This window comes from Carassius auratus, chromosome 43, assembly GCF_003368295.1.
Source record: "Carassius auratus strain Wakin chromosome 43, ASM336829v1, whole genome shotgun sequence".
NCBI lineage: Eukaryota > Metazoa > Chordata > Actinopteri > Cypriniformes > Cyprinidae > Carassius > Carassius auratus.
The window spans coordinates 11,078,657-11,150,745 of NC_039285.1; the positions used below are offsets into that span (position 1 = coordinate 11,078,657).

The 72,089-nt window shown below is 38.3% G+C and overlaps 1 protein-coding gene and 1 long non-coding RNA gene across 5 annotated transcripts; both read right to left on the minus strand.

Moving 5' to 3' along the window:
• Positions 1–7,064: 7,064 nt before the first annotated feature.
• On the minus strand, positions 7,065–18,420 carry LOC113061273 (uncharacterized). Its single transcript, XR_003278336.1, has 4 exons — positions 18,260–18,420; positions 17,020–17,075; positions 8,448–8,625; positions 7,065–8,370 (listed from the first exon to the last, which is right to left on the minus strand). It is a non-coding gene; the product is annotated as an uncharacterized LOC113061273 (long non-coding RNA).
• A 7,386-nt stretch (positions 18,421–25,806) lies between these two features.
• On the minus strand, positions 25,807–56,895 carry LOC113061693 (galaxin-like). 4 transcript variants are annotated; one of them, XM_026231035.1, is made up of 12 exons: positions 55,276–56,895; positions 55,130–55,177; positions 34,794–34,821; positions 34,552–34,646; positions 34,297–34,431; positions 33,972–34,142; positions 33,751–33,820; positions 31,213–31,232; positions 30,901–30,989; positions 30,500–30,720; positions 27,162–27,517; positions 25,807–27,043 (listed from the first exon to the last, which is right to left on the minus strand). In XM_026231035.1, exons 1-12 carry the CDS (start codon positions 55,298–55,300, stop codon positions 26,766–26,768), a joined length of 1,536 nt encoding a protein of 511 aa, XP_026086820.1. In that variant the 5' UTR covers positions 55,301–56,895; the 3' UTR covers positions 25,807–26,765. The 4 variants fall into 4 exon arrangements, with proteins under 4 accessions (XP_026086820.1, XP_026086822.1, XP_026086821.1 ...); XM_026231037.1 differs by having other exon boundaries at positions 33,751–33,790; positions 34,552–34,649; XM_026231036.1 differs by having other exon boundaries at positions 33,751–33,817; positions 34,552–34,649.
• Between the last annotated feature and the right edge of the window lie 15,194 nt (positions 56,896–72,089).

Sequence of the window (72,089 nt, forward strand, 5' to 3'; positions counted from 1 at the left end):
GTAACACTGCTGACTGTGTTTGGCTCTTTCATTCAGAAGGTGGGGCTTCCTGTGATTAAGCGACCTATTGAGCATTGCATGTTCTTTACTGTTGCTCACACAGACCAGCCGGTCTTCTTCAACCTCCAATTCCATTTCCAAACCTCTTTCCATTTCAACCCCTCCCTGCATCTTGCAACACACCCCACTCACAAACATCCTTTCATCCCAACATCCCTTCTTCCAACCTTCCTCACTCCCTACCTTCCCCTACCTCCTCCCCCCTCCTATCCTCTCATCCCAACATCCCTTCTTCCACCCTTCCTCTCTCCCTACCTTCCCTACCTCCTCCCCCTCCTATCCTCTCATCCCAACATCCCTTCTTCCCCCTTCCTCTTTCCCTACCTTCCCTACCCCCTCCCCCTCCCATACCCTCTCATCCTCAACCCCTCCCCCACTCAAGACATCCTTTCATCCCATCATCCTTTCTTCAACCACTGTCAGGGCCGCCTCTCTTCTAGAGGCGCCTCCACATCTGTGCATTCCGTGATGGAGCCACGTGAGAAACTCCTGCTCTCATAACCCTACGATACCAGCAGGCTGACTTGCAAAGCACCTCCGCACTCCTTTCAAGAACCTGACATAGTCGACAGGCCACTAGCTATAAGAGCTGTATACGGATGCAATACCCTATGTAGACTTCAGCAGTTAATATGGTGGTTGCCCGGTTGATTCTGAAGAGCCTCCGGAATTCAGTTCCTACAATTCACAGTCAAGAGCAGTCTCCACAGCATTATGAAATGTGTCCCATAGTCATAATATAACATCCTTGGGGGTTTGAATAGTCCGATTCTACTGATCTGCTCAGACGATGCAGTAGAAATTGGAAGCATAAACAAGGGACGATTATGTTTGGCAGTTATGCAATTCATGCATAGACCAACTTAATCTACTCAACAACAACTCCTCCTCCGAGCAACTCATATACCACGACTCCTTAATCTCGTAAACCGACTCTCGTCTCGTTTCCCATTCCAGAAGTTATACTTGGCTCTGGAATAAATCATGCATCTCTCGCCGGTCATACCACTGACCAAACACCAAATAGGCTTCCCAAGAAGCGATTCTTAATCACCTTGCTCCAAGCATGATCTTCACGATACCTCTCCGGCCGGAACTGTCTCAAAGCTACCTTCCCATCAACTAACCCACTGTATATCTTCAACTTAACATCTCACTCTCATTCCTTCCTCAGATCCCCACATGCATTTAAACCTACTTGAGCCCTAATGGGACCATCATCCCATTACCTCGACCCCTTCATCCTCTTTCTACTCTTCCCCAGATGCATAGCTGGTTTGTGGCGTGGTCCTAGCTAGTGAAACACATTTTTATTCAAAGATCAACCGTCTGTCATTACTCTTTAGTCTGGAACAAGAAACAGCAACATTAAAATCATGAACTGAAATGTCATTGTAAAAAAAAAAACAATAAAAAAAAAAAAAATGACTGTTGTAACAGTGCGTAAATCAGACCTTTCTGTAACACTTAACATTAATAAGCTTAAACGAAAATAACGAAATAATTGTGTAGCGGAGTATTTTTTGTACACAGTGCCGCGAACTGTCAATCACTCCTGTACGCGTGCATCACTGTCCTCCTCGCAGCTGCAGAAACTTGCGCTCTCTTCATCAAGCTTTAAAACAAAAAGGGGACAAAAATATCATATTGTCTTTGTGCATAGGCTATAGATTAATTAGATAAATGAATATCTAAATTTGTGCCTAGCCGCCTACGGTATTTTTTTAGAATTTAGAAAAAAGATGCTCAACCTCCGCGGACAGTTTTTAATGTTTATCAGACAATAAATACTCAGTATTTTGCTTTAGTATAATTTTCGGGATAATTAGGGCCAGATTCGGGAGTCGGGAAAACAGTTTAGATTTCGGGGCTGTCCCGAATTTTTCGGGACGTCTGGTCACCCTACCTGAAAGAGCTGCATTACTTCATTAGTTTGAGTCTGACCTGCAGTTATAGCATACAGACTTGGTGAGGTGTCAGTCAGCGGGATTCACACACTTTCTCCGGCCATGTTGAGTTGTCGACACTTAACAGTGGGAAAAGCGACACATGCGCTATTCTCTTGTATAACTTGAGGGTGAATGGGTAATTGGGTAATGTACTTTCTGCTCTCGGTGGGATGAATTAGGAAGCTTGCATTAAATCGGCAGTGCAGGTGTAAGATTAAATCCTCTATTAAAACAGATGTCCAAATGAGCGTACCGGTACGCTAAAAGCACGTTCTGGACGCACGGAGAGGTGGCGGTACGCTCAAGAGCTATATTTGGAAGTGGCGGTACTGAGTACCGGTGCGTACCGGCCCACTTAAAGCACTGCTTTACACATGATGTTAGTTGTTTGCAGTTTAAGGATGTTACTATGTGTATATCATGCACTAGCACTCTCATTAAAGTTGCTTTTTTTAAATTAAGTATTTTAAATTAACTCTCTTTTAACCAGGTCCTCAACCCAACCACAAGCTCCACACTTTACCACAATGGTAACTCGCACAAAATACACATCTTTTAAAATGCCCACATAATAGAGCATTAGACATGAAAAAGTCTCCTTATAATCACATTTTACTAAAAACTGCATAAAATAACTTTATTTCAACAATTTCTCTCACCATATCCAGTCCTGTGCAAAGCATGATGAGAAGTGTAAAACTTATTTTGAGGTACTTGATTGAAACATGTTCTTTCAAAATGAAAACTTTATGTTAAACCAACGAGTGACAGTTTTAAGTCAGTTTAACATGACACAATCATGTTGAAATGAAAATAGCCAAAATGGCATTTATTCAACACGAATTGTTCAGGTAAAGTGAACAAAACTGAAAAATCTTTTTTTTTTAGTGCAAAGCAGTCACAAAGGTAAGACAAAATGAAGAAATAAAAAAGCAGCAGACGATTTTAAGACAAACAAGCGGTGCCTCAAAGGAGGTAAATATGGACATTCTAAAATGGAAAGTAAAATCAAAATATGCACAAAAGTGGCCACAAAGGCGACCAGACGGGGCAAAATATAATGAAGCCAGCAAGGGATGCAGCAGATGTGGTAAGCCACAAGCACACTCACTGATCAGCTGTCCAGAAAGGGATGCAGAGTGCAGGAAGTGAAAGAAAAATGGTGCACTTCACAGCAGTCTGCAAAACAAAGATAAGGCTGAATGAAATATATCATTGTGAAGACACAGATAGCATAGAGACCGAGTTCCTGGGAGTTGTAATGTCTGAGAATTCAACTGTTTGGCAAAAGTCCATTGCAGTGAATGGCGAACAGATTTTTTTTTAAACTGGACACAGGAGCAGCAGTGACAGCCATACCAGATAGCATGTACTCAGAGAGGAAACATGGTGCTGTCAGCCAGGCGAGGAAAAAGCTGTGTGGTCCAAGCAACATGTCAATACAAAACAATACAATACAATACAAAACGTACTGTACCATGGTATAACAGTAATACTCACTCTCTCAAGAAAGTAACTCGTAGTCTTGAACGCAAATGGAGAAAAACTAACTTAGAAGTTTTTAGAATTGCATGGAAAAACAGTATGTCCAGCTATAGACAGGCTCTAAAAACTGCTAGGGCAGAGCATATACACAAACTCATTGAAAAGAACCAAAACAATCCAAGGTTTTTATTTAGCACAGTGGCTAAGTTAACAAATTACCAGACGCCACCTGATTCAAATATTCCACCAACGTTAAATAGTAATGACTTTATGAATTTCTTCACTGATAAAATAGATAACATTAGAAATACAATAGCGAATGTAGATTCTACAGCGTCTAACACTTAAGTTTCATCCATTGCACCCAAAGATAAACTGTAGTGCTTTACAAATATAGGACAGGAAGAGCTAAATAAACTTATCACTGTATCTAAACCAACAACATGTTTATTAGATCCTGTACCCACTAAATTACTGAAAGAGCTGTTACCTGTAGCCGAAGAACCGCTTCTCAATATCATTAACTCGTCGTTATCTTTAGGTCACATCCCAAAACCATTCAAGCTGGCGGTTATCAAGCCTCTTATTAAGAAACCAAAACTAGATCCTAGTGTACTGGCAAATTAAAGGCCTATTTCAAATCTTCCATTTATGTCAAAAATTTTAGAAAAAGTTGTGTCTGCTAAATTGAGCACCTTCCTGCATAAAAATGATCTGTATGAAGAATTTCAGTCAGGTTTTAGGCCCCACCATAGCACAGAAACTGCACTTGTTAAAATTACAAATGACCTGCTCCTTGCGTCAGATCAAGGCTGCATCTCATTTCTAGTCTTACTTGATTTTAGTGCTGCGTTCGACACCATAGATCATGACATACGCATAGATCGATTACAAAACTATACAGGTATTCAAGGGCAAGCTCTAAGATGGTTTAGATCCTACCTGTCCGATCGCTACCATTTTGTTTACTTAAATGGGGTGTCATCTCATTTATCATCAGTAAAATATGGAGTGCCACAAGGATCCGTCCTATGCCCTCTTCTATTTTCAATATACATATTGCCCCTTGGTAATATTATTAGAAAATACGGAATTAGCTTCCACTTTTATGCTGATGATACTCAGCTATATATCTCAACAAGACCAGATGAAACTTCCCAATTATCTAAGCTAACAGAGTGTGTTAAAAATGTAAAAGATTGGATGACAAATAATTTTCTCCAATTAAATTCGGATAAGACAGAGATATTGGGGAATGCATGTACAGTTCTCTCTCCACCTGCAATACCACGTCTTAGGTGCCCTTGAGCAAGGCATCGAACCCCCAACTGCTCCCCGGGCGCCGCAGCATAAATGGCTGCCCACTGCTCCGGGTGTGTGTTCACAGTGTGTGTGTGTGTGTTCACTGCTCTGTGTGTGTGCACTTCGGATGGGTTAAATGCAGAGCACAAATTCTGAGTATGGGTCACCATACTTGGCTGAATGTCACGTCACTTTCACTTTCACTTTCACTTTAATTATTGGACCAAAAAAACACTACACAGAATCTTGTAGATTACAATCTGCAACTAGACGGATGTACTTTTACTTCCTCTACAGTCAGAAATCTGGGTGTTATATTAGACAGCAATTTGTCTTTTGAAAATCATATTTCCAATGTTACAAAAACTGCATTCTTCCATCTTAGAAACATTGCCAAGCTACGAAACATGTTATCTGTTTCTGATGCAGAAAAGCTAGTTCATGCATTTATGACCTCTAGACTGGACTATTGTAATGGACTTATAGGTGGTTGTCCTGCTTCGTCTATAAACAAGCTACAGGTAGTCCAAAATGCAGCAGCTAGAGTCCTTACGAGGTCAAGAAAATTTGATCATATTAACCCAATTTTACAGTCTCTGCACTGGCTACCTATTAAGTTCCGTATCAGTTACAAATTATCATTACTTACCTATAAGGCCCTAAATGGTTTAGCTCCTGCGTACCTAACTAGCCTTCTACCACGCTACAACCCATCACGCACCCTAAGGTCACAAAACGCTAGACTTTTGGTAGTTCCTAGGATAGCAAAGTCCACTAAAGGAGGTAGAGCTTTCTCACATTTGGCTCCCAAACTCTGGGATAGCCTTCCTGATAATGTTCGGGGTTCAGACACACTCTCTCTGTTTAAATCTAGATTAAAAAATCTCTTTCACCAAGCATACGAATATTGTATCTTTTAAATTGTGAGTGTAGTTGCATCTGATCAAATGTGCACTTTTATTCATTAGCTTTGGTTAAACTAATTTAACTTTTTTGGATCAGCAGCTATGCTAATGATGTCTCTATTGTGTTTCTATGTTTTGCCTAACTAGGGTTTACACAAGCTCCAGTCTGGATCCAGAACACCTGAGAAGAGATGATGCTGACCCTCAGAGGACCCCAGATGATGCTAGCCTTGAATAAACAAACAGAACTAACAATTATTGCTAAATGTGTGACTGCATCATATAATAACTATTAATTACTAATATTGATAGTTCATCGTCTAGCTGACTACGTCTTGTATTATTATTATTATTATTTTTTTTATAAAATCCTGTCAAACGTGCACAAACTAATAGCTACTACTAAATATTGTAGAAACATAATTTTCTGTAAAGTTGCTTTGTAACGATTTGTATTGTAAAAAGCGCTATACAAATAAACTTGAATTGAATACAGGTGAGAGGGCAGTTTGAAGCAATACTTAGTCACAAAAAAAAAGTGATAAAACACCCAGTGTTTGTGATACCAAAACTGTCCCCTCTCCTTGGACAACCTGCCATTAAGGAGCTGAACTTAATTCACATCGTAGATGCTATTCAAACATCTGACACTGACTACAAAAAGCTGTTCCCAAAAGTCTTTACAGGACTTGGAAAACTTCAAGGAGCCTACAGAATACTATCCAGCCACACGTTTTAGTCAGTAAATTATTATCAGAATTTAACATTGAGAGTAATCTTGTGTGCTGGATTTTGGACTTTTTAACTAACAGAACAGAGCAAGTTAAGGTGAATGGTTGTCTCTCTCGAAGGCATGTCTCTTCCACTGGCTCCCCGCAGGTTGTGTTCTTTCACCTTTACTATACATCCTCTACACTAACGATTGTAGGAGTCAGTATAGTAATAGACACATTCTGAAATATGCGGATGATACAGTTATTGTCAGTTTACTGCAGAAACATGAATCTCAGCATGGGCCAGTGGTCGATGAGTTTGTTAGTTGGTGTGACAGGTCTTTTCTCCATCTTAACACCTCTAAAAGTAAGGATATGCTCATAGATTTTAGGAGAAAACAATCTGGTTGTCCTCCACCCACCTATATAAAAGGAATCAGCATAGAGGTGGTAGAGCAGTACAAATATCTGGGCACTGTGATAGACAATAAACTAAATTTAACATAAATGCAGAGATGATCTGTAAAAAGGGACAACAACGATTGTACTTCCTAAGGAAGCTTAACTCTTTTATTGTTGATAAGGTTATCCTGTCTTTATTTTATTAATCTTTTATTGAATCTGTCCTTACTTTTGCTTTTATTGCCTTGTATGGGGGCATCAACCTGAGGGAGAAAAATAACCTCAGCTATATTGTAAAAATGGCTGGTAAGTCAATAGACTGCCCACAGGTTTCCTTGACAAATATATATGAGAGGCAGGTTATGAGGAAAGCAGATGCCATATTGGACTGTGTAAATCACCCCCTTTATTGTTCTTTTGAGGTCCTCACTCACACCAATTCTTGATCTAGACGAGTAGTAGTGTAAAGTGTTTTTAATTAGTAGTTTGTATTGTTATTTGTACGTATATGTGGTGTTTACCTGTTGTGCTACCTGTGTGTTTACCTGGCTGTAAGACAAGTTTCCCTTAGGGGACAATAAACATAAACTGAAAATTAAGCTCAAAGAGTCTTCTACCCCAGTTGCTCTGTCGGTCCCTCGTCGAGTGCCATTGCCTATGATGAACAAAGTCAAAGAACAGCTGAAAAGGATGGAAGAACTTGGTGTAATAGCTCCCATTGAAGAAGCAACAGAGTGGTGTTCAGGTATGGGGATAGTGCTGAAACCAAATGGCAAAATCTGAATCTGTGTTGATTTAACACAGTTGATGAGACTGCTACAGTGTTCTCTAAGTTGGATGCTACTGCTGGATTCTGGCAGATCCCCCTACATAAAGACTCAGTCCCCCTCACTACTTTCATTACACTTTATGGGAGATACTGCTTTCACCGTCTTCCATTTGGCATATCCTCGGCACCAGAACACTTTCAAAAATGGCTAACACAAATGCTTGAGGGCCTGGAGGGCACATTGTGCCATGCAAATGACATCCTGGTGTTCGGTGCTACACATAAAGAAAATGATGCAAGACTTCTCAAGGTCTTGAACAGGCTGGAACGGACTGGTCTGACATTGAACGAAAAATGTGAATTTGCAATGCCTCAAGATAGGTTCCTGGGACATATCATTAACGCAGAGGGCATACGAGCAGACCTTGGCAAAATAAAAGCCATAAAAAAGATGCCAGTGGCCAAAAGTGTTGGCGATGTTAAAAGATTCCTCGGCATGGTGAATTACATTGGAAAGTTCTCTTCCAACATTGCAGAGCTGACGGGACCGATCAGAGACCTGCTTAAAGCTGAAAATGACTGGACAAGGGGGATACAACAACAGCAAGCATTTGAAAAATTTAAACAAGAGCTCAGTTCTCCGGCAGTTTTAGCACAGTATTGTCCAGATCGACAGACAAGAGTCTCAGTGGATGCTTCTTTCTTTGGATTAAGTGGAGTTCTATCACAGCTGCAGCCTGCAGAGGAATGGAGACCTGTTGCTTTCATTTCAAGAAGCATGACACCTACGGAGAAAAGATACGCACAAATTGAGAAGGAGGCACTGGCAATTACTTGAGGCTGTGAAAGATTTAAAACCTACCTTCTTGGGTTGTTTTTTTTTGGTCAAGACTGATCACAAGCCATTGGTCAGTCTATTGGGCTCGAGATTGCTGGATGAACTACCTCCGCGTATACGGAGATTTCGTCTACGTCTTCTGCGGTTCTCCTTCAAGTTCAAGTTCCTTCATGCACTCGAAGAAAATCCATCTGAGGCAGACCTAAAAAGAGAAGAAGAGGTTAACGTGTGTGTTGATCATGTCATTCAACAATTGCCTGCAACACAGATAAACTTGCTCAAATAAAGAAAGCTCAGGAAGAGGACAAAGTGTGTAGACAGCTAAGTTCTCTCGTACGCACAGGATGGGAGGAGAAAAAGTCTGTTCCACCGCATTTAGCATTATTCTGGCAATACGGACATGATCTGCTCATTGCAGAGGGTTTGCTAATGAAAGGAAATAGGCTTGTGATACCTGGCAGTTTGCAGAAGGATGTCCTTGAGAAGGTGCATCAGAGACATCAAGGCATCACTAAGTGCTTTGCACCGTTAAAACTGAAACTTTAGTGTAGTGACTTGTTTCTTTCTATTCTCATTTTGTCTCGCCTGATTCTGTTGAAAATAGTAATAATTTAATAATATTTGTTTTTGTGTTTTTCTCCCCACAGACACTGATTTATTTATTTTGGGAAAAAAGAGAAGGGAGAAGAGTGGACTGAATGAGAATTTAATAGGCAATGCTATGTTGTGTTTATGCATTGGTTTTAAGGAGTTCTTTAGCTAAAAGAGGGAGATGTACTGATAGGATGTTATGAATGTGCGCATGCGTGGAAATGGGGCAGAAGAGAGAGTTTTAGTAAAGTCATATGTTACACGCACGCTGTCTCCTTTTGTTCTTAAATGATAATTTAACAATTTTGACTTATGTCTGTTCTAGAGATGTTACAACTCTTTGACAACTTTAATTGGTTTTCTTTTGGAAATATGTTTCAAATTCATCCTGAATGCATTCATGACTTTAAAGCATATCTGTGTTTGTCAAAATCGTGATTAAAATCGAAATCGCAAAATTTATCACAATTTCACAAGAAATCGCAATAGTTTTTTTTTTTTTTTTCATATCGCACAGCCCTAGTTTGTCCAATAAATACAGTTAACCATCTAGCTTCTGAGTACTAAGTTATTAACCCAACAATAGCGGGGTCAGTAAATGTTTTTGCAGTGGGCCGCGCAAACATATGCATTTGGTTGTGTGGGCCGCGAGTTGAAAGAGGTTGGGAACCACTGGTCTATTGATATCTGTAATTTCTTACGTACTAAGATTATAAATCCCTTTGTTTTACTGTCAGCACAGGAGTGCGCCACCAACTTGAATTGTCTGTTTTTAAAATAAGGGACATAGACACATTTTAAATGCAACTGAATTTATGCTATGGATACAGATTTATCTATAAAAATTCCAAGCATCTTGTGCGCTTGATAGGAGAATTCTGTGTGGAATCGTGAGATACTAGGAGATAGTAGATCCAATCGCAGGTATTTATTAAGTATAAGGGTAATCCAAAGCTTGGTCGAACAAGCAGAGGTCAAAGCCAAACAGACAGTCCAAAAATAAACAAACAAATAAACAAGGAGGGAACAGGAAAGGGAACTCGGAAGACGAGAGATTAGGGTCAATCTCGGGAGACGAGAAGATGAAGGGAAATCATGGATGACGAGAAGGCTGATAACACGAAGGGTAAGGACTCCATACAAACAACAGGAAAAGACTGGATTATATAGGGAGGCTAATGTCAATAGAGTTCCTGCACCTGGTGCAATTAACAGGAGTGCAATTACTGTGAAGACAGGACCAGACTAGAGGAATTCTAGTGCCTACGGTGAAGTGCCTAAGGGAAACTGAGCCCACTAGTGGACACCCAGGGAAACAGAGACTAGACAGCGTGACAAATTCAGCCTGTGTACATTACAACTAATAATATAGAGCCCCGCCATTCAGTCAAAGAGAGTAATGTACATTATACAGAATGCGAATTTGAAAGCATATCTCCATGTGACCAGACATTATAACTTAACTTCCAACCTAGGTAATCATCTTCCCAGGAATTGCATCGATGGCCCATCATCGAAGCTGTTACTGATGGTTTCTTTAATGGAGTTACCAGAATGCTCTGCTTCTTGTGGTGTTTTAAAGATCAGAGATTGACCTCCGCGTTTCAATTTGAGCTCAGCTGGGCAAACAAGGAATTGCCTGAGACCAAGGACGATCATCTTCTTTCGAACTTGGTTGAATTCTTTCCTTGTGATTCACAGGATAAGCTTCCCACACACATTTCAGAATTGCCTGACAATCAGTGTAGTCCAGAAGTTTGAAAGTCAAAGTGCAAGTGCGACGATTCAGTTTGCCTCCTTTTGTAAATGCGATGTGATCTCTTAGTTTTGATCTCATGACAAGCCAGGGAGGGTATCCACAAAGGTAAAAACTTTTTGAGAAACCCAATCGGATCTGATCCTTTTTCAGATTCTGGTATGCCCACTAGCCTCACATTTGAGTGGCAGTTCCTGTCTTCCATCTCCGTTAATCTTGTGGAGAGTGATGCAATCTGTTGATCATGGTTTCGAAATGGAAATTTTGCTACCTAAGTTGTCCTATATGGGAAGGATTTTAGTGACCAATAATTTGGTCACCTCTACTTTGTGGCATAACTGTGTAACAACCACATGCTGGATTTAATGAAGAAATTAAATGAAAACTTGTTATTTTTTAATCTATCTGGATAACTTTGTATTCCTGCTGCTGCTTTATACCTTCCTTTTCAAGAGGAGTATCAAGGATTGATAGACATCAGATCCAAAATTATTGCTTTCTGGTAACCAGCAGCTCAGAGACTGTTGCCATATCACATGGATGTATCATGGCTAAAGACAGATTCTGCTAATCTCAGGCTGGTCAGAAGTATGGGATTTGACAAATATTGTTCTTAATGGAGCTCCAGAATGATGATCGTCTGAATTTTACACCTTTCTATAAGTCAGTTCTGGAGGCATAGAAAGTGTTTACCATTTCATGTTCATCAGATACACATAAGCCCCTTTCACACTGCCATTCCGGCAAATACAGGGGTAAAGTGTTCCTGTAATTGTTCCCTGGTCGCTAGATTTGGCACTTTCACACTGCCAGTGATGACCCGGTATATGTGCGTGCTTTCACACACAACCCTTGAAGATCCCGTAACGACACCTGACATCAGCGCGTGACGTGTAATGTACGAGTCGACAAAGCTTGGCACGTTATACTTTAACTGAAGCAAGCAAACGATCTCTGCGTCAGTGCGGAAAGTGAGGAACTAACTGATCTCTGCTTCATTACAGTTTGCACATATGTTTTCGTCGCGAATGTTGATCTTCCTTCAAAACAGCCGGTAAAAAAGTCGCGCGATATCGCGCGTCATCACTTCGATACCGAATTAGATCTGGCTTTTGTTCACACAGCGCTCGTTCCGGATCGATTACCGCAATGTTACTATGTCCCCGACCCGGGTTCGATTCGGTAATCAATTCCGGGACGTGGTTGCTTTCACACAGAAGGCGACCAGGCAATGTTACGGGAATATTGCGGGTCCGACATGCAGTGTGAAAGGGGCTATAGTGGATTATTGCTTTTTGAAGAGCCACATTTTCTTGATGATTTTCTACCTTCTAGACTTATGTCTGGTCTCAGTCTGCATGAATGTTTAACTGCTGCTGGATGCACAAAGTTGGGAAATATTTTTAATAAAAGTACAGAGGAGTTGAGTAAAATGACTGGGGTCAAATTTGTGTGACTGGTGAAACAAGCAAATACTGAATTATTTAAGTCTTTGCATGGGGATTATAAAACTTTGACAAATGACTCCGTAGCAATTGATCAATGAAGAAAGGCGATTCCTTATGTTTTCCCCTCTCTTAATGTAACTATTTATTTGGGAGAAGGGCAAGATGATGGGAAGAGTCTTTTGTTTATTAAACCCCTCAGCTTGGAATTTTTGAGGAATTATGGAAAAAATCCCTATATATTTCCTGTGTAAAAAGCATCTAATCTTATTTTTTTAGTGGACTTCCTTCAACAAAATGGACTGATATTTTTGGAACTGTTTTTCCCCTAGATGCTTTGTCCTTATTGAAGAACCCAATTAATTAAATTACAGGCGACCTTCAGTGGAGGATTTTACATGGGGCAATGGCCATGAACAGATACATGGTGCACATTGATCCTTCTGTAGGGGTGGGTTATGCCTTCTATACAGAGGTTGAAATAGTTTTTCATTTAGTTGTACAGTGTATTTGGTTCAATTAATTATTTTCACTTTTAATAGAATAACACTTAGAATAGAGCATGCCTTTTATAAAATTATTAAATATGTAGAAACTTTTATGTACATTTGGGGCCCTTTGACACGTACAATCACACCGGTGTGATCAGTCTTTACTGGCCCCTGAAGCGTATGATCACACCCGTGTGATTAGAACTTTCAGTGCATCATGTCATCAACTGCTGAATTTAAATCCACTTTTGCGCTTTGACTGATGCAGAGCCAGATTGAACACGCTGAGCACTGGTCATATTATCACAGGTATTCAGTGTTTTCAACCATTTAATGCTTATTTAAAGATTCAGACATTAAAATACACGAGTACAAGCAAAAACATACATTTACAGTTTGTAAAATATTCTCTGATGTCTGTGGAAATGACAATAATGATCCTTACAAATCTAATATGACGACATGTTTTTATTAATATCATATACAGACTGTGTAGGTAACTAAAGTTTACTTTTAATAAAATGGGAAAAACTAAATAAAAGCGATCCATGTGTCATACAGATCTATTGTGGCTGTGTAGCATGAAGCATCGCCATGGAAACAATAAGGCGACAGATTCTAAAATAACGGCATCTAAAAAAAACTCACGATGAGGTCTCAGCTAGTATATTTTAAACTCATGTGCGAAAGAGTTAAAGGGTTAGTTCGCCCAAAAATGAAAATTATGTCATTAATAACTCACCCTTATGCTGTTCCAAACATGTAAGGCCTACTTTTATCTTCGGAACACAGTTTAAGATATTTTAGATTTAGTCAGAGAGCTCTCAGTCCCTCCATTGAAGCTGTGTGTACGGTATACTGTCCATGTCCAGAAAGGTAAGAAAAACATCATCAACGAGTGAACGAGTCAGTCTATTGTTCGTTATCTGGCTCGGCTCGTTGTTCATCACAGCAGTTCAGTCAATGTACTGTTTGAGTACATGAATTACTCCGGGATATTGGTTTGTTTGAACTCAGAGGGAGTGTCAGCCACATTAAAAAAGTTAACATCTTAAGTCATTTGTGGATTAATGCGTATTAGAGATGCGAACCATTTAAAACGATTCAGTTCGATTTGGTGAACTGAATGATTCGTTCGCGAACCGGAAATCCAGCTGCTTTGATTTGAACTCTCTCTCACACAGACACGGAAGAGACAATGCTGAATAAAGTCGTAGTTTTTGCTATTTTTGGACCAAAATGTATTTTCGATGCTTCAAAAAATTCCAACGGACCCTCTGATGTCACATGGACTACTTTGATGATGTTTTTCTTACCTTTCTGGACATGGACAGTATACCGTACACACAGCTTCAATGGAGGGACTGAGAGCTCTCGGACTAAATCTAAAATATCTTAAACTGTGTTCCTAAGATAAAAGGAGGCCTTGCATGTTTGGAACAGCATAAGGGTGAGTTATTAATGACGTAATTTTCATTTTTGGGCGAATTAACCCTTTAAGCTGTGTTCCGAAGATGCATGGAGGTCTTACATGTTTGGAACGACATGAGGGTGAGTAATTAATGACATAATTTTCTTATGTGGATGAACTAACCCTTTAAAATGTGTTTCTTGCCAAGCAATGCGTCGTATCTGAAGGGACTGCAGAAAAAAAAAGTGCAGTGCATCTGACCTGAAGTGACAGAAAAGTATGTGGAGAGATGAGCGGGCCTCAGCAAACTTCAATGGCTAATTATATTGCGGATAGTTCCGGTAAAAGGAAAGGTGATGATAAACTAAAAAAATAAAGCAAAATCGTATTTTACGACAACAGGCGATTCCGTGGTGCCAAATCCATTGTGTGTTATTTGTGGTGAGAAACTGCAATGAAGCCATCAAAACTTCAGCGGCACTTAACCACCAAACACCAAACTCTCAAAACAAAACGGAGGAGTTTTTTCAAAAGAAAGAAATGCGAGTTGGATGCTCAGCGGCTCAACTTTACAGTCGGAGAAGAGCAAATTTTGCTGGCTGCAAAAGATATTTGTCAGGAACTTTGAGGAAAAAGTAGCTGGCATGTTGGATCATGTTCCACTATCTGACCATACTGTTGCCAAGAGAATTGATGACATGGCTGAAGATAGAGAGGCAGCTGTTGGGCAGATTAAAAGCATCTCTGTGGTACACAATTCAAGTGGACGAATCGACTGACCTGGAATATATCGATCATGTTAGTTTATGTGTGGTACATGCATCAAGATGAGGTGCAGGAAGATTTGCTCAGTTGTCTTTCACTTCCAAGCACAACCACCAGCTCTGAAATATTCCAAGTATTGAACGAATACATTGTAAGCAGACTGGAATGGAAGTTTTGTGTTTGTGTGCACTGACGGGGCTGCCATGATGACTAACAGGGTGTAAGAAGCTGCGCAAGAATGTGAGGCAACTCACTGCTTGATTCACCGAGAGATTCTGGCAAGCAAGAATATGTCTCCAGAGCTCCACACAGTCCTTAATAATGCTATATGCGTCATCAACCACATTAAAGCTCATGCACTGAATACGCGTTTGTTTGAAGTATTGTTTGAGCACATGGATGCTGATCCCAAGCGCCTGCTTCTACATATAAAACTTCGGTGGCTGTCCAAAGGGAAAGCCCTAACACAAATTTTTTAGCTAAGAGAGGAATTACTGTCGGTCAAGCAGTCACCCTTAGCAGCACACTTCAGTGACAAGAGCTGGCTCGCAAAACTGGCCTACCTGAGCAACATTTTCATGACCTTGAATGACTTGAACCTGACAATGCAGGGGATGATGGCTGACACATTCATGTTGGTGGATTAAAAAAAAAAAAAAACCCTGGGTTTTAAAGCCAAGCTGGAAGCCTGGACACGGCACGCAACCAGAGTGTTTTTGATATGTACGGAAACTTATCCAGTTTTTCAGAGGATGCTTAAGGACTTGGCCAGTTGATACATTGCCACCTGACATCACTGTATGATGAGTTTAAGCATTATGCACAACGAGCAGCCTTTTCTCCTCACCCCTGCACAGTAGAGCAGGCTGGGTGTCCATGTCGAGCTCATGTGCTGGGGCTAGCCGGTCACACACTGCTTTCTGGAAGCAAGGTATAAGAGGCATTAGCGTGGAGTCTTCTGGAGATGCGTCTCCCCAATGTGTGTCATGCGGTGGCTTTTGTAGTCATGCTCTAATATGCTTCAGTGGTGGCCGGCCAGCCCGTGCTGAGTGTGTACACATACAGTACAGATCAAAAGTTTGGACACACCTTCTCATTCAAAGAGTTTTCTTTATTTTCATGACTATGAAACCTGAAGATTCACACTGAAGGCATCAAAACTATGAATTAACACATGTGGAATTATATATGGAATTACATACATAACAAAAAAATTTGAAACAACTGAAAATATGTAATCTTCTAGGTTCTTCAAAGTAGCCACCTTTTGCTCTGATTACTGCTTTGCACACTCTTGGCATTCTCTTGATGAACTTCAAGAGGTAGTCACCTGAAATGGTCTTCTAACAGTCTTGAAGGAGTTCCCTGAGAGATGCTTTGCACTTGTTGGTCCTTTTGCCTACTGTCTGTGGTCCAGCTCACCCCTAAACCATCTCGATTGGGTTCAGGTCCGGTGACTGTGGAGGCCAGGTCATCTGGCGCAGCACCCCATCACTCTCCTTCATGGTCAAATAGCCCTTGATGCCTTCATTGTGACTCTACAATTTTCATAGTCATGAATATAAAGAAAACTCTTTGAATGAGAAGGTGTGCCCAAACTTTTGGTCTGTACTGTATATATATATATATATATATATATATATATACACTATATTTAATGTTACAAAATCTCTCAAAAGTGTTTAAATGAACATTTTACTGTAATTTAAATAAATTGTAATTTATATTTAGTGATGTTCTTACCACTTAGTGGATATTGAGTCATTATATGACACATTGAGTAACGATAAAGACTTGTCAGTGAGTATTTTTTAAAATCTTAATAATTCTATGATTTTCTTATTAATTAATATAATTAGTCACAAATAATTATTTATCAATATTTGCAAAAAAAAAAAAAAAAAAAAAAAAAACTCTAAATATCTCTTTAATACCCCTTTCAAAATGTTAATGTTCTACAGTATGTTTTAAATTCTAAAAACATCCATAAATTCATACAAAATATACAACTCCTCATTAATGCAACACATTCTTATTTTCTGTCTGGAGTATGTTTTAGCCTCTGCATCAAATCTTGCTATTCAAAGGAATAGTTCAACCAAAAATGAAAATGAAAATTCTCTCATCATTTACTCACCCTCATGTTGTCCCAGACTTTCTTTCTTCAGTTGAACACAAGAAAAGATCTTTAGTCTGTATAATGCAAGGGGACAGGACCACTTCAGAAACCACATAGTGAACACAAAGGTCAAATTTAAAATATTAGTATTTTTATTTTTATGTATTTATCCTTTCACCTAAGAATACACTGATTCATTTACAGGGGTTGTATGAGTCACTGTCTGTCATATTCATTTTTTGACGTCTCATTCACTTGCATTAAACTAAGAGAGATGTTGTTTTTTTTTTTTTTTGGTTGGATGGCATGAGGGTGGAAAGTATAGATTTTCCTTTTAATCGCTTTCCTTGTTTTTGTGTTTGTGTTTGTGTGTGTGTGTGTGTTTCACTGTGCTGCATTTTAAATGTTGTTGCACTAGCATGTGTATGTGTTTGACCGGTGTATTTTTCCCTTTAACAAAACTTCTTGTAACCCAGAGTGATTTTAAATAGACTGTAACAACAATGAGTTTTACATAGTAATTAACTCAAATGATATATAGGGGATTTGAATAATTAATCAGGAATTTGATTAATTTATATCTCAGATGACAGTTACATTAAATTTGATTGATTATGAAAAATAGCTCAATTGCCTATAACAATAAATAATCACAGGGCACTGTAACTTACTCATTAATATGTCAATATTACATTCTTCATATCAATTATTGTGATATCTCTTACTGTAAATTACTGCAAATCAAACCGTGGTATGTCCAGCAAACCACTGTAGACCTATCAATTTTCAATAAAGTTATCACACCTTATAATTCAAGGAAAAGTATTCTCTGGCCATGAAAATATTATCCTATCCTTATGATAATTTTAGTTTCTAAATTTAGAGCTTGTAGCTATAGATCAGACACATCTCAGTGACTCGTAATGTGAGTGGGGTGGAGTCCAAGCCAATCGTCAGTATATGGGTTTTTAATAATTAAACTAGTAATACATCAAACTACAAATCACACAGAGTAAATATGCGTACGACAATACAAACAGTAAGCTTTATACAATACATAACGAATCCAAATAAAAGAGAGAGAAAGAGAGAGAGAGAGAGAGAGAGAGAGAGAGAGAGAGAGAGAGAGAAAATAGAATGAGATCACATAAGGAGCTCAGGTATGAAAATCATAGTCAGTAACTTTGGAAGCCAACAACAAATCAGATCATAACAACACTTTAAACCAGCATTTAAATCTCCATAGAGAAAGTGATACTTGCAAAAGTGTCCCATGTGCGTGGCGTGTGCCAGAGGCCACGTGACGCGCGTGCACGCTTCGCTGGATCTTTGCGTGAGCGTGGAGCACGTGGTCCTTTGTTCTGTCCTCGCGCGGTATTTGAAAGGTTCAACAAACAATGTCCCAGAATTCGTCTTCCTTGCGTGGAGAGGCGAATAGTTGAATAAACTTAGTAAAGAAAAGAAACGAACAAAACGAAAGCTCTCTAAAGGAGCCATTAAAATGGCTTTTTCTCTCAGCCCCTGTGCTGAGGGGGTTTGCGCTGTGGCCGCGCGGAAGCAACGTTGGAGAGCAGCGTGTCCGAGAACGGAGAATAGGAAGAAAAGGAAGAAGAGAGAGGCGGACCTTGTCCGGTCGTTCTTATGGCTTGAAATGGTTCACGCCCCTTTTTCGCGTAAACAGCCAATGAAAGTCCGCGATCTGAAACGGGAGGGAAAAGTTCCTTTGTCTCTGAAAAGACAACCCCCCCGGTGATCTAGTGCCTGTCCGATTCCATCAGGGATATTTCTAGCAAGTTTGTACTTCAGATTACATACATTTCCTTACTTTGTTCTAGATAAATGGGTCTGTCAGAGCATGACGATTAGAACAAGACTAAACATAATAGGTATATGTGATCAAAACATGAAGTTACATTAAATATGTGTAATTCTACATCTGAAAGATTTGCTTAACACATGATAACACTGCAGATGTTGGGAAACATCTAAATGTACCAAAAGGGAATACGTAATACATTTATACAGCATAAAAACTAACAGGTAACAAATTCATTCCATAGAATGCATTGGGGAGAAGATTTGGCTTCTCTCCTCTCCAGTGTGGTCGTAAAGTTTTACGACCTGCAAAGATGGGGGTTGCAGAAACGTGGCTCTCTTTGAGAAGGTTAAAGTGAGGAGAGACAATTCCTAAAGTATGAGCTTGCAACTTATACTCTTCACATAACAAGGATTAACCATTTTATGCAATCCATAAACATAATTAAAATACATATTAATAATAAAATGAAAGTAAGGAACTTATACGAAAAGTTCCTTTGTCTCCAGTGTTGGAAGAATTTGGGTTGGGGGTTTTCGTTTCTTCTTTGAAGCTCGCATGGGCATCGTAAATAATTTAAGTCCAGCCAGGCTGGCGCCAGTCCAGGCACTTGGTGCAAAAAAAAAAGTTTCATTTGGAAAATCTGAATTAAACACATGAATTGATGATCTGCATATCCGTTACAAGACATAAGAATAAGAATAAATAAACCAGAGGAAAAAAATAAAATAAAAATAAATAACTAAATTCATAAATTAAAACTTAAAACATTAAAACTTTTCATAAATTATCAAAAAGTTTTTTTTTTATTTTTCTTTTTCTTATGTTGAGAATGTAAGAATTGTACATAGTTGAATGTTATGTTACCTTTAAAGGTTAGTTCACCGAAAAATGTCATTAAATTATGTCATTAATAACTCACCCTCATGTCGTTCCAAACCCGTGAGACTTCCGTTTATCTTCGGAACACAGTTTAAGATATTTTAGATTTAATCCGAGAGCTCTCAGTCCCTCCATTGAAACTTTGTACAGTATACTGTCCATGTCCAGAAAGGTAAGAAAAACATCATCAAAGTAGTCCATGTGACATCAGAGGGTCAGTTAGAATTTTTTGAAGCATCGAAAATACATTTTGGTACAAAAATAGCAAAAACTAGGACTTTATTCAGCATTGTCTTCTCTTCCGTGTCTGTTATGAGGGAGTTCAAAACAGCAGTTTGTGATATCCGGTTCGCAAACGAATCACTCGATGTAACCGGATCTTCTTGAACCAGTTCACCAAATCGAACTGAATCATTTGAATCAGTTCTCGTCTCATTAATCCACAAATGACTTAAGCTGTTAACTTTTTTAATGTGGCTGATACTCCCTCTGAGTTAAAACAAACCAATATCCCGGAGTAATTCATGCACTCAAAGAGTACACTGACTGAACTGCTGTGAAGAGAGAACTGAAGATGAACAAGTTTATTATGTTATTAAGTTATTTATGGCCTGTAACAGATCATAACTGATCAGTCTTTACAGTGAACTACCCCCACCCCAATGGAATACTAATAACCATGACATCAAAATTAAAGAGATAGTTCACTTTCAAATTAAATTTTGATATGTTTTAGCTTACCTCAAGAACATCCAAGATGTAGGTGTCTTTGTTTCCGCAGTAGTTTCCATTTTGATATTTTTAGGTCAAACCATTCTTGCATGTGACTCAAATAATCAAGGTCTATGGTCACCACCTCAAAGAGCATGCACAGAGAAGTCCAAGTTAAACAATTCCCCAATGTAAGAACACACTAATAACCTAAGACAAGCAACGAGTGGTTTGAGTAAGAAAACGAACAGTATTTATAGCGTTTTTAACTCTTGTACACAACCATGTCCAACTGATCTGAGGGCGCGTGCTTCCTGGTTTGTGACGTGTGTGACGTTCTGGCTTAGTCTGCGCTAACGCGGAAAGAGCCGGAAGTGATCTCTTGTGCGTGTATGTCACTCATTGTCTACAGAGATTTCGGAAGTTTTACCTTTCACTGTGAAGATTTAAACATATTAAGATGTACAGGAAATCACAATGGAAGATATATCAACAGACAGTGTTGAATTTTTTTCACAACCATATTCATTTGAACCAGAATACACAGATCAAGAACTCAGAGTGATGGAGGAAGCATCCGCTGCACAAGCACGTCTTCAAGCCTCAGAGAGACAGATCTCTTCAAAATTGGTGGTGTTTTAGTAGCAAGTGTTGTGAGATGCCAACAGAAGTTGAGAGCATATGTTGTCACGAATGGAACATATCAATCCCACAACTACAAGACGACGACAAGGACATTGACAGTATTGCATCACACACCTGCCTGACTGAAGATCCTGAGTTTTCTCTGTTTCGCTGTTGAGCTGCAGCGTTTTGCACGTTGTGTTTAGTTTGCCATGTATAAACTGGAGGCGACGTCCAATGCCAGAGGGACCCAATGGCACGCTGTCAATAGAGTGAGTAATGTGTTGTATTTTAATTATAATCGCAATGGTTATAGGGTGCATTATAAACCAATTAATTACAATTACTGCATTATATTTCAGACAGTGCAAATAATTAATTACCTTACATAAGTAGAAATTTGGGGTATCTATACTTTACTTTACTTGAGTAATTCTTTTTCAGCAGACTTTTAACTTCTACTCCTTCCATTTTCACGCAAGTGTCTGTACTTTCTACTCCTTACATTTTAAAAAATATCTTTGTTACTGCTATTTCATTTCAGCTTGTTTTCATATTAGTTTGTCATCATAAAAAAAAAAAAAAAAAAATTACCAGATAAATCGCTCCATACAGATGGAATTTGATTGTGGTTGGATGAGAAGTATAAACATATACCATTCTGACACCCTATTGGTTTGTACGTGATCCATCGCACCTGCACATGACACAAATCACATCACACTCCAGCAAGGACATAGCCAGTTTTGGGTTCGTTTATCAAAAAATATTTTTCTTAAAAGTAGGGTTGGGTATGGAACCGGTATCTGATCGCCTCAGAGTCAGTCCCCTTAAATTTCATATGAAACCGGCGTCAGACCGGTCTCATCTCCGTCTTTCAGCACCCTCTTCAACACGCAAACCACGGCGGAGCAGCGCAAGGGCACTTAAACACAAACAGTCGGGGAGCAGTCGGTTTCTCATTTACTGTTAAGTTTTCGCTTGTCACCACTCATTACACCACAGCAGTTTCCTCCAGCGACAATCTAGCCCTTAAAACATACAGTATGAATGAACACATACTTTAATTACACTTATTTAAATATACTTAATTTAATCATACATACTTTATACATACACTACTCTGCAAAAGTCTTAAGCACGTTAGTATTTTCACTTAAAAGCATGGTATTCTGCCAGTTATTTATATAGTTTGCTGCAGTGTGTCAGTATAAAATATCAGTTTACATTTCCAAACATTTATTTTGCCGTTGTCAGACTGCTTGTGCATTCAAAATCGCACTAGACTATTATTAAAATTAATGGCAAACTGATATTTCGAACTGATAAAAGATATAAATAAAGTCATAAATAACTGGCTTAAAACCCCTTTTGGGGGTGAACATACTAAAGACTTTTGCTCAGTACTGTATTTTGAAAACAACATTGTTGTTACTTTATAAAGAATGAGCATACAGTAATTCACAGGACTGATTAAAGACAGTGACAGACAGTAATCATCTTAACTAAATATCAGAGTGAGTGACAGAGATACAGTAGAAACATCATGTGTGGTTTTGTATTAAATAATGACCCAGAATGTGAAATACATTTATTAGCCTTAGATTAAGGGAAGCACAATTTATGAAATGAGAGCATCCCAGGTGAAAGCTATGGATTTACTTTTAATATTTGTAATGTTCTTTAATGTTATCCATAGTTTTTTTTTTCTTTTTTTTTTCTTTTTTTTTTAAAGTATCGGTTCAGGTACCGTTTAGGCACTGGTACTGTTTTAAAAGTATCGAAAAGGCACTGGACCCTACTTAAAAGTTATTACTTCTCGCTGGCTCATTTACCAAGTGGGTGCTTTCTCTTCGTCCTCCACAAATTAAGCTACTGTAGGTAGTTCGGTAGTGAGACGTTTTAATAAATTATCGTTTGCGATTGACGACGCGATTGACAATGTTGTGATAAGTAGACTATACCAACTTTGTAACTTGTTATCCCCCCACAGTGGACATAGCAGACGTATGTACCGAATACAGGAAGCTATCAATCAAGAAGGTATCAGGATTATGAGTTATTTTTTCTTTTTTCATATTTGATTAATCACTTGGATTAATCAATCATTTTGACAGCACTAGAATGTTTATTGTAAATAGACAACCAAGAGTAATTGTTACCATTGCCCTCGCAGATTCCTTCAGCTAAGCTTGGATGTACATTTACATTCCATTAAAGGTTATTGATGACATTCCCCTGAAGTTTGACTTTTTGCACCATTACAATACTTATAGGCAACTAGTCATCATATCTCTAGTTCTTTAATGTATTTGCATTGTACTAAAGTGCATTCATTTTCAATGGGCATATATGCGTCTGAAACAGGTAGCCTAGTGAATCCCACATTTTTCAACATGAACATTTTAATATAACATTATAGTCATTGTGGCCTATGGCATTTTAGAAAAAATGTTTTTTTTTTACGAGGTGGGGTAGTGCACAATAGGCCCCCATGGCGCGGCCTAAGCTTTTATTCTCAATTGCATTTTTTTCCCCTTACATTACTTTTACTTTAATACTTTAAGTAGTTTTTTAAACCAGTACTTTTACACTTTTACTTGAGTAAAATGCTTGAGTTTATACTTCAACTTCTACAAAAGTATTTTCAAACCCTAGTATCTATACTTCTACTTGAGTAATGAATGCTCATTTGACCTAAAAATATCAAAATGAATACTACTGCGGAGACAAAGACAGCTTCATCTTGGATGCCCTTGAGGTAAGCTAAAACATACCAAAATTTTATTTGAAAGTGAACTATCCCTTTAAGCAAAATTTGTCAATGACACGCTACAATATGTCTAGTTTAAAACCTATTTGGGTTAAAAGAGACATAGCCTAAATTTGGTTCTGACATTGTTGCTAATTTCAACAACAAATAAGAAAACACTTTTGTGCCATTTAGAAAAATATATATAGCATCATATCTCTTCCAGGAGGTGGCTGGTCTCACCAGTGGAAAAACACAGTCTCAGCCTCAGACGTCATATTTAAGGTTGCCACATAAAATTTTGAAAATACGTCCGAGAATTTTACTCACCGGTCTGTTATTGTGGTGACATTACTGCACCCCGAAATGTGATACTGACAAAAACAAACTATGATTGGTTGTTTGACATGCCTTGGCCAATGAAAGCAGCTGTCAGTCTGAAAGTCTGGCGATGTGAGACTAGTGCAAACATAACCTTACAAACCTCTATTACAACACTTTTCCCCCACCTTACAGTAGTAGTGGAGTAGTAGTTCCAACACACATTTCTGCTAATAAGATTCAAAACAAACTGACTGACTGGAAGCATGCTAGCTATCTCGAGGTGTCAATAAATCTAAGGTACCTGAAAAGACTGTCAGCTGGCAAAAACAAAATGTCTATGAAGATATAGCACTTGTAACTTGCCTGTGTGACAATTAGCAAAACAAATAAAACTCAATTATGCGTGTCGTGCCTTTAGAGTACTGGGTGAAGGTGGGTGTGATAAACATGAATACAAAATCATAGTAGGTCCTGGAGTGTTGAGGAACCTCACTGATATTCAAGAAAGTCACATTAACATAAACATGAACCTTTCCTTTTACTGAAGTCCTGCAAGTAAAGCCAAAAATGGCTTTTACTGATCATTAACAGTAAATCTTTCACAGACATTTTGTTTATACAGGTATAACCAACAACATGAGGTCCAAGCAAAGCAGAAAAATTATTTTAGAAGTACCTTTGCCCTATTACAGGACTATCATAACCTTCAGTAAACTCAAATACAGATTAATTAAATATTATTAAATATTAAATGAAATATTACATGACAGAATATTCACATTAAGCATGCTCTGCATTTTGAAGAATAATTATCATGCTATTCTTTAGGGCAGAATACTATTATTATTTATATATATTTTTATATTTAATTATATTTAATTATATGTATTTATCACATTTTATGTATAATTAATATAATGTTGTTGTTGTTGTTTTTTTTTGTGGGGGGCTTACGTAAGCTCAAACCTAAGTGGCAGCCTTTTACTAAACCCTCCGCAACAGAGTATCTTTTTGCCTTCACAGAATCAATATTTGCATAAGAAATTTTACTTCTGCAATCAAGCCGCAATGAGCATATTCCAAAGTTAACAGAAAGAGAGAAGAGCTCTTTTTTCAGTGAAAAAGAGTTTTCTGTATTCACTATCCAAAGAGAAAGTCTCTGTAAGTACATCTATAAATGTGTATTTAACTATTATGTAGAATATATACATAAATTATTAGTTATTATTTGTATATAATTTAACTTCTCTGTCTACAAATATATGGTATAATGTCACACATTTATCTGTTTGTTGATTTACTCTACAAGAACATAACTGACATAAATGTTTAGTATATATCTAATTAACTGTAAATGTTGGTAATAATGACCACACTAAATAACAGTATAATTCATATTTTTTCATGAACAAGCTAAGAACAGACCACCCTGGTATTTAGGTCTTTAAGCTCTGAGTACTATAACCTTAAGACTACAAATGTAGGTTTTTAAGATATCTCTTTTTGAAAACAATCTGCAACTGAACTTCATCTAAAGGTACCTTTCCCACCTTTACTCCATAACAGTGGTTCATTGCAGATGTTTTTTTTTTTTTTTTTTTAAAGAGATGTCTTAAACATCTAAATTTGTAGTTCTTGCTTTATTTTAAAGTAATGATAATTGAAAAAAAAAGAAATATGCATAGTTTTGTGCTGCTTAACATTTTTATTTAGAAATAACAGATGTGATGTAAAATCACAAATGACTATAATTATATAGCCAATTCAATGAAAAGAAATAATGTAAAAAAACAACAACAAAAAAACATATAGCATATACATATAGTTTTTTTTCTGCAATACTATAATAAAACTTGAACAAGTAACAACATTTAACATGAAAAGTGTGTACAAAGTTGTATAGAGACATGGAAACTGGACACTATGCAAGAGTCTGGAGAACTTTATAACTCCAAAAACACTACATGTATTAGACAGATGAGATGAGATAGACAGATAAGGGAAATGTTATCTTAACACAGTGATGTATGATTGAATCTAAATTGTCATAAATTTAGAATACATTTTAGTGCAAATTTACTGATGAATTGAGATTTCTGTATAATGTGTGTACACAGATTTTACAGAAACTTGGTGCATGTGAACCAATGAGGATAATCTTTCAGTTGTTACCTGTAAATGGGTCAAAAAAAAATTTAAAAAAAAAAGAAAAAAAAAAAAAAAGAAAATGAAACACAAAAACTTCAATTTGGAACAGACCTGAGACTGATGATATACAGCATGATTAAAAAAAAAAAAAAATCTTATTAGGTAATGTATTGCCACTTAAAATATATTACTTTTTTTGAGCTTTTAAGAGAACTCAGTAACTCTATTTAATTCCATTTCTCTTTTTAAATTTTTTATATTAACAAACCTTAAAATTTACCTGACTGAATAAATATATAAATCCATTACTCCAAACATTGAGATTAAATAAAAATATCAGATGAGGCAAAAGAATCACAGATGTGAGGCATCTGCCATAATGCTGCGTACAGTAACAGAGGCTTCTCTTAAGGGTAAACTTGTCTTAAGGCTCACTTAGCATTGATGTTGGATAAAAAAAACTCTTCAGGACAAAAAGCCATAATCCATAAACCTCAATCCATATTTTTATCCCTTTTTTTGGTAACATACAGCATATAACAAGTGCATGTCAGAGGTTAGGTCAACAGGGTGAGAGAGAAGCTTGTACTTCCTATCGTGCTTTTCCTCCCAAAGGTAGGTCATGCCATTCTCCGTGTCAGGAGAGCTGCAGTGATCCATGGACACATGAAGCCAAGGGTCTTTGATGAACCTTTCTGATTTCACGTTGACCTGCCACACAACTTTCAACACCACGTGACGTTGATCATTTTCAAGTGCCAAACTCTCCACTTTGCCAAAGAACACTAGAAAACACACAAAAAGACAAGATAATTTGATCAATGTGTAATAATAATAATTATAATAATAATTAAAAAATATAAATTTTAGGTTACACCACAATAAAATGTTTAAGGAAATCACCTGTTTTATTGCACATATCTGGGATCAGGTCTGCTAGAGGTTTAAGCCTGTATTCTGCAAGAGAGCTGTTAGGCTTTGGTGTTGGTTTGAGATGTTCAGCACAGCAGCTCCACAGGGATGTGTTGAAGTAGTAATGCCCACAGCAATGGTGGTTTGGTTTGGTGTCATAAATTATAGAATTGGTTGAGGAGGAACAACAAGTTTGATTGTTATTATATTCCAGCAGATGGCTTCCACAGCACTCCCCACTTAAACGTGTAAGTTTGTAGAGATGACCTGAGCAGCATCTCAACAACTGGTTGTGGTGGTCATAGACTTCTGAACCACAACAGAAATTGCCTTTCATTTTGTTGTGGCTAAATAGAGAGAGGGAGAGAGAGAGAGAGAGAAGATAAAGCCTTGTTTACCAAGACAGCATGGGCAGAGACATACATAAAATCAGACTACAGGCCAAATATTGACTATTAGCTCTTTTTTAATGGTTTTGCCTGAAGCATTTTCAGAATATATATATATATATATATATATATCATAGACACACTCTCATAGAACACATTATAATATTTTTCATGTTTCTGCTGGAATATGATGATGTGTGCTCTGATTGGCCAACTATACAGTGCATTGTGATTGGCTGAATGTCTTAAGCATTTGATGGAAATGTTATGCCCCTCAGCATACTGTGATGACATGGGTCCCGCACAACATGCCGTCAAAACAATAAAATCCATTACAAACAAGGCATTTGTTGCATCCAGTGGGGACATAACTACTGATTATAATGACTTGCACTGTGTTATTACATGTTGTGTTGCATATCGTGATACATAAACATAATACCAGCATTTGTGATTGGACAAACAACAAGCTCTGCTCTACACTACTCAAAACTTGCGTTTGATTCATTATGGTCGGGGAGGGGGCTCTTTGCTTGGTATCCGTACAAACACTGCACACTTCCCCCAGAATGGGTCGATGGTGAGGAGTCGGGGTGGTGGAGGGATGCTGAAAAACTAGAGAGAACGAATGTAAGGCGGGTATGATTATTTATAGTGGTTATGTCTAGTGTTGGTTGGATGGATAGTGTGGTTATTGCTAGTGAATTGGCCAAAATGATTATCTGCCCATGTTCCTCCCAAAATGTATTAATAAAACATAATGTTGTAGGCTACTCTCAAATGAAACAGTCCTCATCCTCTGAAAAATGTGTTGCAAACATATTTCTTTTTTTCCAGAACAGTGATGCAAATACAACTTATTCACCCAACAAAGTAAGCCCAAACAAAGTAGTTGTGCATTCACAACGAAAAACAGCTTCTCCACAACATGGCGCTGGTGGCAACAGAGAGAATACAAGTTACAAGTTATGGGGGCATATATTAGGAATACATGGAATACATAATTTATGAATAAATAAAGGATGGAAACAAATAATAGATATATTTGTAATATACTGCAAGTGTGTGGCGAGTGGGGCGGGGCCGAGAGGCGTGGGAACGAGGAGTGAGGCCAGGTGTAGTGATTGGAGATGAGCTACACCTGAGTCCCACCGCTAGTATCGAGTCCCACGTAGGAGATGGAAGGATATAAAACTGGAGTGACGACCGTGAAGGACGAGAGAGGACCAGGCCTGGGACATTAGTTTATGTTTTGGTTTTCATTTATGCGCACCAGTCGTCCGTGAGGGGCTGGTGCGCCGTTTTGTATTTATTTTGAATATTAAAATTCTGATTTGATTGTGCGCCGGTTCCCGCCTCCTTCTTCCCGATGAGTACAAAGGTTGTATCGTTACAGTGGTGCCGAAGCCCGGGAGAAGGAGGGACGCGCTGCTGAAGATCCCTCGCCGCTGTGGTGAATCCGCGGTGCCCTCGAGCAGGCGAGGTATGTGCCGCCAGGGACGCTCGAGGCGGTGGGCTGGAGCGAGTTGCCGGGGACGGGCGAGCTCGCTGCCGACCGCCCACGACAAGGAGGGGCGGCTGCCGTCCGTGAGGGAGCGGAGGAGTCGGCGCCGTTCGCCAGGGGGCCGGAGCCTGCCGCCTCCGTGACGGAATCCGGAGGGGCAGGGAACGGGGGACTCCTGCCGCTGCCCAAAATCGGAGGAGCCGTCGCCGTCCACCGGGCGGCGGAGGAGTGTCGTGCCGTCCGCCGAGGGCCGTCCAGTGCCACCGCCGGGCACCGCGGAGGAGATCACCCAGCCGGTGGAGGGCCGAGCAGCAGTGCGTCTGGGAACCCGAATTTTTTTTTTTCTCTCTCCCCTCTCTCGTCCTTGTCGCTCCTCCTTCCATCTCCTTTTCTCTCGCCTCGTCTGTCCTACCCCCAGGTTCCTGCAGGTTCCCGTGAGCGGTCCCCCCCGGAGGGAAGGGGGGGGGGGAGTAGAGCGCAGTCTCGAGGGTACCCCCCGGCCTGCGAGGGGCGATGGGGGTATGTGGCGAGTGGGGCGGGGCCGAGAGGCGTGGGAACGAGGAGTGAGGCCAGGTGTAGTGATTGGAGATGAGCTACACCTGCGCCCCACCGCCCGTATCGAGTCCCACGTAGGAGATGGAAGGATATAAAACTGGAGTGACGACCGTGAAGGACGAGAGAGGACCAGGCCTGGGACATTATTTTATGTGTTTGCTTTTTATTTGTGCGCGTCAGTCGCTGGTTTGTTTATTTTTGAATTATTAAAATGTTTTTGATTGTGCGCCGGTTCCCGCCTCCTTCTTCCCGATGAATATGGAGATTTGCACTCCAAGCTTGGGAATGGTCCGATCCAAGAGAACCCCCCTCCCCATTGAACTGTAAAATTAACTCAAAGTAAGGAGATGTGGTGGAGGACGAAACCTGATAAACCGTCAATAGATAGAGGTAAGTCAGCTGTATTTATACTATGGTGTTGAATAACTTGGTGTGCTCCACCAGTGTTGATTAGGAACTGAAGTATCTGATGCTCTCCTCCCGAACCTTGCTAATAAAACATCATGTACTGTATTAGAACTATTAAATTCTCATTTGTATATGCCCTAATGGGCACCTACAAACCTATGGTCTTTACAGTGTTAGTAACTGCATGATAAATAGTTGTGATGTGTATACTGAAATACTTGTATTCACCTGTTTTACCTAGACATTTCAATTTACATGATCAAAGCTATTTAACCTTGTTTATTCATTTTTATCTGGCTAGCTTAAGAGCCTTTATTGGTCAAATATAATGTTATAAGTGTCGTGAGTTCATTAGCCCTTATGTTAATCTGGGCCTGTGTATGGTGTCCAATACTCTGATTTGTGCTTTGCATTTATTCCATTCAAGTGCGCACACACACACGTATATCAAAGTTTGGTATGTGTGGGCCTACCTGTGTCCGTTACAGCAAATATGTGTGTGAGGATCAAAAGTTTTTCCTCCACAGCAGTGCTCACCAAGACGGGGACGAGCAAACATTTGGCAAATAGTGTTTGGTGGAGCATATATAACACCTCCAACACACTCTGACTGCTCAGGCACATTGAGATGAAGAATTCCATTACAGCACAGCACATTGTCATCTAACAGAGTGTAGAAATTTTTGCCACAGCACTGAAGGACACAGATAAACAGTAGGTTATTGTATGCAGAGTTATGAATACTGTATTCTGCAATCTCAACTTTAAAACTTTATAAGCACATTTTACTGAAAGTCATACTGTTCAGAGAAATCTCCAATTTATTGGAATTTCTATTCCTGCAAAGAAAAACCTTAGGTCAAAAAAGCAATACCTTAGTAAGTGTTGATGCCTTTTTATACAGTTTCCCTGAGCAACAGATAGTTTCCTGGGGGTTGTAAGGTTCCGATCCACACATAAATTCTAGAACAGAATGAATAAAAGTGTGTTATTTTTACTATAATATGCATACTATTACCATCATTTCCAATAATGATGAGAACGATTTAAGTTGGATACCTGAAAAATGTCAGGTTATGCAGTTATGAAGTGAAAAGACTATCAAAGGATACTGAAACTAACCTAATCACTGTCCAATCAAAAGAGATACATTTTATTATACAATGAAGGATGACAAGTGCTTTACCTGAGACTTTGGGGAGTGTGCTTGAAATTTCCAGTCATATATAAAATCAAACAAACAGAAAATTATATTATTATTATCTCTATTATTATTCTTATTAAATAGACCTCCACTGTAAGGGTATGTGTATATATATATATATATATATATATATATATATATATATATATATATATATATATATATATATATAGAGAGAGAGAGAGAGAGAGAATTTATTGAAGTGGTACAGTCGACACAGATGTAATGAGACACAGGTGTAAACAATGAGTGCTGATGACTAAAAGATTATGAGGAATTAAGTCCATGCCCGAGTGGCAATGGTATGGGGATGGATTGCCCTCTGTTGGCTATGAAGGGCATTTCAGCTGGTGATCGTGACATTCATGTTAGAGCTGTAATCAGGTCTTAAAAGTTAGGCCCGACAGGACCCGAGCCCAACAAGTACATTTTGATTGACAGCTTTTTAAAATCCAGAACCCGTTTACAGCCTGACATTATTCAAATGTGCACACGCACACAGCTATTTTGCCTTTGTCAAAAATGAGTAATTTATTCATGTTTTAACCTAATTTATTAATAACTAACGTAGACTACACCACTTGGAAGTTGGAATAAAGAAACAAAGTAATTCCTCTGTGACATCATAACATATCGGCACTCTAAATAGGCATAGGCTCATTTAGCTTATGAATAGTCATTTTTAACAAATTAAGATACATTTTAAATTAAGATGGGTATTTGGCAATAACGAAATTAAGATAAAGGCTCCGGATTTGCTTCACCACTAGCAGCTGACATTTAATAAAAGAATAATGCCAATATTAGCGTATATACTCTGTCCACATTATGCATTTAACTTAAATGATTTAAGACTCAATGAATATTTATTTTTCATTTAAAAAAAACTTTATTAGCTACCTACTCACAGCGATTAGGCTAAGCCTACATGTTTTTGGAAAATGATTGAATCCACTGTAGATGGCTTCAGTGCATTCCTGCGCTCACTGATGGTGCATCATTATTCACTCATTATTCTCATTATAAACATGGTCAAAACTTTTCCACACCTCAGAGTTTGCTTTAGTTGCTGGTGCAACCAAAACTTAATCGCCAGAGGCAAGCCTCCGTTACACCTACTCAGCATTCATTTCACATCTTTCTCACGCTAATGGAAACATATCACATGACCGCTCGTTTACCTCGCAAACCCGAGCGCGAGCCCGAGCCTGGCCTGAGCCCGCGTAAGATGATATAAATTATGCCCAAACCCGACCGTTCGGGCAAAGATAATTAATCTAATTCATGTTCCCTTTCGATACTACACTTGTTGTATCGACGCTATGCTAAGAAGACCCCTTTTTTCCGATACTGAAGCCTTTTTAAATAATTCAGTGTAACTGCACAGCCATTGGTTTGTTTAGTGAAAATAAAAACTCACAATCGCGGAGCTGAGCTGCACAATCCTATGGCCACGAGGCCCGCCAGATCCCACCAATATGGGCAGGGCCATCTGGCTATATAGATGGGCATTCCGGCATAGGGTCCTTAGATTTCTTCTCCTTCAGCAACGACCACGATCTTTGCTCTACAAGACTCAAAGCCTTCACCGCTGACAAGCCTTGCAATGGATCAAGAACTCTCTGAGCAGTGCTCCAGCTCGGCTAGAGGCTACTCATTTTCCAAATGTAAGGGACCCCTCATCATTCTGGTGCCTCTTGTAATGAGCTCAGCTCAGTTTGCTCAGTTTTGCAACACATGTGCCTGGCAGTTTGAACCAAGGAGCAGGCATTCTGTCCTGGAGCAACATCTCCTAAGAAGAGTGGATGTTCCGTCTGCAAACAGTTTAAAGAATTTGGTAGATCTTTGAGAAAGCAGAGGTCGACCTCTTCACCTGAGAAGACAAATCTCATTGCCCAATTTATTTTCTTAAAAAATGACTGGCCCAACCTCCTCCATTATGCTTTTCTCCCGATTGCCCTGATACCCCTTAGGTTATTAGGTGAATCAGGGAGCAAGGACATAAGGTTCTCCTAACTCCGGTTAACCCACTATGGATGCACCAACATTGGCTCTCAGAGCTGTCTTGTTGCAGCCTCGTGGCCCATTCCCCTGAGGCAGAGGTCATCCGGTCATGAAGCAGAGACTTTCCCCTTATAGAGCCAGATGGCTGCAACCATATTGGCAGGTTCTGGTGGGCTTCATGGATTTGGGCTTGTGGAGCTCTGCTCACTTGCCATCGGTTTGTTTTTAATTCTCACACATGAACCAATGGCTATGGATTTATACTGTATTATTAAGGGCTTCAGTATCTGAGAAAAAATACTTTTTTTCCCATACCGTGTAGTGACACAGTATTCGATTTCCACTGTTAATCAGTGTAAACTTTGGGTTGCTTATTCATTCAATCACAAAAGAGGGGACACATTTTCAATATTCTGATACTTTTGCATTAAAGAAAAGCGGAGAATAGATAAAGTGTTTACTTATGTTGTCTGTACCTTGGAGGTATAGCAAGCATTAGGTGTGTGTGTGACTCACCAGGTGGGACAAGAGCCTTGCGGGTATTCTGAATCTGAATCTGTGAGAATAAGATCCACATTATAACCTACTAAAACAAATGGCAAATAAATTACTGTTTAACTAAAAACACATGAATATATTACAGAGTAAAATATGTCTTTGTTCCACTTTTTAGTCACTTGCACCACATTTATTTAATTATTTATCTAGTAATCAATGTAAGAGCTGTATACACACACCTGTTACTTTTGGACAGCAAGTTTCATTATAAGGCTTTATTTCTAGTGTAAGGTCAGTGTAGCAGTAGTGAGTTGTCATGTCAAACGTTTTATTGCCACAACAAGAATGATTTTCCTTCAATTCAAGTATTATGTCATCACAACACAAATGAGTCGTTGTCAGGTACATGACTGTAAATAAGTGAAAGAGAAAACTCATCATAAAAGAAGTCATCCTTGATCTAATAGTATAAAGATCAATAAATCTCAAATCAAAATTTTGCATGCAAAAATGTGTCAAATCTGAACAATGTGGCTGTAAAGCTGCATGAAGTACATCAGCTACCTTTGCCACAGCATTTTGCATGAGTGCTGTTTCGAGTCAGAATCCTGCCACCACAGCAAATCTCATTAAGGGGATTGTAAGCTACAGAATCACAGCAGTCAGCCACCAGCTGGCTTAATCCCAGAGTAACATTTCCTGCAACACAATGAAATATGTGTTCAATCATTGCGTAAGTCCTAAACTTGCGGTGAATCATATCCTCTACTTTCAGTGACTCAGCAACCACAAACTAACAGCTTCAAGTGTATATCCTACCATTGCAGCAGGAACTTTCCGAGATCTTGTAAGACACATTTCCACAACAGTGCAGATGTTGGCTGCCTTCCATCTCTCCACTGAAACCTGCATTGCTGCTGACATTATAAAGACATATCACTCAAATGATCCTTTTACCAAATCATTTTGTTAATTTAATGTTAATGTAGATTTATGATAAAAATGCATATGTAAAAATAATACAAATCCAAAAACTCTTATAATGGTGTTGAGAGACTCACTGGCTCCCTTTGTCGTGATGGCAAAAATCTGAGGAACAAAGAGATGATTCATTATGACAAGTAGTTACTAGTCTCCTGTGGACAAAAATGATAGCAAGCTATGAGTTCTGACATTTAAGTCTAACTCAATCTGACATTGGTTCTCTCTTGTATTGGCAGCCAATGAGCTCGCTGCTCAACATTAAAATATATGACTAGAGCTTGCTGTAGTAGTGCAGCTTGCTTCAGAAACTCTCCACATATTCTATGGGGTTAATAATGTATGTTATATGTGCAGCAGCAATATTTCTAACATGTTCACAGAAGCATGTTGTGGATGTATTGGTAATAGCAAGTCTCAGTACTAGTTCTGCCACAGTAGCAGCAGCGTAGCATATCTTTTCTGCAACACTGGTTTTACATACCTTACTTACCATTTCAACTTCCTTACATGCAGATTTGAACTGCTAAAACATGCCTAAAACATCCATGCATGTGAGAAGGTGAAATCTCAAGGGAATGATCAAATCGATGCAAATATGCGCACGTGTTTGTTTGTTCGATTGACTTGAAGCGTCGCTGCGCACAAATAAAAAAAAACAAAAACAAAGTGCGCCACAATGCTCCAAGTCAAACGAACGAACAAACACGTGAAAGCGATTCGAAAGCATAAGGAGCCGTCTGCTCTGCTCTAGCTCTCATGAATGTTAAACAACAATCAACCTGCACAGTGCAAATAGCCAAAACCTGGATATTTTAGGCAACATTAAAATCCTGGCTGGGACGTGTCCCGTATGAACGGCGCATATGGTCACCCTAATACTAAGTATATATCAAACAGTCTGTAACAGAAAATGCAACAGTGGTAACATGTTTACTCACACTTATGTGTTGCGACATTACTATTGGATCCACTCTAGTCTCTAGTTCTGAAAAACTTGTATTATATGGTCTTGTTTAAAAATGAATCTGTAGCAAAGTAAGCAAACATTCTGTGTTTTTAACTGACATGATTGCTCATTTTAACCCATGTTTACACCGGACGTGAGTGGTGTAAAGCGACTAGACAACAGAACCAATTACAATTGGCAATTCTGTCCGTTATGGATAGAGCACGGATTGGCACAACAAATCTCAGACACTAAACTGGTCATCCCACTCTATTTCCAACATTCAAGCATTCGCACCACCTCTGACCTGAAAGAGAAATTGATTTGTGACATGATGCAGCAATGTTTCAATAACTTGATCTGCCCTTCATCTAAGGAAATCACTTTATTTTTACTGATGTCATCATAATGACTTGAAATAAAAAGATTAGGAGCACACAATTTATTCTTTTTCTCACTTTCCATCTGGCTACATTCTAGTATGTAACACCCACTTTTCACAATTCCTGAGATGCAAAAATCCCTTCACATTTTTAGTAAGAAAAAGAGGTTATGAACCACATTCCATGTTGACTTTAAAGGATCATAATTAGCTAACAAATATACACTGTAAAAAACAAAAAACAACAACAAAAAAAATCCAACAGTAAAATACTGTTATTTCAATAGACAGTTTAATCCTGTAAATTAACAGACAAAGGCCCATAGATTAATCACTTGCAGTAAATTTGCAGCATGTAACTGTAAACCCGTTAGCGGTAAACAAGATCACTGCACAACTCGCCTCTTGCCTTCACCTCTGTTGTATTAAAAGGACACGGTTCAAGGTAAGTTTGTCTTTTTGTTGTTACTTCACTATGTTTCCCCCAACTTGTAAAATCACGTCTTTTAAGAGGTATTTGTAATTGTGCTAATTGATGTGAATTGCTTTTTGCAGGCAGTTCTTAATGGGTCTGTTATTCGGTAGTTAGCTTTCTCCAACCTTCGATTATTACAGCGAATACTTTGCTTGGTTAAAAAGAGTACTTTGTATTATATATATTATTTCTGATTCATGATGCTAATTTTAGATACCACATTCATGCAGGGCCAGCCCGCAGCATAGGCCGTATAGGCAAATAAGGGCGCCACTCATCCATAGGGGAATTTTTTTTTTTTTTTTTACATATATTTTTTTAAATAATAGGCTACTATTTAAAAACCATTAATTCGAAATACTACCAAATAAAGCAAAAAAAAAAAAAAAAAAAAAAAAAATTCTGGCTCTTCAATCTTCCCCCGCCCATCGAGTGCTTGAAGTGCGTCAGAAACAGAGCGCGCGCACGATCAGTTGTTGGTAATTTGTTGTGTAGCGTGCCCGACGCCGCATCCAATGTGGACTGCACTGCTTTTGTTAACACACAGCTCGTAGAAACGGAGAAGAAACGTTCTGGACACGGTGAAAGTTTCCTGATTGTGACGGAAGGCCGAATTTACATGACACATTCTAAATTAGCATAGTCTGCGAAAGATACAGTGCCAAAAAGTAGAGAAGAGGATAAAGACAGAGGTAAAGAGATGTAGTGAAAGAACAATTTATTGCATAGGAGTAAGATACTATAATTTCATGGCAGTTATTTTTACCTTAAACTTAATGTTAGAAGTATTCCGAGTCCCCAGAATGTGATTTTGTACAATCATGTCAGTTTTAAGACGCATTTTTTTATTATCACTTTTTTATTAATGATTTACTCTACAATTGTTCAGTTTTGGGGGGATACAGTACAGGCCAAAAGTTTGGAAACATTACTATTTTTAATGTTTTTGAAAGAAGTTTCTTCTGCTCATCAAGCCTGCATTTATTTGATCAAAAATACAGAAAAAATGTAATCTTGTGATATATTATTCCAATTTAAACATTTTTTTTTTTTTCAATTTATTATACTTTAAATTTATTTTTGTGATGCAAAGCTGAATTTTCAGCATCATTACTCCATTCTTCAGTGTCACATGTGAAAACCAGTCTATCACATGATCCTTTAGAAATCATTCTAATATGATTTATTATGTGTTGGAAACAGTTCTGCTGTAATGTGTGTGTGTGTGTGTGTGTATATATATATATATATATATATATATATATATATATATATATATATATATATATATATATATATATATGCTAAATCATGAACACAATGACAGGGTGAAATGGGCTGTGATGCATGGGGCGCCAGGTAAAATCTTGCCTAGGGCAGCAAATTTGTCAGGGCCGGCCTTGCATTCATGCATGTAAATGTTATTCACTAAAGTCACACCATGCAATATAATAAACGCAAAAAAAAGAAAAACAAAAATTTGATTTAATGGTGGTACTCGTATTTTATCTAGATTTACATGTAGGCCTAACGTATGCAAGAGTTATATTCAAAAAGTCGCAGAGGTCGTTACTGAAATGCAAGGCGGTGGCAGATATTTTTTTACTGCAAACAGGTAATAACCCGAAATAAATAGTTTTATTCTGTTTATCTTATACAGGAATCATTCACTGTATATAATGGTGTTTGTATTTTATTTTATTATTTTATTTATATTTCAGGGAACACATGATAGGAGAACATTGTTAGCCTGAATGCAATGTAAGTCGCTTTGGATAAAAGCGTCTGCTAAATGCATAAATTTAAATTTAAATTTTGTATTTTCAACATGGCAAACAACGCTAAGATTAGGTAAGTTTAACTACATGTATTCTTGCAAACTTTGTATGCACTCAAACATTACTATCTGTGCGTTTGTGAGACACATGCAAGTACACGTACATGTTTCCAATGTAACAATGGAACAAGATGAGGCTCCAAGTATGGAACAAGATGAAAGTGCAGAAAGTGTTGATGAAGCACTGTTTTTGAGACATCTTGCTTTATTGTATCTTAAATTGCAATCTAAACGTCTACTTCCATCATCTGTAATTCAAACAATCATTAGTCAATTTCAAGAAATTCATGACATGAGTAAGGAACATCTACTTTTCAAGTTAAGAGACAAATTAGCAGTATTACAGCTTCTTGAAAGGCATATACAGTATGTGCCATTGATGGTGTTTTGCGTAGTGATGACCTCTTCCAGACTTAAAATTCACACATACTTAATACTGACCAAAAACGATAAACTTACTTCAAAAATAATTTTAACCATGCAGCACCAGTTCCCTATCTTTCGGTCATTACGAGTTATGTCGAACGACATATGGGGTCTCACTTGGGAGGCCAATCATCTCTGAGTTTAAGAGAAAACGCCAATGAAAATTGGCTAGTGGATTTAACATACCTGAGCCACTCCCCGTTCCAACGGGTATAAATAGGGCGACAGGTGCATCCACTCATTAGATTTTTGCTTCGGAGCCGAGTGGTTGTATGAAAGCTGTTATACTCCACAAAGCCATTCATCGGCTGTGTCGGGAAGCTGTTCTGGTTGGCGGTACGGTGCAAACAGTGGTGTCCCTTTCAGCGATTCTCCTGGGCGCTTCAACTAAGAGAGCAGATTTCCTAAAAGAGCAAATCGCGGACGATTTGCGTCTTTTTAAAGACGCCGTCTCATCCGCATCCTTCTGGATGTGTTCGTTTCCTGTTCTATGACAACGGCCATGTTCGTTGTCTTCCATGTCTGGGCATTCAGCATGCTGAAGGCGCGTTCATGGATGGTTCGTGAGGAGATTGCTGTCCTGCTGGCGAAGGATGCAATAGAGCCGGTCCCTCCAGCCGAGATGACGATGGGGTTTTACAGCCCTTACTTCATCGAACCCAAGAAAAGCGGTGGCCTTCGGCCTATCCTGGATCTGCGAGTCTTGAATCGGGCCCTGCTTAAGCTCCCGTTCAAGATGCTGACGCAGAAACACATTCTCAAATGCTTTCAGCCCCAGGACTGGTTTGCAGCGATCGACATGAAAGACGCATACTTTCATGTCTCGATCCTCCCTCGCCACAGACCGCTCTGCGGTTTGCATTCGAGGGTCAGGCATGGCAGTACAAGGTCCTCCCCTTCGGGCTCTCTCTGTCCCCCCATGTCTTCACGAAGCTCACTGAGGGCGCCCTGTTGTTGTCACAACAGATGCCTCCGACTCGGGCTGGGGCGCGACATGCAATGGGCAGGCAGCTTCAGGGTTCTGGACAGGACCAAGACTGCATTGGCACATCAGTTGTCTGGAGTTGCTGGCAGTGCATCTTGCCTTACAACAGTTTCGTCCGCTGTTGCTGGACAAGCACGTGTTGGTCCGCACGGACAACACTGCGGCCGTTTCGTACATCAACCGACAGGGCGGTCTACGATCACGTTGCATGTCTTAACTCGCCTGGGCTAGGTGTTCATATGGCTTGGTTCCCTACGGGTAATCACATATGTGTATGTGTATTCTTCCACGGTAAGGTTTCCCTCTTGGCAAACCCGTGTCTTCCCTTAACAGTCTCTGTCAGTCTCTTCTGGCAGCCGTTCCATCCCTACTCTAGGACCTGCCTCAGAGACCCCTTCTATATGTAGTACTGCCCCCTGGGGGGCAGTAATACATATTGAAGTACATGTCTCTCCACGTATCTCCACATGTCACCTCCCTACGGGTAGGATGTGGTCTCCGTAGCGACCTTTTTCTAAGGCTCGCTTCCCCTTTGTCTTGCCAAGCTGAAAGAATAAATAGGGAAGATTTGAAGCAATCTTTCTCTGAAGGTTGAAATCCCTTCCATTAACTTTATGTGGGCCGAACAGCAGCGTGGCCTTCTCCAGCAGCGATGTACTCACCCTTTGGCCCCTTCGGTACCAAGGTCAGTGAATTTGCGCTGGGGCTTTGGGAAGGTTATGACCTTAAGCGTAGCTTTTGTGGCACGCCAGGGCTTGTTGACAATTGCAGCGCCACAGGGTTGTGACGATGTTCAGGTTGTGGCGTTTTCCATAGGACCCCATATGTCGTTCGACATAACTCGTAGTGACCGACAGATAGGTAACGTCTCGGTTATGTACGTAACCCTCGTTCCCTGATGGAGGGAACGGAGACGTTATGTCCCCATGCCACAACCTTGAACCGGTCGCTGTTGACGGGACACGTTCTCGGCTCCTCAGCGTAAAACCTAATGAGTGGATGCACCTGTCACCCTATTTATGCCCGTTGGCATGGGGAGTGGCTCAGGTATGTTAAATCCACTAGCCAATTTTCATTGGCGTTTTCTCTTAAATTCAGAGATGATTGGCCTCCCAAGTGAGACCCCATATGTCGTTCGACATAACGTCTCCGTTCTCTCCATCAGGGAACGAGGGTTACGTACGTAACCGAGATGTTCTGGTTTGTCTTGGAGAAAATGAGACCAGCAAAGAATGCTTTGCACAATATGTTCCGAACAAAGAAACAATAAAGACACTGTTACATATTGAACATCACAAACAAATGTACTATAACGTTCCTTGTAAAGATCTTTTTTATGACGTCTGGGTTGGCAACAGCATAATAGAAATTAGTTTGCTTAGAAATGACCCCTCATCTTTTGGCATAATTCTCTACCAGGATGCATTAGAAGTTTCCAACCCTCTTGGTTCTGGTAAAAAAAAAAAAAAAAAAAAAAAAAAGGAACACAAGTTGCTCTGTGTATATCCTACCCTTAAAGACATCACTCCACATCATAGGTCTAGCACTGAACAGATGTAACTTGTTCTTATTTGCAGAGAGCAGGATTTCAAGTTTTTTGGGCAAGAAACTTTTTTTCCAATCACTCATCAAAGACCTCAAAGTTCTTGAGGTAGGTGATGTTATGTTGCCTGATGGGCAAGTTTTCTTGGGAACATTAACTGCAATTTGTGGGGACAACCTGGGCTCACATGACTGGTGCTTCAAGTGCAGTTGAAGAGATCAAATTTGACTCTTTGTTCCGTCACTTTGATGTATGCCCTCCGGGATTATCACACTGTCTTGGCCATGACATATTTGAAGGTGTTGCATCATATTATGTAGCCTTATACATAAAACACCTTGTGACAGTGGATAAGCAGTCCACTTACCAGGAAATAATCAGAGAATAAGTCAGTTCTCATACTTTGGTAGTGATCCTAATGACAAACCTGTTGAGGTTGCTCCGGGTGGGGATAAACTTAATGGCCATGCAGTGCAAAACTGGTGTTTACTTAGGATGCTTCCAGTTTTGATTGGACATAAGATTAAATGTCCAGCTGAAAATGAGGTATGGCAGCTTGTGTTACAGCTTCGACAAATAGTAGAGCTTATTTGTGCACCTGCTATTTCTGCAGGCCAGAAAGCCTACCTTGAAGTATTGATTCATAAGTACTTACATACTCGATGTAAAGCCTTTCCTGATCACACACTAAAACCAAATCAGCACTATATCACTCATTATCCAGAACTGATTTTCCACTTTGGCCCTTTAATCCATTTATAAACTATGAGATCCGAAAGTAAGCACACATATTTCAAACAGTGTGTTCGAAAATCGCATAATTTCAAGAATCTCTGTCACACGTTGGCAGAGAAGCATCAGCTACTTCAGGCATACATTTATGCGGGCAACTTTTTCCCACCAGATAATGTTCTGGAAAAAAATCACAGAATTTAATTTTACGGAATACATTGAGGAGATCAGGAGGGCAGTTTCAAATTTGAATTTTGATGCGGAAAACACTGAGGTTGCCAAAGATATCATACTGCAAGGCACAAAATACAAAAAGAAAATAAAAAATATATCTGTTAGATTATAACTAGGGTTGGGTATTGTTTAGGCTTTATACCGATACCATACAAAACTATGGATAACATTAAAGAACATTACAAAATATTTAAAATAAATCCATAGCTTCCACACACTCCTTGGGTGCTCTCATTTCCCAAGTTGTGCATCCCTTACTCTAAGGCTAATATATGTATTTCATGATGTGGGTCATTGTTTAATAGAAAACCACACATAATGTTTCTACTGTATCTCTGATATTTGTTAAAATGAGTGCTGTCTGCCACTTTAATCAGATCTGTGAAAACCATATGGTCATTCTTTCTTAAGTAGCAACAATATCCTTTGTAAAGTACAGTCAAGGCACATTAGTACTTTCACCTCAAAAAAGGTTTTAAACCAGTTATTTATATATTTTGCTGTAGTATGTCAGCAGGAAATATCAGTTTACATTTACAAACATTTATTTTGCGATTAATTTAAAGGGGGGGGGGATTCCCATGCTAAACATGGACAAAGTTTCAAAAATTAAGTTGTACGTTCGAAGGAGTATTTTTGTTCCCAAAATACTCCTTCCGGTTTGTCACAAGTTTCGGAAAGTTTTTTCCGAGTATGGGTCTTTGTGACGTTAGATGGAGTGGAATTTCCATATATGGGTCCTAAGGGCACTTCTGCCGGAAGAGCGCGCACTCCCGTATAGCAGAGCACTGAGAGCACAGACATTCACTGATCAGAGAGAGAGCATCGCAAAATGTCACAAAAGAAGTGTGTTTTTGGTTGCTAGGGCAAGACAACCCTGCACAGATTACCAAAAAAAAAAAAAACAACATTAAGGGACCAGTGGATGGAGTTTATTTTTACAGAGCGTCAACGGAGTTGTGCAAGTGTTTTTGTTTGTTCCTTGGATTTCAAAGATGCTTGTTTTACAAACAAGGCCCAGTTTGACTCCGGATTTGCACATCGTTTATTTCTTAAGGATAATGCAGTCCCAATGAAAAAGGGTCACGATCGTGTGTTGGAACCGCATGCGGTGAGTAAAACTGCTTCAAATATCTCTGTGTTGTTAACTTAGCTATCGGCGTGTAAGAACATCAAGTAAACAACATGCGATGTTGTCATCAAACTGCACTTTCCACATGTACAGCTTAAAAAAAAAAAATAAGACGACATAGAGTGGAACTTAGTCATTTTCCAAAACCGCTAAGCAAATCTATAAAGTTTCAGTACATATCACATAGAGACGTCATTGCTGATGCTGCTCTTGTTAAATTTCAGCCTTTGGATCTGATTCTGGATCATAAATATACGCTGAATCTGACTGTTAGCCATGGTTTGTTTTGGTTGTTTTTTTCCTCACGGCAATGTCACAGCTTCCAAACGCTCTCAACGCAAAAGCTTACTCGCGCTCGTGATTCTTTAGCTCCGCCCACACGTCACGCCTCCAGCCGGTCGTGTTTTTCCTGGAAAAATTGATACAGACTATCTTTCTCTTATGAATATAATAAAACTAAAGACTTTTTGGAGTTATGAAGGATGCAGTACTACTCTGTAGGTACTCAAGATTAACAGGATATTGAGTGAAAACGAGCATTTCACCTCCCCTTTAATAATTATCTAGTGAGGTTGTTGAATGCACTAGCAGTCTGACAACAGACTGCCTAAGACTAAGACTTCTGCACAGTAGTTTATGTATAAAGTATGTATAATTAAGTTAAGCATATTTAAATAAGTATAATTAACGTATGTATTCATATGTGTTAAGGGCTAGATTTTTGCTACAGGAAACAGCTGCAGTGTGATGAGTGGTGAACGCAGCAAAATTTTTTACAGTAGATGGGAAACCGATAGCTCCTTTGTGACCTTTTGTAAACTGTATTTAAGACAAAGAACTGTACAGATACAGATATTCTAGCAATCTATCAATAAACACACACCTTGTGTCCTCTGTGTTTGTTTGAGTCCGCTCGCGCTGCTCTGCCACGGTCTGGGGATTGAAGAGCACGCTGAAAGATGAGGAGGAGACTGGTCTGCAGGCGTTTTCAAATGACATTTAAGCGGACTGACTCTGAGGCGATCGCAAATTTGTGTACAGTTTATGGACCTAAATGCTAGAGCCCTGCTAAGAAAGCCTAGCAACGCCCATGCTTCTTTTGTACATCTCGGAGAACCAAAACAAATATTTCTCCAAATATTTCCATCATTTCCATTTCTATAACGTGTGAACATATCCTCTATCATATTCTAAAACAACAAAAACAACAACAAAATCAGAGCGCCTCGTTATCACTAGTTTTATCTCCCGGGTCTGCTATTAGCTTAGAGACCATTAGCATCGGCAGCGTGGTTGCAGCTTACCGCACTTGGATTGCTAATACTCTATTCACACGAAAGGTTCAGTAGACTTGTTGCTTTAATGAATGGTTGTTGTCATGGTGTGAAGAACATAAACTGTTATTTGTTAATAATTGGAATCTTTTCTGGGAGCATCCTAGGCTTTTTCACGCTGATGGCCTGCAACCCAGCAGAGTCGGAGCAGAGCTGCTCTCAAACAACATCTCCAGGACACTTCTCTCTATAGTAAGCCAATTCTCAAATAACAATTATGATGACTTTTGTCCTGCATGCTCAAATGATAGAAGTACTTGCATTTAAATTTAATAATTTACATTTTTTCGTTAATAACAGGTAGTGTATTCTGATGTAAAATTAAATTACCTGTCGAATGAGAATGCTCTACAACCATCTTATCTGAGCTCAAAACGCTGTGTCAGGATACTAAAAATAATAAATACATACCGTAATAAAGATGGTAGGATACGCTATGGGTTGCCAGGGGGAACGCCTTCAGAACTTGACAGAGGCGCGACTTAACATTCCAGAGCTTTTTAATTTTTGCACATTATTATTTAGGCGGGACCGAGACGGATCTACAAATACGAGAAAGAAAAGTAGGAAAGTAAAGCAATGCAACAAGGTAAGGCAAAAGAATAGAGACCTTACAGGAATGAGCTCACAACAAACGCAAAACAACGGTATTTAGAGAAGCTCTCAGGGATCCAAAATATCAACCCATTCGAGCTCCCCGCAGCGGAATGGCACAGAGACCTGAACCATTTACCTCCACGCACATATATGGACATTGTGAATTAGCTTTTTTTTTTGGTTTAAGTTACTAAACAATACAGGAGTTTAAAAGCCACAAGTCTTTGGAAAGTTACGAGGCTTTCTGCTGAGGCTGGGTGCAGGACTTGGTAAGTTTCTTCTGATGTGTTTAGTGTGTTGTAATTACATTGCATTTGGTGTAAGTTTAGGTATTTATTTGTAATTTGATTTTATCCCAAGGATACATACTGTAACAGGTTTTTGTGTTGGGGGCTGCAAAGCGGACCAACCAGTTCTGGGTTGGCTAGGGTAGTTAAATGTGCGATTGCAAGATGTAAATGTCCTGGTTAGATTAAAATCATTAACAGTGTGAATACAAGGTGTATGAGATTCAGACGAGCCTGCAGACTAATGCTGTGTCCATTTCGGTAACCTTAAAAATGATTCCTTTGTTCCTATGTTTTCCATATGTATCGTGTGAGGTAATGGAGCAGTTTTTAATGCAGCAATGTTTTTGCAACAGCTCCAAGTCTCATGCACAGTGTATAGGTCACAATCCAAATCCGTTCACTTATTTATTTGTTTACTTTTAGACACGGCAACTGTTTGACCCTCTGCGCCACTGGAGCTGACTACTAAGCATTGTCTTTTGTAGTCTTGACTATCCGAAAATAACACGTTTGTTGGGTAATATGTATGTTTGCATGAATAATAAACAACTAATAAAATTATCCACCCCATAAATATAGTATTAACAAACTCTAATGCCATAAATAGGGTATCATTTGAAAATGAGCATCCCTCCAAAAACATCTACATTTCTGTCTCTTTTCAAGTGTTAGAGTAGTTAATTAGTTGTATTTATAGGGGTTATTATAGCACAATTCTTAAATAAGGGGGTCATAATAGAACCCCCCTGGACCACACTAATTTTCAAAGCCTGGCTACGGCCATGAGTACCACTATTTTAATGATGTATTTACAACGTTTCTAGACCTTGACTGTGGTAGGACCCATGCTGTCTATGCAGGGTCAGAAAGCTCTCAGATTTCATCAAACATATCTTAATTTGTGTTCCGAAGATAAACAAAGGTCTTATGGGTTTGCAGCAACATGATGGTGAGTGAGTAATGAAAGAATTTTCATTTTTCAAGTTACAGTGAACCAAGTTCAGCCTCTTATTTGTCAAGTTCAGCACGTGACAGTCAAGGTTGCATTTTCCTCAGAAACAGCCAAACCAAGTAACTCCTCTCCACATACTTTTATCATTTCCAACACATGGCCCACAACTTTCCAGGACCCAAGGGATCAAATGCCACCACAGATCCAATCGGCTATTTCTATAGGCAAGAGGCCTAAACCTCCAGAACGACCTCCACACTTTGATGTTCCTCACTCATGGCTATACACAGTTGATGAGGGGTGAATACATAGGGGTGACAAACAAAGAAAGTTACATTAATGTTTGTGTAAACATGATCCAAAGTTTTGTCACCTCTGGTGTGGGAGGAAACATGCTGATGGAATTTGGGGAGCACTGTCTTTAATTACGAGTGATTAAAATCACCGGTTAAAATAAAAGCAGCCTCCGGGTGAGCGGTCTAGTTGTTTACTAATAGCTGTGTGAAGTTTGTTCAAAGCAAGCTTGTCATTAGCATCTGGTGCAATATAGACTGCAGTTATTATGGTGGGAGTGAATTCACGCAGCAGATAAAAACGTCTACATTTAACCATGAGAAACTCTAGGTTAGCTGATCAGTGTCTCCCAACAATGACAATGTTTGGACAATGTTTGTTAACATAAATGCACAATCCACCGCCTATTATTTTGCCAGAGTCATGCTAACAGAGTTTGCCATCCAAAAGTCTCTTACTGTGGGTTATGAGAAGTCGTTACTCATCAATTTTGTTCACCAGTGACCGCACATTGGCAAGGAAAATGCTGGGTAAAGAGAGCCGGGGCGGTGTTAACTTTATCTTAGCTCTTAGACCTCCATGCTTCCCCCGACTTTGTTTACGATCTCGACACCACCTGCAAGCACTTCCGCCAGACAAGGGGTTGTACACCAGACGAGAAGCGCAGCACTGCGTCGCATCTTTAAAAATTATTCTTTTAAATTCGAACACATTATTCTCTATAAGTTATGGCTGTGCCATTAATCTAAAAATCGGTTCGATTTCAGCCTCAAATGATCATGGAAATACAATAATCGAGATAAAACAATTATTGTGCCCCATTCTGCCCCATTTTTGCAGCACTGCGCTTTCGTTCCTCCATAAAAGCCCAATTTCCAGAGCAAATCAGTAAAATCATGTAATATGGCATTTGCATAATGGGACATGCTTTATTTATAAAAGTATATTTATTCATGTTTTTAAAAGCTTGAAAGAGAATTTTAGCTGCTCCTCAGGAAGAGATATGCACTTAAGAGATGGAACAGAACATGAACATGTAAAGTCATCTTTTAGCTCAAGGTGCATGCCTAAACGCAAATACATGCAAAAATGTGTTAAAATCCTGTGCTTAGTGATTATTAATGTATACCTTCATCGGTCATGTAATAAGTGAACGTAAAGAGTTGAAAATGAAAATACATGTGTTACGGTAATTTGGATCCGTGCAGCTCTTAAAGGGTTAATTCACCCAAATATAAAAATTATGTCATTAATAACTCACCCTCATGTCATTCACAGTTTTAAGATATTTTAGATTTAGTCCAAGAGCTTTCTGTCCCTCCATTGAAAATATATTTATGGTATACTGTCCATGTCCAGAAAGGTAATAAAAACATCTTCAAAGTAGTCCAGGTGACATTAGAGGGTCAGTTATAATTATAAATTTTGGTTAAAAAATAGCAAAAACTATGACTTTATTCAGCACTGTCTTCTTTTCTGGGTCTGTTGTGAGCACACTGCATTTTAGTGACATCCGGTTTGTGAACGAATCATTCGATGTAACCAGATTTTCTTTTTTTAACCGGCATGCACTGCTTCAAGTCAGACTGTGACCGGTTTGCGCAGTACTTCATGAAGTCGAACACACCTACTGCTCACGCATCTGAACCAAACTGGTTCTTTTGTTGATTTATTCTGAACGGATTCTGTGCTAATGTTATGAACGCGGGTAAACCGAAGGCTTTTTATTTGTATTTTATTTTATAAATAATCGTGATTACAATATTAACCAAAATAATCGTGATTATGATTTGTCATAATTGAGCAGCCTATGAAATTACAAACACCGGCGGCGCCATTCGGCATCTGTCCGCGGCACCCAGCTATGACTACGGATGCTGTTCAAATTCTTGATGCACCACAGACCGTCATCTACATAATTTTGTATTAAATAACATATTTGTTTCAAACCATTGTTCATACATTATACCAATATACCACTGCTGCAAAATACTACTTACATTAACTGTACAGCTTGAATAAATGTTAACATAATTAAATGTATAATAAACGTAGTGCTTTTAATCTTTTCAATGATGTCGACAGCCACCTACTGGATTTACCAGGTCACAACCATCACAACACAATTCAGGTCATTTAAATAGCGGAGTAGCGGGCCGCAAAAGATGAAAAACGAATCAACAACAGAATTATTTGCAACCAACCATAGAATCTTCAAAGCCAAAAAGAGGAAGCAATAAACGTGGAGGAAGATAGGGTTTGTCATCGGTTTTTCAGGTAAGAATGTCTCATTTTCGATCTGAGGTAAAATGTTCAGTGAAAGTCCTTGAAAGTGTTAAGAAATAAGCATTCCTATAAAAAATATGTGACTTCTTTGTTTTTATTGAGCAAACAAATCAGTATTTTAGTAGCTACAACATTAGAAATGTTGAAATCGCTTATAATAATGCAAAACAATTGATGAATGGCAATCTAGATGATAGTCTAAATTAATAACACATATTCTTTTCATTAAATAACGTTCAAAACACATCTATTATCAATTAAAATAATATATGTATAATAATAATAATAATGATAAATTAAGTTAAATCTTATTCATCCTGCTGTTCATAGAATGTGCGCGTCAGGTGTGCGATACCTCGAGTTGTCCTACATGTGGTGCTGCGCGACGCTCCTCGTTCTTCTTCTTTTCAAGTTTAAAGAAAAGGCGGAACTTATAGCGATTGCCTTTTTCTTTGTTTTATTTTTCAACAGTTTTTATATATGTGAGAGTGTGTTTTATGTTGAATGTGAATGTATCTGCATGCTTACCATATGTTTGAGTGAAACTTAATGTAAATCAGCTCGATATCACTGTGTAATCACAGCTATCAAAGTGAACGCGACTATATGAATAGAGAGAGTGGATTATTGACTTTATGGCACATTTGTAATATTACCATCTGTATAATTGGCCATCAGCACAGCAGCAGTTATTTGCATTGTAATTCATTGTAAATGCTGCATTTCTAGCAATCTCAGGATTTTCTGTAATTGGCATACCAAGTTAAATCATTTTTTTTTTTCTTTTTAAAATTATTCGTATTGGATTTTTCTAGTGCTCAAATAAATCACTTATATGATGTCTAAGTTTCTGTCTAGTGTTTTATAATTGAAAAAAAAAAACTATACAGTGGTATGTTTAATGACTAAATAGTTTGTAGAAGCCTTCAATACAGTTGGTAAATCAAATAAAAAATATTGTGTGGTAAAAAACTAAAATATTTAAGTGTGGTAAAAAAAAAAAAAAAAAAAAAAAAAAAATCAAGGCCCTTCAGTGTCTATAACTTTTACTATTTATTTTAAGTTAGCTAGAGCACTTTCAGCTGTGAGTCCCATAATGGATGGTGCTGGCTAACAGGTTAACCAAAAGTCCATCTGTGTCCATTTTAATTTGCTTACTGAATTTGATATACTGCATTCATTAGAGATGTCTATGGAAGAATGTGGAAAGGCCATTCCTCAGTACTTCAAAAGCCTTGAGATTGCACACCTGGTCACCAAGCTTCTTCTGGCACATTTTGATGAGAGTGAAAAGTGGACTGATGGCACATGCAGATGTGAGTGTTTATTTAAATATTTTGTTTGTTTAATTTTACTTTAAGAGTGTAATTCAGAATTTGATGTTCTCTTTTAGGTTTTTGCGACTGCAGCTGATGTTGAGAAAATGCAAAATCAACCTGCCAGCCCTTGACTTATTCAGCGTGGTCAGTATGTCACAGCTAATGCTGGTAGGCGGTTGCAAAGGCATGACTTTTAAAAGAAAGATTGACTCAAAATTGAAAATGTTCTCATAATTTACTCACCCTCAGGCCATCAAAGATGTCTATGACTTAATGTTTCATCAGAACACAGTTTTTGTTTTTGTTTTTGAGAAGGAAATCCGGGTTTTGCAGATGCATTATCTGGTGCCATCACATTTACAGTCAAAACAAGAGATTAAAGGTAGAATGACCATAAGCTACATGTCTCCAGTTAATCAGGTAATGTCTTCTGATTTGAAGCTCTGTTTGTATATAAAACAATCCATAAAGAAGACCATTAAATTAAGTGAATTATCAGTAAATTTTCATTTATGTCTAAACTATTAGTTTAGACATAAATGAGAATAACTGGGAACAAAGACATCCTGAGAACTATTTATGATACAGTCTAACTGAGAATTTAAAAAGATGGATGATTACCCTTGAGGGCCGCGTCAATTGTGAGGGTGATTTCTGACTGCAGTAGCAACAATGTTTGCAATGTACTACGTCTTTAACCTTCCGTATCCAGAGGAGGCATGTGGCACATTGGAATTCATTCAAAGGTATTTTATTCACCTTTTACTGTGAACTGTAAATTGCCTTTTTCCCCCTTTTATTACTCCATAATTTCAGCAAGTATATATTTAATCCATTAATTAAACTAAAAAAGTTGTCTTTTAAATTTTACTATTCATATAAATGTATATTTATTAATACCCTTAGACGATTTGTCAGGATAAACCCTGAAAAAGGCTTGAAGACCAGCAGAGGCAAAGTCATTTAGAAGAAAACTCGAATGCTACTGTCAACCCCAAAGCTGCATCCCTCTTAAAGAACCTCATCGATTTCAAATGGGATTTTGTCTAGGTAACTAAATTTAATTGCTCCCTACCACTTACTTTTTCAGTGATAAGTGTATATTAACCCTTTGGAAATGTTTGTTTTTCTGCATTAATATTACCTAAAATTAAATTGCATCTGATCACAAGCATAGACAAAACACTAGGTGCTTCAGCTAAACATTCAGAGTGCTATGGGAAAGATATGATTACCTTGTTATCTTGATGACCCACAACTTTTTCTATTTGTTTTTGTAATAGTAGTTCATGAGTCAGGACTGGAATAATTTTACAGTTCTGTTTAAAGGCATAGTTCACCCAAAAATGAAAATTCTGTCATAATTTACTCACACTCATTTCGTTCAAAACACGTAAGACCTTTGTTCATTTAGGAACACAAATTAAGATATTTTTGATTAAATCTGAGACCTCACTGACCCTCCATAGATAGCAAGGTTACTACCACAATCAAGGCCCAGAAAGGTACCAAGAATGTCAACAAATTAGTCCATGTGACATAAGTTTGTTTTTTTGCACAACACAAAGTATTCTTGTAGCTTCATAAAATTACGTCTGAACTACTGATGTCACATGGACTAATTTGTAGATGTTCTTGGTACCTTTTTGGACCTTGATAGTGTTATTAACCTTGCTGTCTGTGGAGGGTCAGAGACCTCTCGGATTTCATCACCAATATCTTCATTTGTGTTCTGAAGATGAATGAAGGTCTTATGAGGTTAGAACGACATTAGGGTGAGTAATTAATTACATTTTTGTTTTGGGGTGAATTATCCCTTTAACTGGTCAAGAATAACAAATGACCCCTTAACCTCTATTACAAAAAATAAAATAATGAGTAAACAAAACATCTTACAAATTTATCGTTTTCCAGTTAAAAAGTAAAGCTTAGTAAAGACATGGTAGATTATGATTGTCTGTTGTAAGCTTAAAGACATAGTTCACATAGTTCAGAATAATGAGAATTCTTTCATAATTATCTCACCCTGATGCCATCATGGCAACCAGATAGACATAAATAAGGGTTTTTAATGAAATAATCCATCCATGAGAGTCCATAAAATACCTTTAAATGACTGCCACTAGTTCAGTGCTTCAAAAAAAAGTGTGACCCCATCAGATAAATCAAAGCCAAACCATAGGCATGTGTGAGTAAAAAAATAATAAAATAACTACAAATACTAAGTTAACAATAAATTATTGCTTTCGGTGTTCTGTCAAATAAGCACTTACTGTAAATTGACGTAAATGCATTGTGAAGCTTACATCCCAAGCACAAAGGACTGGCACAAACGTCACAAGGCACTTGCATCAGAAGAAATTATATACAGTTAATAGTTAAAGAGTTATTTTTTCACTGCTGTTGTTTTGCTTCACATTAATGTCATGATCACTGTTCATGATTTTTAGATGTGAAACGAGTATCAGCCATTTTATGAACATCACAGCTTTTGTGTTTATCTTAAAAAAAAGTAATACACTGAGCATATGAGTAAATTCTGAGATTTCTTTAAGTGAACATTGTTTTTCTCTGTACCTGTGTCTGTTATGAAGATCAGATGGCATTTTATGACCAATCAATGCAAAAAAATAAAAATAAATAAACTAATTTCGAAGGGTTCGCTTGGCTTTACTTCCCACTGTGCTCTCAAACGTACCCACTCAGCATAAACATTTATTCATGCACAATCCCCAACAGTCTTGCATTATCCACATATGCACACCTACAATATACAGATTCTCAGTCACTTATTATTCACTCCTTTCTGGCTAACTAGAAAACCCTATCACTTTTACACACAGCTGAACTGTCTGGTCTTGTCTTGACCAGCTGTTCTGTTAAGATTGTGTTTTGTCAGTTTTTCCTCCTTTACTGTAACAAAATATATATATAAAAAAAGTTAATTAACTAGCATATTAATTTTCAAAAAAATTTGTACAAAGTTTTTCCAGAGTGTATGAGCACTAGCTTTTGCCATGTGCTATATTTTGTCACTAACATTTCTAAATGTTTTTTCTCTCCAGACACAGATGTCCTCTCAGGCCAGAGGCATCGGAAGCTGGAGTGAGAAATGTTTTGCCTCGTCAAAGGTTTTTTTCAGCTATTGGTTTGGTTAACGTGTTCCTCTCAGACTTGCACTTAGTGTCGTGCCAGATTAAAAAAAAAAAAAAAGAAAAAAAAAGAAAAAGAAAAAAGTGGAGTGTTGGCTGTTTTTTTCTCTTCTCTCTCTCTTTTTTTTACCCAGTGGTTCCTTTAATTACTATAGCACTTTTTGCCTGTGACATTGCTTTTATTGTTAAACATACTGTAAAATGTTAATACTGTTAAAATATTGTAATAACAGCAAGTTTAACAGTTCCTTTAGTTTTTTTTAACAAATGGCAAATAAAGCACTATATCAGTCTATTTCTGCTTTATTTTTTTCCATTGAGTAAGTATGCTAGAGATGATAGCATATCAGACAGTAGAGTAAATAGAAAATAACTTGTATTATATTTCACAATTATAACTGTAGCCATTACTCTGAAATTACAGCACAGTTTTAAAATGTAAAACAGTAACGAAAGTGTAGAATTATGAGAAATTGCTGGAACCATTGCTTCCAGTACTTCACTGTGAAATTAAAGCACAGCCGTAAAACAGAAAACAGTATTTAAACTGTAAAATGAGAGTACATAGCTAGAACCACTTCTCCCAGTATTTTACTGTAAATTTATGGGGAATCTTTTTACAGTGTATGAATTTTTGTTTTCTGTGGAACACAAGAATATATTTTTGACTTTTTTTTTTTTTTTTATCCATACAAAGGAAGTTATTGAATGAATAAACAATTTGAACTATTTTACACATAAGTTTGACATAAGGGTTTATTTTTTACAACGATAAGTAAGTTATGAAAGGGATTGTAATTTTTGGTGAACTATAAGCTACCTTTAACCTAAAACCATGAGAATTTGTATTTGTATACTTTCCCCTTATGCCCTTTTAGTAAAAAAAAAAAAAAAAAAAAAAAAAAATCCAATTTCTTAATGGTTCTGAGAGTGCGTCTATCTACTAAAGACCACTTTTGCAAAACTTAGGCCTACTACAAATGGGGCCCACATAACTGCAAAAACTGCCTAATACATAAAAGCACGAAAACAACAACAACAACAAACAACAACAACAAAAACAGTCAACAGATTGCATTAAAAAATAAATAAATGTGGTAATAAGAGAAAAACTAAAAGAAAAAAAACTTTGCATTGGTTAACTTTTTTGTGGTAAAAGGGTGGTTTATAATTGTCAAAGATAAAAAAAATGAATTGTTTGAAAAGGGTGTAAGAAATTAACTCAGCAGTACATTCAACAAAAAAGTATATGTAAAAAAAAAAAAAAAAAAAAAAAAACCTTGCATGCAAACACACAGAGTTTGTTCATCTAACTTGTAACTCCACACCAGTGGTATAAATATAGAAATATTTAACAACAAACTGCTCTATATAAAACATTACTGTTAGTATTAGGCTCATTCAATTGTCAGTTGTAATGACACTTACAACAATTGGTGACACTACATAAAACTAGTAATAGTAAATATCTAAAGTATAATTATAATGTTTCCTTACCTTGTGCAGAGTATGTGGCAAACATACACAATAATGTCACTACACCTTCTATAAAAAAGATACAAAGTTATAAAATATCACTTAAAAATAATACAAATAAACTTACAATATATGCAACCCAGAACTTTAAAAATGTGCTTTCGTACTTGCAGCTGGTCTGTTGATCTCCATTGTGTATTCCTATTCAGTGGAGCTTGAAGATTCCAAGGATGAGAATTTATGTACCCCAAAATAAAACTTTTCCTCCGCCTCTTCAGGTTGCATCATAGTAAGGAGGGACCACAGGTTGTGATGCCAAAAAGCATGTGAAAGAAGTAACATGTATGGACCTGATAATACAGTGAATCAATTCATTCTACAGATGTTTGGCACACCTATAGCATTAGTGCATATAGGGTTGATTAGTCAACTGCAAAGTCAGAGATCCATATCATCACACTTTAGTAATTATTTCTAAAAATATTTTTACTATTAGTATAATGTAAGGTGCTTTAGAGAAGTGGTTGTGCTTGGATGCATCTACCTGCACACCCAATGCAAACATGTTCAATGTAATCATCATATATATTAGTGATAAAATAATTATCAATAATAATGGCTATTTGATGGAGGTGATTAAATCTCAGCTGGCACAGATGGGACCAAGAAGCAGTTGGGGGGCCCAGGAATGTATGGTAAATGATCATCTAAATGTTGCATCATTTATCATCTGTAATACAATGGTGTAACCACTAAATGGATTTATAGCCCTATATTTAAATATATAGATAGGCGTGTATTCCCCCTTTGCTTGAGTTGGTTTTTGTTTTTACTGTTATTTGTTATTTTGAAGTATCAGCCTTTGCATTCTTATTACAGCCAAATCCAGAGACAGGGAAAGCATTTTGTTACTTGTTCACTGCTTCAGGGATATATTTCAGTTTAATTGATTGTTTACATAACACTGATAGAAATATGCTCAGCTTGATCTGATCTGCTGATTATGTTTTGTTACTGAAAGAAGGTCTGTATTGCGCAAGGACAGAAGGTCGCCACGTTTTGGTTGACTGACTGAGCATGTTGATTCAGCAGTGGAAAAGTAGTGAATCAGTTTTTGTTGTCAGCTTGGAGTGTCTGAGTCCTGTCCATGAACTTGTGATGTCAAAAAGTAATTGCATAGGCTTGCACTAGCTCCTTTGTGAATATTAGGGGAAAACCAATTTTCCAAGAATTTTTTTTATCTCTTTGTCCCTGACGGTTCCAAACCCCAAACACTTGGTTCAAATCTTAAACAAACAATGTGATCACTGAAAGAGAAAGGAAATACTCAAGATTTCCTAAAGGGATACAACACCCAGAAATTTTGTCAATACAATTAAATAATTAAATAAATAAAATAGTCTTGGCATACATCTTGTCTTTTATTAAATAGAGTTATTATTATTATATGTGAAGTAAAGAAGACATAATAAACATATTATCACATACAATGAGATCAAGATTCTCACTAACAAAAACACAGCTCTGACCACGGCATCCCCCATTCTTCAGTTGTTGTCACTTAAATGATGTCAGTACAGGCCGGCTTACACCACTTAAGAGCTACTACTGGCGGTGCTAGTACAACCAGGAAAATCCCTTAGAAAAGTAAAATAAAACACTTCTGCAGTGGGAGAACATGCAAACTCCACCAAGGCCTGCAAGCTCATCCGGGATGTGATTCAGGGGGAATCCAAGTCATTCCTAATCAGATTGGTTACTTCTACAGGTTTTCTAGGAGCCTAGTGTATGTCAGTCTTTAGTTGTAAAGTGTTTTATGTATAAAAAAAAAAAAAAAAAAAATTATATATATATATATATATATATATATATATATATATATATATATATATATATATATATATATATATATATATATATATATATGACAGAGAAAATGAAATGACAGACTTGGATATTGTATTGAAAATCTGTTACACATATTTGAAAAACAGCCATGGGTATATTTTACCCCATTGTGGTTTTATTGTAAAAGGAAATATTCAATTATATATGATTCATCACCTCCTCATTGTTCAAGTATTTGTGTGTGTATTCTCAGCCTCATCACGCCCACGGACCTTTGGCTAAATATCTGATGCATTTGGGACACAGAAGTGGAAACACTTCAGGAATGTCAAAGTCGTTATCAGATTTGGTTGAATTCTACAGGATTTCTTTGAGACGTGTGTGTCTTGTTCTTTAATGTTTCGCCTGGAAACAAAGATACCATGGAGCCAAGCCCCCTCAAAGAAGCCCCCAAAAAGCTGTTGTGCTTACAACTATGGTGACCAACACTTATCAGGATCATCTAAATGCTGGATTTTAAAACGTATGTCAAATATTTAAGGTTTGCGGCTTACACGTCTGTTAAAACGCTATGATTAAACAAACTAACTGTGATTGGTTGTTGGACATGCCGGTCAAACGGCCTCATGGGCAGGCCTTGGCCAATGAAAACTGCCATGAATTCCAGCCCTTCAGCCTGGCTACACAAGACTACTATGTGTGTGACCTCAAGCTGCTTCTGAAACAGCACTCCAGCTGTACAACACACTTTCTGTTATAACAGTGTGTCTGTATTCACCAAGAGCCACACACAAGGAAGGATTTAGTGGTTGAGGGCCCCTGGGATCAAGTCATTGTTTGGTCCCAACTATTATGGAATATCACTGCCATAACATACACAAGAAGCAATCAGTGCTTTAAGATTTCTAGGAAAATGAATATGCAACATATTAAGCCTAGTCAAATTTTAGGGGTAATGTTAAATAGCTATTATAACACAATATAGTAAAGGTGTTGCTTTTAATTAGCAAAAAGACACCAAAACTCTAAATTGACTTGTTGAATGATAACAATGGAGGAGATATATTAAACAGCCATTTGAACATAGACTTTATAGTGCAAGATTCAAATTTACATTTTTATAATTCATGAAAACATTTTGTAACATGATATTGATGTACCATTTACAAGGTAATGCAATGACTGATTTTAAAATGTGTTATAAAGAAAGAATTTTGAGATTTTAAGTTGATAAATAATTTCTGATGATTTCTAAAATCATTGAAAAATGAAATTCATTGAAGAGTGTTGTCACAGGTCGGAGCGGACCACAGATGTCGGGAGTCTCGCCCCTCCCTAGTTTCCACCTCGAGGAGGTCCCAAGAACACCCCAATGACCAGACACACGAGAGAGAGCGAGTATAATTAAAACAAACTTTATTTAAAAGGTATGAATGGAAGGGAAAAGGGAATCTAAAATCCACTCTCGGGGCCAGAGAGTATAGGTCCAAGTCGCTTCTGACTCTGTCACAGGGACTCTCAGGTAAGCCTGTAGGTAATTTGTGTCCTTTCCTTCACGTGACTCAACAGGGTTTTTCTCAGTAGTGCCTTTGTGTTTCTCCTGCAGGAGAACCGTCGGTGGGGCCCTTCCAGTCCATGCACGCAGAGTAAAGAAGGTAAGTAATTCTTATGAATTGGGTGGGGTGCGTACCTGACGCCGTTCGCCACGAGATTCTGGGTCCACGGTTGGAAACGCCTAAAAGGTCCACAGGTAAGGATGCAGGTGAATATATTGGGGTCTTGGCCTTCGGTGTATAGGCAAGTATGCAAGAAAGATACACAATCCTTAACTTCGATTTTCGTCCAGGTAAACCCTACGGATGGAGTTTGAAGGTGAATATGCAAGGGTGATGCACTGGTATTTCACTCGGGTCGTACAGGTAAGTATGCAGAAGGACAACTGGGTCTTTACTTTGGACGTACAGGTGAGTATACAAGGGCAACTAGAGCTTGACTCTGGGCATACAAGTATACAAGGACAATACACAAAATGTAGAGGCTCTTAGCTGTGAGCGTACAGAAGAGTATACAAAGGGCAACTGGAGCTTTGCTCTGGGCATGCAGGTGGGTATACAATGACAATACTGAATGGATACAACTGACAGACCCTCGAAGAGGTGGACGTCAGGCTTTAGCCCTTTTCAGCTCGGGAGTCTAGAGAAGGTGTAGGTCACGACAACTGTGGTCTTCTTCACCGGGGCAGACTTCCCAGACCAACACTCAACACGGTCACCTCCAACCATGGAAACACTCTCACGACGACTCATAGCCTCAAGCTCAGACCTGTAGGACTGGTAACAGACAGACAGAGTTCCTTCACAAATTTACTTCGCTTCAGTGAATATATGGAGAAGGACACACCACCTCTCAAATTTGACCAAGAGTGGATAGAAGTACAGATTGGAGTTGCTCCACGTTGGGCCTTCCACGGCTTCAGCTGGTGCCACCACACTGGGTGACTTCAGGTAGGTTTGTGCCACCGGGTATGTACCTCAGGAATGACTTGAACGCTTCCCTCTCCTCTCTTCCAGAAAACGGACCAGAGATCTAGACAGGGGCGAACCTCTGAAAGCACTAGACAAACAGGTATTCATACACAAGGGCTTCACAGCTGGATGTTCATATAGCAGCCAACACTTCGCTCAGTCGTCCCCCCCGCACAATATGCACACGGTTCCTTACTTGCTATTGTTGACACGTCACCACTCGGCGGAGTAGGGGTCCAAAGCCGCGAGCGGGCATGTATATAAAAGACGGTCATCTCACAACACCGGTGCATGTTCTTCTCCACAGGGTTTTCTCTCCCAGCCTAGAGGGTGATTACTGACAACATGACACAGCACGACACTGCAGACTTCAAGTGTACACACAGCAAAGAAAAGGACTCAACCACTGCACTCCACACACTCACAGTGAATTAGGGTCAAAACCACATAGAACCGGGGATTAGTTCCTGGACGTTGGGGGCACCGATGCAGCAGACGGCCAGAGGAAACGTCACAGCCACGACAAGGCACCAGACTCCTTTTTCGCTGGTTCCGGCTCATCCACCAATTCTATTACGGTGGGGCCACTCACACTGGTCACAACTCATAGAATCAGAAAGAGCTTTATTGCCAAGTATGCTTACGCATACAAAGAATTTGTTTTAGTGACATAAGCTTCCAGTACACAGAGACAACAACACACAAAAAAAAAAAAAAAAAAAAAGATTTAAGAATTGGCAAATAAATAAATGTATAAACAATTGTGCTATAAATGATAATGGAATAGGATTGAGTGAGATGCAGGAATGTTCTAGGATGGAGGGTTAACAAATAAATATAAGGATATTGCACGTTTATAAGCATAAGTAGGGAACATTTAACTGTTCATGAGGTAGATTGCCTGGGGGAAGAAACTGTTTTTGTGCCTCGCTGTACGTGTCGCTGCTCTAAGGCGCCGGCCAGATGGCAAAAGTTCAAAGATGGGGTGACTTGGATGTGAGGGATCCAGAGTGATTTTCTGAGCCCTTTTCCTCACTCTGGATGTATACAGTTCTTGAAGGGTGGGCAGGGGAGCACCAGTAATCCTTTCAGCAGTCCGAACAGTTCTCTGTAGTCTTCTGATGTCTGATTTTGTTGCTGAACCAAACCAGACAGTTATTAAAGTACAGACTCAATGATGGCCGAGTAGAACTGTTTCAGCAGGTCCTGTGGCAGGTCCTCACAAGAGGTATATGGATATTCCACACTTGCAAAATAACTGTTGACTCGATGAATATTTCAGTGTACTCACACTTTCATTAACACTGGATCTTTCCACTTCTCTTCCAGATAACCGACATCCAACACAACTGGCAGCACGATCTCCTTCCTGCAATCCTAGCAGATCTTCAATGTGTGTTAACTTCACATCACACAATGCATCGGAGCACAATGCTCCAATAAAGAAATTTGTATACTTTGTAGCCCCGTGTGTGTATCTCTCTTTGCCCAAGCTACACAGTACACAGTACACAGTACACAGTACACAGTACACAGTACACACCAACTCTCTCCTCCGCTCCGTTGCACCCACAATAACTACTGGGAATCACCAACCACTTCCTGTGTTTCTGATGCCCTATTTATGTGTCTCCTCTTCACCGAATTGCCCAATCAGTGATCGCCACGCTCAACAAGACACCCGTTCCCAATAACACGCCGATTTGGGTTCGCCAGCGTTCCCGGAAGTGGCGGTGTTTGCGGAACTAATCTTCCTCATTTTTGGTTCCGCCCCGTCACAGTCACTCCGCCACATCGTCCCAGACAGATCAGAGCTTTGTTAAAGCTCAATGAAGCCTCAACTGAGGAAGATGCTGATAATGTGGAAGTTTACCTCCTGTTCTCCAATAACATCCTCTCCCTCTTTGAGGATGTTGTAAAGAAGCTGGAAAATGATTCAACCACCTGTGAAGAGATGACCAGTTTTATGGTTACTTAACAAAAGTGTTCACCCTGCAACCTCTCTCTCATGCACCATGGCATGCTTTCCTTTAGCGACACTGAGATAATCCCTTATAAGCTTAACCTCATCCAAAAAGTCAGCATGGATGAACTTTAGATTAGATTCAACTTTATTGTCAGTATGCAGAGTACAAGTACAGAGCTAATGAAATGCAGTTAGCATCTAACCAGAAGTGCAAGAATATAGTGTTTTATATAAAGTGAAGAGTAAGTGAAGCTATGACATACAGAATGTACAGTGTAGTTGCTATATACAAATATATATGTGTGTTTTTCTATTTGATTTGATTTGATTTGATTAATTTAATTATATCAAGAAAGCCTTACAGTAAACATAAAACAAAAAGGCATCAGATACAATCGAGGATAAAAACACAATAAAGTGCAGGACTTATTTCCATTTTGGTCCTAAACACATAACATCAGGACAAGACAATTGCATATTGTGTAATAATCAGTGACATAACATACTGTACAAACATTTTCCTTAAGTACAAAAATATAGACATTAACTGGCCCCTGGTCCTATTCCGCTACCCTCTCTAATAACCAGTCCTTAGTCCTCTTTTTAAAAGAGTTCATACTTGAAATCACTTTAATTTGCCGGTCTAACTTGTTCCACTCAACTGCCCCTATATAGGCATATGTTTCTTTCCCTAGCATTGTCTTGAATGCATAAGGACAAAGGTCTGATATACTGCCACGAGTGTAAATAGTGTGTGTGTCCTTCACCTTATTAATAAGACACAACAAGTAATTTGGGACATTACCATACAATATTTTATGGGTCATGGTCAGTCTTGACATAATATCAAGCCAGTTAAGCTCAACAAATTGTGACCTACCTATATGAGACCTATGGCCCATGTTTAAAATTACTCTTATTAATTTATTTTGTGCTGCTTGCAACCTCCCTTTAAGTCGTTTTGTTAGGCCTTCAAACCAGGAAGTGCATGCATATTCAAACTGGTTTAAAATTAAAGTGTTAGCTAAAATTATCATTCTACATCTAAAAATGTAGAATTTCTGGCTAAAAACTTTGTAAGCCCAGTGACTTTACTCAGAACCTTTTTGGCCACCTTTCTGCCATCCAAGTTGTTTTCTAGGATGCAACCCAGATATCTTACTGACGTTTTTATACTGACCTCAACATTATTCAAAATAAACCTAAATTTCGAGCATCTATTTAATTTATATTTTGAGCCAAACAAAATGGCCTCAGTCTTTTCAAAATGTAGAGACAGCATATTATCAATCAGCCAGTAGTTTACAGAAGATAACTCAGAGCTCAGGTTACTCTCTAGAGTGGATTGTTGTTTATGAGACATTAAAAGTGCAGAGTCATCCGTGTAAAGAAATAATTCACATGAACAGGAGTCTGTCATATCATTAATATATGTTAAAAATAAGGACGGTCCAAGAATACTTCCTTGTGTAACTCCACATTCAACTATACAAGGGTCTGACAATACTCCCCCTAAGACCACTAATTGTTCCCTCCCTGATAGGTAAGATCTAAACCATCTACAGGTGGAGCTGTCTGCCCCTTAGGCTTCAAGTTTGGCAATCAGTCTGTCATGGTTCACCGTATCAAATGCCTTTTGAAGATCCAATAACACCATTCCGCAGAGATTTCCATTATCTATTTCCCTGTGTATGATGTCGGATAAATAGAGTAGGCATGATTCGGTAGAATGTGACTTCCTGAATCCGGATTGGAATTTAAACATTAAGTTGTTTTTATTCATGTATTCATTAAATTGCTCATTGACCAATCTTTCAAATATTTTTGATACTGTGCATAAAATAGAGACTGGTCTGTAGTTACCAGGATCGTGGCTATTTCCCCTTTTAAAAAGGGGGACTACCTTGGCCCTCTTAAGGTAATTCGGGAAAACACCAGTGAGATGTATGGGGCTATTTGGGCAGCAGTATCTCGTAAAAACCGAGGAGATAACCCATCTAACCCAGGGCCCTTAGAGCAGTCTAACTGTAATAGCTTTTTTTCCATCTCCCCTACCTCAACCTTCCATAAGGAAAATGAGTTTGGCAATGCTCCAAGTTTATTGTAGAATGATTTCACCCTATCAATATTAAAAAAACCCATAGGAATGTTAAAGATTTGAGACCAGCCGTTCTGCTATAGAAGTGAAATAAATATTAAAATAATTAGCAACCTCTTTCTTATTGAAATTTAGAACACCCTTAATTGTTAGTCCTGTGCTTCTTGGTTTCATAGTATTTGTCTTAGCCGCCCCCAAATCCTTTAAAGTCTTCCATAACTTTTTTGGGTTATCTTTATTATTTGATATATCATTCTTATAATGGGTTGATTTAGCATTTCTAATAAGTTCCTGAGTCTTATTTCTTGCTTGTTTATATAAAATTAAATCAGCATGATTTTTTGTTCTATGAAAATGTTTAAGTGCTTTTTCCCTGGTTTTAATAGCATCATGCATACCTTTGTCAAACCATGCACTAGAACGCTGTTTGACTCTGATCTGTCTAAGAGGGGTCACTTTATTGATGGTTTTTAAAAATATATCTTTAAATTGTGACCATGCTATATTAACACATGAACAATTTACAACAGGGGACCAATCCACCTCATCAACCAGCATCCTGAAAGTTTCCTGGGAATAATGTTTAAATAATCTGGATAGTACAGTCTTGTGAGAGTAAAAAATGTTTTTACTAATTTTTCTTGTGCAAAAAAAAAATATATTATGGTCACTTATACCGTAAGTAATAGTACCACTTTGAGATATTTTAGTTTTGTCTGATACTAAGATCAGATCTATAATACTATAGTACTATAGTATAGTACACAAGTCTTACTTATTCTCGTGGATTGTGGACTATATATATGCTATATTTTATGTATATTTGCCATATACAGTAATGAGCAGAGTATATACAGAATATAAATAGGAATGCAATGTAGGGATTGTATGTACATTATGAACAGAGCAATGTAGGATTATATATACACATTATGAGCAGCAGCAACGTGAGAACAGTGGTAATAAATACAGTAGGATGAGTGTGCAAAAGTATCGTTAAACAATGTATTCTATGCAAAATAACAGTAGTGCAATGATATTTTTATAGAAATAGTTTACTGTGCTTTGTACAGTAACAACTTTAGACAGTTTACAGTAAAAGCTAGAACAGTGTGCAGTCTGTGCAAAATAGAAGTATTGCAAATACATGTATGTAAAGTACTGTGACCAGTGCAGGTTAGATTGGTGGTGAGGCATTCAGAAGTCTCCCAGTCTCGGGGAAGAAGCTCTTCCTGAAGTCCGCCTGAAGTTGACAATGATCTCCTTTGTCTTCTGGGTGTTTAGTTCTAGATTGTTGGTGGCACACCACACAGCCAGGTGCTGCACCTCATCCGTGTAGGCTGACTCATCATCATCCTTGATCAGACCTACCACCGTGGTGTCATCTGAAAATTTGATTATGGTGTTGGAGCCATAAACAGGAACGAGTACAGGAGTGCAGGAGAGGGCTTAGTATGTGGCATGCCAGATGGAGAATGAGAGGTTATCTAACTTTATAGACTGAGGTCTGTTAGTCAGAGAATGTAGAATCCAACTGCAGGTGGGTGTGCTGATTCCAAGCTGGCAGAGCTTGGAGATCAATTTGGAGGGGATTACCGTATTAAATGCAGAACGGAAATCAATGAAAAGCAATCTCACATGTGTGTTCTGACTGTCCAGGTGGGCGAGGGCAGAGTGAAGTGTCATTGAGATGGCATCGTTATGATGAATGCACCACAGCAAATAGCATTCTGAAGGGGCTCCAAAGAAGGTGCAGGTGATGAATGAAAGTCCAAAGATGTGGCTGCCAGGTGGGTGGCTCTCTTTCAAGCAGCTAACCTGCCTAACATGCTGTCCATCATAAGCCACATCTTAATTATCCCAGCATACACTGGTTATGTGGAAAGGATCTTTTCCAGAATGTCCAACAAATGGAGTGACAGCAAGAACAGGTGCTCTGTGGAGCTCATAAGGAGTGAGCTCTTCATCACTCTCAACTTTGAGCAGTCCTGTTCAGAGTTTTACTGTATCTGTTTGAAAGACAAACAGCTTCTCAGTGCTGCACGGAGTGACAAGACAGATAAGTGCCAAGTCAGATAAAAAGGCCTGCTCAGAAAAGTGTTTAAAGGTCCCGTTTTACGCGCTTTTTTGAAGCTTTGATTGTGTTTACAATGAGCAATATAACATGTGTTCATGTTTCGCGTGTAAAAAAACACATTATTTATCTGTATACTGCTGTTTTCACTGTCACAAAAACGGGCTGATGTCTTCCTTGTTCTATGAAGCCTCTCCTTCAGAAATACGTAATGGGTTCTGATTGGGCCAGCGGTTCCTGTGCTGTTATTCGACAGCAGCTGAGAGCAGGCTGCCCTCCTGGTAACGCGATTGGGCTAGAACGCACGTGCTGGAGATGTATTTATAGTCACAGGAGGAGCATTTTTACTGACAAGATGTGCATGAAAACCGCATTCGTTTTTTTTGCACAGCCCTAACATCTAGTTAACAAAGCTAAACAGTGTTGCCCTTTGTGTAATAAGTTACAGAAACTGTTAAACACACCAACTTAAATAATAAAATACACTTACCGGTTGTGGTCCATAAACAACGCCTTCTCCAGACAAAGAGGGAACTGCTCCATCTTTCAAGAATAATCTTTGTGCAAATCCAGCATTAAACTGATTGAGATTGAGAAAGTTGTCCTCAGCAAGCTGTCCTCAGCAAAATGAGTTGCACATAGTTTTACATGTGCATTACATGTTTTTTTGTAGGCGAATTCTGTTAAATCAAATATCTCGCTTGGCATTGAACTTTGAGCTTTAGAATTGTACAGATATTATTTATACTCTAACAACAACATTACACACTAACTAAAGTTTAAAACATGGAATCACAAAGAACAGTGAGACCCTTTAATTTAGGTATTTTGGTGTTTCTCACACATCTTATTCCGCAATGGTCACTCAGGTCACTCGCAAACACACCTAAAGCTGTATACTTATGAGCCCTGTTGGTGAGAATGACATCTAACATGTTGGCACTATTACGTTTAGATGGATTGAGTCTGTGGGGCTGTCGATAAGTACTAAATTCAGGGAATTACATGACAACTTAAAATTCTCTGATTTATCACTTAGCCAATCCCAATTTAAATCACCAAATCAGAATTATTTAACTTAGACAACACTTCAGTTAAAGTCAACAATGTTTCATTAAAAGCAGAGGGGGGCCTATAGCACCCAATAATAGTAAGTGGAGCATTTGCAACCTTAATGTCTAATACAATAAGTTCAAACTGTCTTGGGATTGATTGAGAAAGTAAAACAGACACAATACATTTTTGAGATACATAAATAGCTACACCACCTGCATGCCCTTTCCGATCTGTTCTATAAACATTATAACCACCAACACAAATAACATCATCAGGGACAGAGGGTTTAAGCCAAGTTTCAGAAATCACAACAATATCTGGTTTTATTATTAATACATTGAAAAGTATATCTGTAGTGAAATTAGTTTCGAATTGCTGACTTAATGGAAGATCATAGACTTCCATGGAAAATGAACGATGTGTGCTGCAATTCCGGCATGACAACGGCATACACACAAAGCAAACAAATAAGATCAGCACAATCATGATTTTGACAGACATTATTAAAAAAAAAAAGTTAGTACTGGCAACAGAAGGAGAGAAGGAAGTGAAGCAGTCACCTGAGATTTGTATCCAGCAATACACCGCCTAGTCAAAACTAAGCTCAAACAGAATTACACAGAAACCCTACCAGAGGTTCAACCTTGAAACAGAAGGCGTAACGTTTGTCGCTTCGCCAGATCCACTGAGTCCCGAGATCGAAATCCAATGATGGGCCAGCTCGAATGTAGGGTCCAGCAGCCAGATGAAAAAAAAAATCTTCACACCGCCAGAGACAACCATCTGCAGCCGCCGCCAAGAAAACCAGCCTCGGAATTGCGGAGATCTGCGATCGGGCCTGCAGGGATTGCCGGGTGTCCAGAATTTTCTTCGCTTCTTTTGCTGCTTGCAAAGTCGTCATATACATATCTATCGGCCCCTCTGTAGCACCCTCTGTTTGCTCTATAAATGCTGTGGACCAGTCTGATGTCTCGGACTCGAGCTCCTCTCTCGTTGCGGGCCTTGTAACACCACCTGTGCACACCTGTCAACAGCAGCTCGAGACCAACCCGCAACCGCAAAATGGCAGGAAAAGACTAGTAGCCGATCTAGTAACAGCGTTATTTATAACGCCGTTACTAACGGCATTACTTTTTCCTGTAACGAGTAATCTAATTGATTACTCTTGTCATCTTAATAACGCTGTTACCGTTACTGCCAAAAAATGCGGCTCGTTACTATAAATGATGAAGCTGTTTTTTTTCTCATCAGACCAACTAGATCTCTGAGCGAGAGGCAAATACTTTTTTTTACTGTTCTTCCTTGGTTAGTGGGCAGAGCACGAGACAAGCGCATAAATGCTGACGATTGGCTGAGGTAGAGTAAAATTTCATTGTAAGCCAATCAGAGGTAGATTTGGGCGGGTCTTCGAAAGCATGCATGATGGGTATTCGGCTCTTTTGACTCAGCTCACTGGAAAGAGCCAGCTCTTTTTGCTCACAAACAGCTCTTTAAATGACTTTGACTATAATATTTCAATTTTTATTACATAATTATTTAATTTCTATAGGCTAAATTAGTAAAAATAGAGTCGGCTCTTCAGATATGCGAGCCAGCTCCCGACGTTCACCTAAAAGAGCCGGCTCTTAGAGTGGACGACTCATCAAAAGCTCATTCGCGAATGAGTCGATCCATCATCACTAACGCTCATGAATTGCGAACGACCCATCATAACGCATAGTCGGACAGGACAGGACACACAAGGAGCAACACAAGCCAGTCATTCAACGAGAGACAGGTATGGCGACGAGCCCAAATAATCCAAAAGTAGCCTTCTCTAAATGGAAGTATAGACATTACTTTAACTTTTTCCTTCAAGAAATTAAAGGAACAATAAAAGGAATTATCAAAAGTTCCAAAACATCTATTGTGTTATTTGCATTGATCCACTATATAAACATAAAATTTACATGCATGGCATTTGATTGGAGGCTAGTCTGACTTGTCCCACAGCAACATTTTTTTTTAGATGTGTGTACAATGTTTCATGTTTCTGTTAATAATGTATTGTATTAAGTGTCCATTTCATTATAATATTCAGATTTATCATAAATAATTGAACATGCACATGTATTTTAAGTTCCGTTAAAGAGGGGTAGAGGTGGGGTCACATTTGAGCATTTTAAATTTAATTTTACTTGAAAGTAACGCAATAGTTACTTTCTTAAGTAACTAGTTACTTTTAAAATTTGTAACTGAGTAACTAATTAAGTTACTTTTTGGAAGAAGTAACTAGTAACTGTAACTAATTACTTTTTAAAAGTAACTTGCCCAACACTGGTGTGGATTGACATGAATTGTTTTGGATGAATTGTCCATTAAGATTAAGTTGCACCATTTGAAATGTACATGAGCTTGCATGCATGTCAATTAATTTTAATTATTTGATAATGTCTATTCATCATTACTAGATGTCCAATAATCTCAGCTCAAATTTTGACGTGCCAGTGGGGATTGTAATAGTTGAAGATGAGATGACTCTTTAGCCCCTCAACTTTCTGCATTTGTCTCCTTCCACATTTTGTATAGTAATTGAGGAAAAAGTGGTGATGGACAATCTACATGATCTTACTGAGTCAATGTGCCTTCAGTTTTGACTAATTTATGCATTACACTTGAATTAGTCAAAGTCACTGAAGTACACATTTGAATTTATTCAACGCATTCTCCTTTCCATGGGGCAGAAAGACCTGCATCCTAAAATGCAACCATTGGCTAACCAGCTGTTTGGATAAAATGGAGAAAACAAGATCAGCACATGCATTTTCAAAAAATATAAAAAACTTAAAAAATGTTTTAAACACTGTTAAAATACAGTACATCATGGGGGTCAATAGGGGCCCTTTCTGTTTAATGCTTTTCCTGTCTGATGAAAAAAAAAATTTAAATGACCTTTACATCGGAAATTAAAAACAAGTTTGCAGTCAGTAAGACTTTCACAAGCAGAGTGGAAATGCCTTTTTCTTGCACGGGGAGTAGTGTGGTCCCATTTAATGACAGTACACTCACATTCGTACAATCAAAAACATGTGAAATTTACGGTTTTGCTGTTTATGTGTCTTTAAAAAATATGATTTAAAATGTGTTCTAACAGTTAAAAATCTGCTTACCATTTTTTGTTAATGTGTCTTTTCAAAATGTGATTTAAAAATATGAGCTTACCGTTAAAAATAGGAGTTTACTGTAAAAAATTAGTTTATAATTTTGCTGTTCATGTCTTTTAAAAATATGATCTTACACTTAAAAATAGGAGTTTACTGTTAAAATGAGCTTATAATTTTGTTTTTGTCTTTTAAAATATGAACTTACAGTTAAAATGTGAGCTTACTGTTAAAAATAGTAGCTTACTGTTATGAGCAATGTTTCTGTTAAATTAAAGATGTTGATGAGAAAAACAATACTTGTTTTAATGATTTATAAATTAATACAAGTAAAGAATACATAAACTGGAAATTTTGAAATTTAGTCTATTTGACCTTTTAAGTTTTCTGTAATTAAACATCCCTATTACTCAAATTAACTGAGGGAATCACTTTCCTCAAATCATTTGAGTAGTCTCAACTTATTAGAGATTACAGTGTGGCATCAATGCATTGTATCGATGTATCGATCTATGAATCATTACACCCCTAAATTATAAATTGGCACAAAACAGCACAGACAAATATGTGACTGCAAAAGAAATTATAAAACTGGGTCAACTGGTGGCAATATATAGACCTGGATATAATTGATAGGGTGTTGTTGCCTATACTGTATATCCATTTTACTGTGCACATTTGGGATACAATAGGACCTTCCTCGTGATCACTGTGTGTAGTTTTGCTCATTATTGACATTTATTTAATTTATAAATGGTAAATGCTTGAATCAATAATACTATTTTGTGTATTACATTCTTGCACCGCTCTTTTCATACAGAAGCTTACAAGAAGCAAAGCATGTTGGCAACTACAAATTCCATGAATGTGTATGTATGTACATTCACATTTATATGTGAACATCTATGTGCAATACATACTCAGTAAAGGATCAAACAATTAATTATTATTTTTGTCTTCATTTCTTAATATATTTGTATGTATCAATATATAGCTACATCTTGTCAATGCATATATCGCTGTATATTAAAAAATATAAGCAATAGTTTCCAATTTGTAGAAATGTATTATGTAATATACCACATTATATTTTGCAGGATATTACCAAATATTTTTGTTTCCGTAATGAGAGAGAGGCAGATACATACAAAACTGGCTGCTCATGGAGAGCAGGTTATGCCTGTCATGTAGCCAATGCGTAGAAACAGAGCTACACTTCATAACCATCTGTTCTACCTGTAATGACATTCAAAAACAGTTATTTCCCAAATTTGAAATTATTTGTTCCAACTTCAAAAAGCTGGAGAACGATGCACAAGTTCAGTATTTGCTTGGTGAAAAAAATAGTCTGCTTCACTAGTGGCAAGAAACATTTATGCCTGCCACAAAAAGGGGGAAAAGTTAACCAGTTTTGACAGTACTGTTTTCATGTACTCACTCACACACACGTACGCACCCCCACAGCCCCCCAACCCCCCCACCCCCCCGACACACATAAGGGACACATGAACTCTTGTACACTCATTTTTAAGCACACACCACTCATTGTACATATTGCTGTACTTTCCCTATTCTTGGTTTTCCCTGCTCATATAAATGCTTTGGCAATACAATTTGTCATGCCAATAAAGCTGGAGCAATTTTTCCCCTTGTAGCAGCCTCTGAATCATATAAAGAGCTGTGCTGAGTGGCTGAAAGGGCCAGAGTGGCCAACATATTCTTTGAGAGCCTGCACTGGACAGAGTAGATTGGGACACTGCTCACCATCTGCAACAACAGGGTGAACTAGGAGGGTAATGAACAGTTCTGAACAGAGTCGAGATCAATTTTGTCATGACTTTTAAAGTTGTTAGGCCCAAACTCAAGACAGAAAGCTCTGACTGACAGCACCTGCAAGTCACCCACTCGCTTGAATGATGCCAATGCCACAAGGAGGATGGTTATCAGTACGGTCCCACATATGGGATTCTTAATTCCATGCCCCTGGGAGTATGGTCCCACATATGGGATTTAGAATGTTTGGTGACATCGCATAACTGCCAAATTCAAACTGCGTTTTCACGCATTGGCTGTCGCTGAGCCAGAGACAGACTTGCACTGCTCTTGTCATATTATCATAACTGTTCAGTTTTATTAACCACATAATGCACATTTTAGGTTTCAGACATTTAAATACACATAAATACTAGTAGAATAATACATTTAGAGTAAGACAAATACACACATATTGTCTATGGAAGCAAGCATAATAATCTTTTCAAATTTAATTTGCAG

Excerpts from the sequence above, each read along its gene's own strand:
- LOC113061693 (XM_026231034.1), bottom strand. The coding sequence starts at position 55,300 with ATGGAGATCAACAGACCAGCTGCAA. Across the intron at positions 34,432-34,551 it reads GGAAAGTTCCTGCTGCAATG|GAAATGTTACTCTGGGATTA; the intron begins GTAGGATATACA and ends ATTGTGTTGCAG. Across the intron at positions 33,821-33,971 it reads TTGCTGTCCAAAAGTAACAG|TAGGTTATAATGTGGATCTT; the intron begins GTGTGTGTATAC and ends CATTTGTTTTAG.